This window comes from Trichosurus vulpecula, chromosome 3 (genome assembly GCF_011100635.1).
Source record: "Trichosurus vulpecula isolate mTriVul1 chromosome 3, mTriVul1.pri, whole genome shotgun sequence".
In the NCBI taxonomy this organism is placed as follows: domain Eukaryota; kingdom Metazoa; phylum Chordata; class Mammalia; order Diprotodontia; family Phalangeridae; genus Trichosurus; species Trichosurus vulpecula.
Window position 1 is genome coordinate 408,822,174 of NC_050575.1, and position 71,745 is coordinate 408,893,918.

The window sequence follows — 71,745 nt, forward strand, 5'->3', positions numbered from 1 at the left end:
TTACAAATATCTTCCAGAGCATGTTTGCCATCATTAATCCTATACCACTGTTCTGCCTCCCTGTGACTCGCCAGAACCTTTATTAATTGATAAATGTCAGGGAGGCTTGTCTTATAAGCAGACCAAATAAGTTGGAATTCTCCTGTCATACTGCATGGCCATACTCCTTGGCCATAGCCCAGAGTTCAGCTTTAGTCCAGGGTATAAAACAGGAAGTCATTTTGGTGTCCCTATCCCTCCTGGCCTTTGTCATTTATCTTAAAGGGAAGTTGGGGCACAGGACCCAAAGCCTCAGAGCTCCTTCCTTCCCTTTCTCCTTTTCTGATCTCATTCTGAAGGAGTAGGTTTTCTTTGGGGAGGGGTGGATATATTTTCTTAGGTCTGGGTGATTTGATCTAACATGCAGGCCAATCTCTGATTTCCTGTTTTGATTGAGCTATAGTTCTCTCATTGTGGAGGGCCCAAATCTTCTCTTCTGCCTTTTCCCCATTTAACATTTCCTTAAAGGAATCCAAGTTATAAGAAGCTTCTCTTTGGTAATTTGAGTAGTCATTCATTAAAAGCATTGCATTTCTTAAGGTAATTCATTTTCTTCTATTCAAAAGAAACCCAGATTGGCCAACAGTGATAGGAGTCATCATGGGTCAATTTCTACCAATTAGTTAAATACCTGAAGGTTTGGGTCATATAACAGAGACATATAGCTAGCTGTTGTCCCCTTGAGGGATAGCTTGGGAAGTCTGGTTCCTCTTGGGGACTTTGCCAAGATCTTACTTTATTCTGGAATTTGTCTTTTCACCAAGTAATGTGGAGTACCTAAATTAAAAACTGTGGTTTTGATGAGTTCCTAACCTTACCCTGACTAAACTGTAAACCCTGTTCCTCATTAGTCCTGATCTACAGGTTTTGACTAGTCCCCACCAAAGGGTGTTCATCTGGTCCCCACTCACAGAATGTCTGCCTTGGGGAACCCACAAAGAAGTCTCTACCCTGTGGCAACAATGTCACAGACCATGTCCACAAACCCCTGAGCCCTTTGTCCCTTAGCCGTTGATCAATGTTACCCTTTCCTGGCCTTTATCCACCCTTGCACCTCTTTTCCTCTTAATAAATGAAGTCAAGTGAAAGAGACAGGAGCTTGGGATTCAAGCAGGGAGGCATTTACTAGACCCCAAGGGTGAGATGGCAGGCTGGACATCAAAAGGTTGAAGTTAGTAAGAAAGCAACTGGACCATTCCTCCAGTGGTCATGGAGAAGCTCCTCATCATCATGAATCCCACTTGTGACACCCTCCAAATGCAGAAGATTCTAAGATGAATTGAAAGCAGAAAAGTTTTATTAGCAGGAAAATAAGACACTTAAGAAGAGGCCCACCAGTTCAAAGTACAAAGGAGTCAATTACTTGTGGTTGAATGAGTAATTGAGGTAAGTGTCCTGAACAGAAGAGGTGAAAGAATTCACCCTCCCCCACCTGGGGAAAGGAAAGAGGTAGAAGGGCAGCAGCTACAGTAGGGGGCCTACTGCCATCAGCCCTGGACCCTGGGCACAGTGCTAGAAACCAGGAAGCATCATCCAGTTACAGCACATGCTGCTCACTGCACCCCTTCTCCAACATCGGTGGGGAGAGTGGAAAGTGGGATGGGTCAGGGCAGTGTGAGGTAAGAAGCCACCCAGCCTCTGCACTTAGTAAGCACATTTTTTAAAAGTTGTAGTTTTGACTTGTTAATCATGAGATGCTGGTTCTCTGTGTAATTTGGAAATGCATTCAACAAAATTAAAGTCACCTGATTGGTAATGGGTTTGTTTCAAATTGGTAAACTTTTGTTTCCATCATGTTAAGCAACTTTCCATAACTTGGATGCTATTAGAGTATGAAATGAGAGAAACTAAAAAGACAGTTGAAAAATTCTTTCCCTGCTAAACCTGTCTTAGGGTTTGTAACTGCCATTTAGAAAACTGGGTATTTTGACCTCAGCCTATAGTTAAGAGGAAGTTACAGCTAAAACAATTTGGCTCTCACTTATGAAAATTGTAAAATTGTTAACTGAAATAGTTGGGTTATTTTTAATGCTAAAACCTAAAACTGGAAATTGATTACTGTGTATGTTTGTATGGAAAGGAAGGATGCAGCCTTATCTGGATTGGTTCCACCCATTCAAAGCAGTCCTCAGGGCTGATCAAAAGAAACAATGCACAGCAGCTCTAAGGGTAGATGGGGTGGAGAGGAAGCCCCTTTGCAGGGTTTCTTGTCAATCCACCTGATTTTGTAAACTGCCAAAAGAGCTTGTTTGGGTTATGGAGACCCAATGAACTTGGCTTGCTGAGAATTTTCAAGAATATAGAAAGGATATCTAATGATTGGGTTTTATACCAGGACAAATTTTAAATCTGAGATGTAAGTTCTGGTAAATTTTCCCCTAAGCTGTGATTAGTGAAATTTGCTGTTTGATGTAAAAGTTTATAGGACCATAACTGATTTTGAGTTGTCTAATGAATGATAATAATCCATAAATAAATCAACAGTCAATAATCCACCATCTGAGAGAAATGCCACAAGCTATTCAGAGAGAATGTGACACAGGTGGAGGTCTGCATCTGGAAGAACTGAAAGGCCAGTTTTAGCCTCATTCTAAGATGGGATCCTCCTGACTCAGTTTCCCCATTGTGTTACTTTGAAAAGGAATGTTACCCACCTGGATATGAGGTGCAATTAATACTGCATGGTTGGAAAACTGTGAATTATCTGAACTCAAGAAGAGATAACAATGTTTTATAATGTCATCCTTGATATAATCATGTCACTGCTTTATCCTTATCTATAAAATTTCTATAATAAGAACAGATGGTAACTCAAAGATAGGCACAAGATGCAGGCATATGAGATCTTGCTGTTTTGACCTGAATGTGTAGTCAAACAACAAATTTACTCCAACAACTGGGTAAATTAATACTCAGGCTTGTCTTGCCTCCCTGCATAGTTATATGAACTATTATCCCATAGACTAAAGGCTGGGATGGTAAAGGTATGTTTCAGATTTGAGTATTTAGGCTAAACTTATATTCCTTTCTATATCCTAAACAACTTAATAATTATATTATTCTATTACGTACTGAAACTAAAGCAGAGACATCTTCCCTTTGGTTTGGAGAAGAGAATTTCAGTGCAATCAATTTTCTTAGAGGGAGGTAACCTTCTTACTTAAGTATCCTCCCAAGCCTTTTGTTCTAATTAGAGTAAAAGTCAGTGTCTGGCAAATTCATTTGCTTAAGTATTGAAGCCAGGGGTGGAAAACTTCTGCCTACAAAATTGTTACTTCCCAGTAACATCTTATCCTTCTAAATGAACTGGAATCAGAGTGGAAGTTCTAATGCACTCTTGCTGTTTTCTTTGTTTTCCCCCATTCTGACATCACTTTTAATTCCCCCTGTGTTTGGGCCCTGCACATAGAACCTGATTGTCAGATTTGTATCTTCCAGACTATGGGCCATTCAGCTATGGTTGATAGTGAACAGTGAGTACCAGCCCAGGTCCCCGCCCACCACAACCCCACCCCCTGGAGTGGACCCAGAATGCAGCCTGTCCTTGGTTCCAGTCAACCCCTCTGTGGGACCTCCTCAAGGCAGGGACAGCTGTATGGCCCTTGATAGCAGGAAGCAGTTTCAGAATCTGAGACTTTGGCCCTTACCCCAAAAGATGTTGGGTCCCATTTTTTTTGAGGAGGGAGTAATGTGGTGCTACTGATGGGCCCGTAAAAGACCATGTCTTTGAAAGCAACCCCTCCCAGAATTTTCCCATACAATTCAGCCACACAGATCACTGGCATCACTTTTTCTTGTGTGAAAAATTCCACATTTTATTTTTTCCAATTACATGTAAAAACAAAATTTAAACCATCCCAGAAAAAAAAAAAACTGAGTTCCAAATTCTTTCCTTCTCTCTTCCCTTTACTCGGGGATTGTGAAGTGAAACTGTCTGTACAATATAAGATGGTCCTGGGCCCAAAGCCAGCAAAGGTTCCTTATAATCTTCTTCTGAACAGTTGTCTGACCCTTCTACTGCCAGTAAGCTGAGAGCACTCCAATCACACTGTTTTCCAGGCCCAACCATCATCATTTTACTTGCGGCCTCCTAAGTTATCTTGGGTTCGAACACTGTTTCATTCTGACTTTTTGTTTCTTCTTCCTATCTAGAATTGGATTCAAAGCATCATTTCATTGTTTTGAGGAGGATTTGGGAGCGTTCAAGTGAGTTTCTGCCCTTACTGGGACATCAGGGCTCCACCTGCCTTCTTAAAGTCATAAATTTAAATTTTACTTAATGACACTATAAATTTCTGTAGACTGGAAAAAAAAATTGTTGCCCCCTTATGTGTCTCTTCTCTGCTTGAGCAGAGTTAGAAAAACAAAGAGATAGATTGTCTTCTTGAAGGCTTTGCAAATTCAGCAAGTGTTCATTTTCGCCCTGTTTGCTTTAGTTGATCTGGCCACAGTAAACAGTCTATTTAGATTTACCAAGACACAAACCATCTACTGTAGAGGAGTTTCAGGAGGTCCCTTTGACTGTCCAGAGCCTTGGATTGTATGTGACTATCAGCCCAGGGGCTTCTTGTGTGGTTGGTTGCTCCTTTCCATTCCCCTGCCAAGCTAGTTGAGCAGGAACAAACATGGGAGGCTGATTAAATAGAAATGGCAGCACCACTTACCTTCCTAGAAGCAGATGCTTTTTTACACAATGGTCCTACTCTTCAAGTCCATCAGGGGAAAGCCTTCCTCATCAGCATGACTGTTGGGTTACAAAAATCAGTGAATGAGAAGTTTCTTGATTGTCATAGGCAGTAGCCTGAACATAGGCTAATACATATATATAAGTGGCCTACACGAGATCACAAAATTTACTCAAATTACCCCACTTTTTACACCCTTGATCAAACCCCTCTCATTTCTTCCTGTCATCAAACATTTTCCTGCAGTTGACATAATATTGATGCGAGTTCATTGCATAATTCTGGAGACATTCTGTTTTTGACAACATCCAGGTGTCTTCATTACTCAGTTCTAGAGTTTATGACCCTATTTCCTCCGTTTTTAGTTTTTCAACCTGGTGGGATGCCATGACTTATTTCAGCATTCTGGTATAATCAGAGAAAATTTATCCTTCACCAGTAACCTCCATGTTCCAGAGAAAGCCATGTCCTTGTGGTACACATTCATAATTTCTTCCTAGTATGTATTGAGAAAGGAATTTACAATTTTCACATTAATCAATGTCATATGTATAATGAATATGCTAATTATTTAATTTTTTCAAGAGCTGGCTCTCTGGCTTGGAACTCAGAGCTCACAATGCAGCTGAAATCAATTAATCAAAACTGACAAAGATCACAATCACTGGACCTTCAGGGAAGTGGATCAAAGTTGGAGAAACTATTCCTCTCACAGAACTCTGGTTCTCTACTTTAGGGGAGGTGGTTATCACCCCCAAAGACATGACTCCAGAATTTTGTTGTGGGACTTCTGGGTTTCTTGTGAGAAATCATTAAAAGATTCTTTGGAATCCACCTTCTCCCCTCCTTCCCCAGTTGTGACTTAAGTATAAAACCTATGCTTTTACTTCACCTAAGGGAACATTCCTCATTCTGACATCAATTAGACAATTTGATTACTGGCACTCCAGTTTCTAGGCCTGCTTTGTGTGACTCCAAGGATTCTCAGGGTAGAGACTGGCTCAGTAAAAATCTTAACAGAATCCATTGAGGAGAGGATAAGAGAGGATTTCTGGTTGAAGGCTTTCTTCACACTGAATCCATAAATGGCTCATATGCAGAATTTTCTGCTGTCTACGAAGCTCTGTACTCCATTTACATGCCTCTGCTCAGTCACGTCAGTGATGAGATTTGGATCTTATATGAATTGTCTGATGTGAAGAGAGGGGTGACTTTTGCCTGACGGCTTTAACACAGGGATTGTATTTTCTCCAGCGTGGATTGTCTGATGTTTAACTACACTGGAGGTGGCTCTAAAAGCCTTTCCAAACTGATTACATTCCTAAGGCTTCTCTCCAGTGTGGATTCTGTGATGTTTATTAAGATGAATCCTCTGTGTAAAACCTTTTCCACACTGATTACATTCATAAGGTTTCTCTCCAGTGTGGATGTTCTGATGTATTCTAAGACTGGATCTAACGCTAAAAGCCTTTCCACACTGATTACATTCGTAAGGCTTCTCTCCAGTGTGGATTCTCTGATGTTTATTAAGATGAGTCCTCTGTGTAAAAGCCTTTCCACACTGATTACATTCATAAGGTTTCTCTCCAGTGTGGATGTTCTGATGTATTCTCAGACTGGAGCTAATTCTGAAAGCCTTTCCACATTGATTACATTCATAAGGTTTTTCTCCAGTGTGGATGTTCTGATGTATTCTTAGTCTGGAGCTGACTCTGAAGGCCATTCCACACTGATTGCATTTATAAGGTTTCTCTCCAGTGTGGATGTTCTGATGTATTCTGAGAGTGGAGCACACTCTGAAGGCCTTTCCACACTGATTGCATTCATAAGGTTTCTCTCCAGTGTGGATTCTCTGATGGTTCGCTAGACAGGATCTGTGTGAAAAAGCCTTTCCACACTGATTGCATTCATAAAGTTTCTCTCCAGTGTGGGTTCTCTGATGTAGGGTAAGATTGGTCCTCTGTGTAAAAGCCTTTCCACACTGATTACATTCATAAGATTTCTCTCCAGTGTGGATTTTCTGATGTAAGCCAAGCTTGTCCCTAGTTGTGAAAGCCTTTCTACACTGATTACACTCAAAAGGTTTCTCTCCAGTGTGGATTCTCTGATGTAGGGTAAGATTGGCCCTCCGTGCAAAAGTCTTTCCACATTGATTACACTCAAAAGGTTTCTCTCCAGTGTGGATTCTCTGATGTAGCATAAGATGGTACCTCCGTGTAAAAGTCTTTCCACACCAATTACATTCATGACATTTCTCTCCAGTGTGGTTTTTCAGAGGTTTATTAAGATGACTCCTCTGATGTACAGTAAGATTCGCCCTCTTTGTAAAAGCCTTTCCACACTGATTACACTCAAAAGGTTTCTCTCCAGTGTGGATTCTCTGATGTGGGGTAAGATTGGCCCTCTGTGTAAAAGCCTTTCCACACTGATTACACTCAAAAGGTTTCTCTCCAGTGTGGATTCTCTGATGTACCATAAGATGGTACCTCCGTGTAAAAGTCTTTCCACATTGATTACATTCATAAGGTTTCTCTCCAGTGTGGTTTTTCAGATGTTCATTAAGATGAGTCCTCTGTGTAAAAGCCTTTCCACATTGATTACAATCATAAGAATTCTCTCCAGTGTGGATCCTATGGTGTACAATAAGATTCACCCTCTTTTTAAAAGCCTTTCCACACTGATTACGTTCATAAGTTTTCTCTCCAGAGTGGATTCCCTGATGTCCTCTAAGGTTGGCCATGTTTGTAATAGCCTTTCTACACTGATTACATTCATAAGGTTTCTCTCCCGTGTGGATGTTCTCTTGTACTCTAAGACTGGAGCTGACTGTGAAATCCTTTCCACATTGATTGCATTCATAATGTTTCTCTCCAGTGTGGATTCCCCATTGAAGAGCAGAGATTTCTCTCCAAGTGAAGTCACAGGGACCATCACCCATCAATCTTTGCTCCTGAGTTTCTTCCACAGAAAGGTTTAGGACTGCAGGAGTCTTCTTCACTTCAAGTCTGATTTCTCTTTCTGAAAGAAACAAGCAACAAAACATATACAGACACATATATAATTATATCCCCTTCCCTTCACTGGCAGAATATAAACTTCTTTACATCCTCTTTCCTCAGGCAAAGAGAAAGGTCTTCAAACTTCAAAAGTCTTCAAATGGGCAGAACCAGTTATTTCAAAAAGCCTTAGCTCACATCCCAAGGATGATTTAATTTACAAAAAGCTTCACTACAATGGATCCTCATAACAAATCTCTGACAGAGGCGGAGTGTCCTTATCACATTGGAAATATTTGAAACTGCCACAATCATGGACCATCATGAACCAACCATGAAACCATCATGGACTCTCCACAACCTTCCTACAAAAACCAAGGCCATGAGCTCAGAATGAATCAGTGACTTGACTCAAAATCCCTAATGTGAGACATGAACTAAAACCCGTGACTTAGCATGCTCCCTCCCCAGTACTAGAAAGATTCCTTCCACTCAGTCCTTCCTTTTCACTTTCATCTTTTGCACTTTCAATCCTTTCTTCACAGATATTATGGCATTTGGTGTACACATACTAAATATTCAAATTATTTCATGATCTCTCATATTTGTAAATATAATGTAATGTCCATAGTAACAACTTTCACTCTTCTTTTTTTGTCTGTTGCAGTATTTGAGGTCTCATGAAGAATACCAGTACTATTTTTTGTATTTACCTAAAGCATAAAAGAATTTGTTCTGGCCTATTTAAATTTTTTTGAAAAAAAATTTATTTTTTTTTGCAAGGCACTCAGGGTCAAGACACTTCTCCAGGGTCTCACAGTGAGTAAGTGTCAAGTATGTCTGGTCGGATTTGAACTCAAATCATCCTCATTCCAGGGCTGGTACTCTATCAACTTCTCCACCTAGCTGCCCTTTGGCCTATTAATTTATTTTGATAGTGATTACTTATTTCCTTTTTTAAAAAAAGTGTCTCTAAATGCCTCTGCTTACTATAATAAAAATAAATTCCTTGTAATGAAGATTGAAGATGTATAACCCATGTGAGATGGCTTACCGTCTCATGGAAGGGAGGGGAAGGAATGAAGGAATTAGGAATTTTAAATTTAATCAAATGTTAAAAATAGTTTTAATATCTAATTCGGGAAAATGAAATATCATATTATAAAATAAAATGTATTTGTACTAAAAAAAAGGTGCATAATAAACTGTAATATCAATTAAGTTGGTTGTCTTTGATTGAGTCTTATTAGGTGCTTAGCCCCAGGCCCAAACCCCTATCTATTAGGTGCTAAGCCTATGTGGGAGTGAAGCTCTCAGGGTCCTAAGGGGAGTTCCGAAGACCAGAGCCAATAATAAAATCTTAAGTTCTGGTCGCTCAGATGACATTTGATGATAGCTATAGAGTGCATAAAAAGAGAGAACACAGTTATTTGCTTAGGGCTCTCACTCTTGAAGGTGTGTTGATGTGGACACTCTGGGCAGCTTTAGTTAAGAGCCCTCCAACTTGGACTTTGCTAAACTCTGGTAACTATGCATTGAGGTTTGAATCTGACAAGGTTTGTCTGTTGATGTTTGTAATCTGTAATTGCTCTGAAGTTCAGGATGTTGGCTTTTTCCCCTGAACTAAGTAAATGATATTTGTATGGTGGATTAAAGTAAGATTGTTAACCTCTTAACGTTGCTTTCCTTAGTAAAGCAGATCAAAACAACCTGGGCTTGCAGCGTTCCTGTTATCGGGCTTATGTTGGTTTTTCACCCCCACAGCAGCTGCTAGTCGAATTGTTGAAACACAGTCATCCCTTGTTCCTGATACTCTCCTCTCTAAGCTTTAGTGACACTACTCTATCCTGGTCCCCCTTTTATGATAGGCAGAATCAAACCCATTCTCTTTCCCTCAAACCTCCCATCTGCCTATATTCCTAACGTTATCTAAGGCATCCTCAACAGTTCAGGCTCAGGAATAAAGTGTCATACAGTTCTCATCGACTCTCACACATTCACACTCCTGAACCCATACTCACTCTGGAGCAAAGTCCTGGAACTCCACTTGTGTGACATCTCTCCCACACACCGCCTTCTTTCCCAGCACTGTCATTATGTTGGTTCATGCTCCAATTGCCTCACACCTGAGGTACTTCAGAGCCTGCTGGTTGTTCTCGCTGCCTGAACTTCCCCCAGTCCAGTCAATCTTCCACCCAACTGTCAAGTTCATCTTCTTAAAGCTCTCACTTGACCATGTCACCACACACTCAACAACATCTTCTGGCTCCCCAGCAAAAGGATCCAATATAAATTCCTTCCTAGGACTGCTAAAGCACTTTATCACCTCTGCCTCTCCTACTCTTCTTTTTTTACCCTGTTTCTCCCCCATATAGTGGGTATGGGCCTCCTTTCTCTTCTGTGAACAGGACACTCCACCTCCTGAATCCCTGGGTTTTTCTCACTAGGCACTAGGCACTTGGCACTTTTGCCTAGAATGCTCATCCTGGCTTCCCTGAAGACCCAGCTAGAGTCCACCTCCCACAATAAGTCTTTCCAATTTTACCCCACTTTAGGGCATTTCCCTCTCTTGTCCAGCTCCAATTTGACCTGTCCATATTGGCTTTCTACACAGCTGTTGGACTGTTCACCAGACTGTGAAATCCAGGAGTACTGAGAACATCCCTTACATCTCTTTATGACTTGGCAAAGGACCTGGCATGCAGCAAAATCTTAATAAATGTTGGTGCATTTGAAGAAGGTCTATGAAAGAGCACATTTTAGAGCACCTTACCCCTTTTGGCACTTTCAGGAGATTTCATTCTCCAAACTCTAAATAGCAATCTTATAAGATGATAAATTTATCCCTGGAAGGGAGCTGAAAGGCAATGGAATCTAATCCCCTGGGGAAACTGAGGCTCCATGTTTCAGTGATTGGCCCAGGAAGGCACCGCTAATAAAAAATCTGAAAAAGAATTCCAAGGCAGGCCTTCCTGCTCCCAAATCTAGCACTTCCTTCACCACAACACAGAGTAGCCTCTCATAATCACAGCTCTCATATACCTGCTTTCGCCTCACTCACCTGGACAGAGGCTCCTCAGGCCTTCTTGCTCCAGCATCCATGGTGCTTCCCTTTGCTCAAAATAGGAGATCACATCTTCTCTGGGAACTGGAAACCCTGGGCATAGGGAATTAGTTAGGGATGAGCATGGAGACAAACATGTCATTTAGTTCTCTTTAGGAAAGGTATGTGGATACAGAGCTGCTCCATTTTGAGATCACCCCATTCTGGTCATAGGTAGAGGTCAACACTAACCTATTAGTGCTTGTAATGCAAATACCCAGTGAATATACATATTCTCTTCCCCTCCATTCCCTTCCCTTCCCACCATCTGTGCTGAAATTTTAGGGCAACATGAAGGAAGATTAAGGAAAAACCTGCTACACCAGCTACAAAGGAACACTATAAACTACCAATGTGTGCTTGTTAAATACAAGAATATTCCAAATATTAGGCCCATCCCAATGAGGAAGGGGCTGCAAGAAAAAACTACCTGGGCAGTTTTCAGAGATTTGGCGCCAAAATTCATTTCCAGGTAGAGGTTAGACCTAATAACTCCTGAGCTTAGTTCCATGTCTGAGATTCTTCCACACTGATTGGGACTTTGACCTGAAGATACCTAGAATTGCTGAGACTGCATCAGAAGTAACAAAGGAAACCCTCAGCTTCCTATCACACAATGCAAAGACTTTGTTTAGGGAAACCAGGTGCCTCTTGGACACAACGGACATACACTTTTCTCTAATAAGTGATAGATGCTCCAAAGCCTGCACAGTAGGGAATGAAGACATTCCCTTTATTTCAGACTCAGAGTGAGCAGGGAAAGTGACCTTACCCAGGGAGAGCAGGTTCTGGGCATTCTCCACCATGACCTCCTTGTACAATTCCTTTTGAGGATGGTCCAAGAGGCCCCACTCCTCCTGGGTGAAGTCCACAGCCACATCCTTAAATGTCACTGTCTGCTAAATCATCAAAAGTCATAGGACACAGAGTTGAAAGATACTTCAGAGTTAAATATTAGAATCCCCATTAATTTATAGAAGGAAATTTCGGAGTCACCTCTTGAAACCACTGTCAGTTAGAACCCATGGAATTTTGAGAAAATTCATATTCAAATTTGAGAAAATATCATAAATTGATATAAAGCTGAAAAATGTCTTATTATGGAATGTGTCTCACTGTGGAATCAGGGAGAAAGTGTGTGTTCTATCTGGTAGGTTAAGCTATGGAGAAGAAAGAGAAAGGGTGATGTGAAATTTCCTGATGTGATATACTCTAAATTCATTCTAGGGGAAAAAAAAAATTTTAATATAGTCACTGAAAAGAGAATAAAGATTAAAAAAAGATGTAGTTTGCTTCCTGAATGGCTGAAATAAAGTTTTATCTACATGAAAACAGGAAGAGGATTCTAGAATGATGGTCTTCAGAGTCAGGACTGCACTGAGTGGTATGAGAGACTTACCAGCTGAATTTGTGTTCTCCTGGGTCCTCCTGTGGTCTACTGGGATTACTGAATGCTGCCTTACCCCTGAATCTCAATGACAGCTCAGGCTAGGGACCTGCAAGCTTTGTCTCATCTGTGACAAAGTCCCTTGCCCACAATGGGATCCTAGTTCTGCAGGCTCCTGACCTGGTTTTCAGCGTTCTTGGCAACAGTAAATCTACTGAACTTGGCCACTATCAGCTAGCTGGCAAGCTGGCAAGACTATGATTCCTGCCCTGGTGATTCTTGTTCATGCTTCAGGCAAGGCTAGGAGCTGGGACTGAGCTCCTGCTGCCATCCTGGGATCTGAGCCAGACCAAGGATGGATTCTGAACCTGCTTCTCTCTAGGTATTCCACCTAGAGTCTCCAACTGCTCCTGACCTCAAAGGCTGCCTGGAGGCCCAGACCCTCGCCTATTCAATCCAGGACTTGATAGTAGGCAACCAAGATGTCACTACTCCAAGTCACTTGGGTCCACAAGCTAGGTTACACCCTCCGATTCTCATACTCTCTCTCCCCTCCCTTTCCATCTGTTGTCCAGCTCTGCTGATTCCACCTTTGCAACATCTCTTATAAATGATCACTTCTCCCCCACCTAATATTGCCCCCACCCTGTTCCAAGTCCTTATCACTTCACACTTAAGCTATTGCTACAGCCAGCTGGTGGGTCTACTACCTCAAGCTTCTCACCAGTCTGTCCTCTATTCAGTCACTAAACTGATTTTTCCTAAAGGGAGGCTCTGAGCATGTCACCACCCTGTCCCTCCACTCAATAACCACCAGTACAAAATACAAATACAAAAGTCATGCAAAGCCCTTTAGGACTTAATCCCTACCTATCTTCTATCCAGTGACCCTGGCCTCCTGGCTGTTCCCTAAAAAAGACCCTCCCTCTCTTGGCTCCGCACCTTTTCAGTGACCAGCCCCATTTCATTGGACAGCCCCACTGTCACACTCTTCCTCCTCATCTCTGCCTCCTGCCTTCCACAATGTTGTTTTTATTGCTCAGTCATGTCCACCTCTTCATGATTTTGGGGTTTCCTTGGCAAAGATGCTACAGTGGTTGGCCACTGCCTTCTCCAGCTCATTTTACAGACAAAGAAGCTGAAGCAAACAGGGTCAAGTGACTTGCCCAGGGTCACACAGGTTGTAAGAGTCTGAGGCTGGATTTGAACTCAGGGATATGGGTCAGGCCTGGGATGCCAAGCAGGGTCTGCCTTCCAATGTTCAGCCCAGCCTGCAGTGGATAAACAAAGGCAGGAATCCCAAACTAAAGAGAAACTTCCAATCTTTCCCCTCTGAGCCAGCCAGCAGAGCTTATTAGTTGGCCAATAAGGACAGAGCCTGGCAGCAGTCTACCCTTGTAGAGATTCAAACCCAGGTCAGAACCTTGGAGAGCTCAGAACAGGAGGGCAACAATCCTACTTTGCTCTGGATCTGACCACTTTGGGAACACTGGGAGCTCAGAGGACTCTATCCTGCCCCTGAGATCCTGGAATAAGACAACACTGAGGACCTCAAGGAAACAGCAACAGAAGCAGCCCAGACATTCCCTCCAAGGTGCTGCAGAGGACGTAGGCTGAAAGAATGAGTCAACAAAAGAAGAACCTCACCATAATGAATGGTTATGACGGCAAAGGAACTGGAGGCACAAATACAGAAGAGTGACTCCTATCTGCAAGCACTGCCTCTGAAAAACACAGCTTGGGCACAAATTCAACCAGAATTTCTGGAAACATTAAAGTAAGAGTTAAACATGTTTATAAGTGGAATGAGAGTGCTTGAGGGGAAAAGAAATGGAAAACGAAGGGTGAGGGAGAAAGAATCAAGGAGGTTATCTCACAGTAAAACACAACTCACATAGAAAAGAGAACAAGAGAAGCTTTAAATAACATTGGAATATCTGAATGCCATTTAAAAAACAATCCTTAGTATGAGATGTCAAGAAATCTTAAAACTGCCCAGATGTCTTACAACCAGAGCAAAAAGTCAATATGAACCACACTTCACTTCCTGAAAGAAATCTCTGAATGAAAACTCCCAGGAACACCATTGCCAAAAACACAGAGCTAACAGGTGAATGAGAAAAATGCAGCAAGCAGTCAGGAAAAAGAAAAAAAAAGCAAAACAATTCAAGTACTAAGGAGCCACAAGATCACACACAATTTGGCAATAACCATCATTTAAAGAGTGTGAAGATTGGAATAGGATACGCTAGAAGGTAAAGGACATGGTCTTATCACCAAGAGTCATTTACCCAACAAAACTGAGTATAATGATATGGGGGTAAATGACCCTAAAGGAAAGGGCATCCAAGCATTCGTGATGAAAAGACCATAATTGCAGACAGCTTTTGAAGTTCAAACACAACTGAAGAGAAACATAAGAAAGCAAAGAAGCATGAACTAGCCTACAGGAATAAAAAAAAGTAAAGGATAAATTACTTTTATTCAAATATGGGAAGGTGACATGTGTCCCCTCTGACCTCTCTCAGGGCTCATAGAGGGAATCAAATGAGAAAAGCCCTGGAAGGGATTCTGTTATATCTTGATCTTAAGGAAAAGGAGGAAAGAAAAGAAGAGGAATACACTAAGGTGGGTGGATGGAAAGGAAGGTTAGGAAATATCATCTCACATAATGATGGGGCACATCTATACAAACAAGGAGGTGGGAGTCGGTGGGAGACATCTGATGACTGAAACTTAGTCCTTTTGTCAATGGAAGGAAGAACATACACAATACAGAATTCTGTATAGAAATAGATCTTACTCACTAGTGGAAAAGTGGGAAAGGAGAAAAAGGAGAGGGGGAATTAGAAGGAGGATATATCATGAGAGGGATTAGGCCTAAACAAATCAAATTCAATTTTTATAATTCTTTGTGAGGTGGCAAAGAAAGAAAATCTGAGGGATTATTCATAAATGGGGTATAGATGAATAAGTTTAAAAAATGTAATGGGATACTACTGCACTGACCTTGAGTTAGCACAATGACCAACCAAGACTCCAGAGGGCCAATGACAAAGAAACATTTTGCCTGTCACCTAAAGGGAAGGACTCAGGGAGAGAATGAGAAGTATTTTTCAGATTGACTATACATTGTGTGTAATGGGTTTTGTTTTTCTTGTGTCCTCAATGTGGGGGAGGGAGTAGGTGGGAGGAAGATTAGGTGGACTGGCACTGACACAAATGCATGTATTCATATGGCTCTATACACACACTGGAAATCTGATCAATGCAATGATCCTTCAGTTCCTGAGGACTCATGGTGACGTGTTGCTTTCCTCTTGATAGAGAGCTGATACTCAAAGTGATGGCTGATATTATTTTATAACCACTGAGAAATTTTGTTTAGCTTGACTACATACATCCTTGTAATAGAAGCTAGCTTTTCTTGCTTTCTCAATGGTGAGGCATGGCAAAAAGGAAAGGGAGACAGGGCTAATTTCTGATGGAAAAAAAATTCAATTTAAAAAGGCGGTAAAAAATGTTTTGCCCAATATATTCAAGACTCCATAAGTTAAAATAAGATGGGGATAATGATGCCTACCTTCCACGACTGGTTGTGAGGCTCAAGTGAGATACTGGTAAGGTGCTCAACTCAGTGCCTGGCTGATAATAAATAAGGGTGTTCTTCCTTCAGCCAGTCTTGAAATCAGACTGACCACTCACCTGATGTCTGTCAAAGGTAGCCCCCTCCCCATCTGAGAAAGGGCCACCATCTCCAGGAGTTCTGTCCTTCCTCTGCCACATGGTTGGGCCAGCTTTTTGTTTTTTCTCCCAGAAAGGTGACCAAACTGTCCCAAGGAAATGACTTACATAGTTGGCAAAGGCTCCATATGCTTCCCTTCAAGCAGTATTCTAAAGGTCTCTGGACAAATCATTGTGGCTGGCTGGCAACCTAAAGGCATAAAAGTCTATCCGTGTGAAATTAGGGTCCTTCAGATATGACAGATTTCCCCCAATGGCACACTGGCACACTTTGCTCTGCTGACCAGATGGGCTCCACACAGAGGTGAGGGCAGCCTTGTCTACTGAACCTAAAGAACTCTTACATCCTTATTGAATGTCCTTTTTATGCTATACTTAAGTGAAGCTCCTTTTGCTTGTTGAATGACCTACGAGTGTCTGATTTTTAGTTAACATTTAAACTGACTACTGGCTTGAATCAGTTCCATTGATTACTCTCTTCCTAAGTCAACTGAGGATCTGCTCCAGCCTATGGGACACTCAGATTTTCCAAGAAGCTATCTGAGATACCTTGACATGCTAACTTGACTCTATCAATCCTCCCTTTTCTCCTTGTTGCTCTCGTGGTCTCTGCCAGTGCCTGGCACAGTGCACAGGGTAGACCAAATTATCCCACCAGGAAGCCAATCTGTACAGTAATATGGTATGTGGTGAAGCTAGTCCTGGTGCCCAGGACCAACAGAAGCAAGGATGAGAATCCCAGGAACCTCCTTTAAACAGTATAGAAGCTGTCCATCATTCAATCACTGTGCCAGGGAAGGTCTTAGAAACACAGGAGCAGCAGGATGGCCCCAGAGCAGTCTGTACAAGAAATCTTGGGCTTACATACCTAGGGTCTTTCTAAATGCTCATTGACTTGACCTGAGAACTGGTAAAGGGAAGGGCTTCAGAGGGACCTGGGAAGGCCTGTGTGAGCTGAGGCAGGAGGACACGAGCAGCACCAGAACAATTTCTGCTCTGAGGACTGCACAGCAAAGGACAAGAGCTGGGGAGCCTTCAGGGCTCTGCTCCAGACAGGTTTGCCCAGACAAGACTCAGGTTAAAGGGTTTTCCTGGACCTTCAGTCACTACAAAAGAGAGCTTGGCCACAACAAAAAGAGAGGAGGAGGAGGGGGAGCTGTGCGTAGGGGGAGATGGTGCTGGTAGTAATTAAGAGGGCAAAGACATGATCCCTGGGTAATAGAGACTAAGGAATAAAGGGGCCACCCCTGTCAGTCAGCTGTAAGGAAGGGGAAGTTAAAAACAATTTGGGAGTAGTAGAATGAGTAGGAAATAGAACACTGGCCATGGAGGCAGCAGGACCTGGGTTTAAATCCAGGTCGGGCATTTGAGACTTACTAGCTGTGTGACCCTGGGAAACTCACCCAACCCTGATATCCTCACAAAAAGAACCTGGGAGGGCAGCATGGGAGGAGTGCAGGGGGGCAGTGCTCAAGACACAAAGGTGCCAATGCTTAAGGTTAAGAAGATGGGAGCAGGGTGGTGTTATTACTGTATTCAATTTCACACCAATTTTTATAAAGAAATGATCTATAAGGCAGGGATCACCAGCTTCATAAACCATCCTCTAGGTCTATGGAAATGGCTGCATTGCTGATGTTGCTCAAGCCCATGGATGGACTGCACTCACCTGGGCTGGGGCTCGGCCGCTCCCGGGGGCCATGCCCTCTGAATCCAGGCTCCCTGTGTAGGGAACAAAGGAACCAGTGACTCCATTTGGTAAACTTTCTCCATCTTATCCCTGGACATTACTGACCTCAGGGATCTGCTCCCCCATCCTCTATGTCCCCACAGATGAAGCCCCAGCCAAACCTCTTCTTCACAGATGTCCGATTAATCATGGAGTGTCCCAATTCTAAGCCTTTCTGATAACCAGGAGACAGCCTGGAGCCACCTGGAAAGTCCTTGTCTTCTTTACCTCTGCACAGAAAAGCCCATCTGTACCCCCTGTAACCTTAATTCCAGGCTGCCTGCCTCAGTGCTCATACTCTGAGTCATTGCTATTTGTTGTACCTTTTAATAAATCTTCTATTTTCCCTCCTGCTGTGGTGTCAGGATTTGACCCAGTACCTGCTTGGGCCAGTCCTTGGTCGTCTGCAGACTGAGCTGGGGAGGGAGAAGGATCCCAGACAGGGAGAGCTCATTCCCCTCTCCTCCTGGGCACTAGGCTGCCCAACTGCGATTTACAGAGGGCAGGACTCCAACCTGTAGAGGGAGGGAGGCAGCAAAGGGCTCGGAAACGAAGAGGGTCTGAACAGGAAGAATACTTCCCTCCCTCTCTTACTCCTCTTCTGTCCCCCTCCCCTCCCGATCCTCCTACAGAGCCCCAGGAGGCAGAAGGGGGCGCACCTTGGGATCCCAGATGGGATGACTGGGGTCAGAGCTCTACAGGGCGCGCTCCAGAATGGAGCCACCAGGGAATGCCCAGGGAGGTCTGAAACTGGGAGAGAAAACGCAGACTGGGATTCAGCCCTCTGCATGGGACCTGTGGGGGCAGGGAAGCAAGAGACCCAGGGTCTGGGAGGCAGGACAGTCCAAAACAGCGCAGGGCAGGGCTTGGAGGGCTCTTCCCAGGACCCCGAACTGCGGGATGACGGAGGCTGCTCCTAGTGCGAGTTCTCCCGAGACTGGGGACGCGAGGCTCGCCTGACCTGCTGGAGGATCACCTTCTTCCAGGCCCGCGAGTTTCGGCTCCCGGAGCTCCTACGCAGCCCGCATCCCTCCTACCCCTCTATCGGCCACTTCTCCCTCCTCTGTAAAGTAAGGACCGTACCAGGAACCTAGCCGACCCCCTACAAGATACCCCGCCCCCTTACCAGCTGGCGCTGTTTGCCCATTGGTCTCCTAAACCTCCACCGCTGTTAGCACTTCCGGACTCCATTTCCCAGCAGCCTCTGCACCTTCTGGTTCCGCCTGCTCATTGCTCTCCTAGGCCTCCACAGATGGACTCGGTTTCCCAGAATCCCTCGCTCCCTAGTCCTTCCCATGCTAGAAGCAGAACTTCATAGGTCACCCAGTACAGGCTCCTGATTCGTCCCTTCAATCCACACTATTTCCTATCCGGGAAGTAGCAGATGCCCCAGGAGGAATCATTTTGGTGCCTGTTGCTTTTTCTGTAACTGATCTCACAGAGGTTAAGGACAAACTCGGCTGTTACTCTGAGAATCCTGAAGAGGTTTGGGTTTGAGCGGTGCCCGACACCGCAAAGTACCGACTGGGGGGGTCCTGCCTAATTGAAAGAATTCGACTCAAGCCTTCTCAGCCAAAGGAAAAGACAAAGTTTATTAAGGGTTTGCCATGGTGGGTTGTCTTAAGAAATCCCACCCTTTGTGATGCCTGTTTTCACAAGCGGGCCAGATTCAATCTACTGAACTACAATCTGAGCACCTTCACCGAGGCAACATGGAGATTATATATACAAAGATTGTGGGAGGGATTGAGGGGTGGTCTGGGGTGACTAGAGGAAGGGTTTAAGGAGGGACTTGAGGAGGAGTCTAAGGAGAAGCTTGATGGGACTGAGAGGAGGTGTATTATGAAGGCAGAATTTATGATTTCAAAGAGAATCATATATATGCCTGAAAGGTTCGGAACCGCAGGATATAAGGAATTCTCTAGGTAGAAGGCAGAAGAACTAAAGCGTGTATTTAAGCTCCACAGTAGCAGACCCACGAACCAGCATCCCCATTTTGATATTTTGATCAAAAGCTTCCAGGCCCAATAAGTCTGCCTCACAAGAATAACCAGGAGGCCACAGAGAAGCATGATGGTATAAAGCAAAATCGTATACATGCTTCCCCTCTACAGTAAGAAGATTACCCGCTGGACTCAAGTCCTTGCTCAGCACTCCTCGCTCCACACGTGGGTCAGCTCTGCTACGGGCAGCTCCTGCTTCAGCTTCGGCTGTAGGCATCTCTGGCTCCAACGGAAAGAAGAAAAAGGCTCTTCAAGCTGTCTTCTCTCCTCTTATAGAGTTTTTAACATCATCAAGTGCCGCCTGAATGACCAGGGCCGATTGGTTCTTGAGTTGGCCCCTCCCCCTAGGACCCTGGGAGGTTCACATCCACGTAAACTAGGTTAACACCCAATAGGGCGTGGCTCTGGAGTCAACAGTTCCCCTCAGCCAGCCCCATGAATCGTCACACAGGAAGTTCTCTGCTCCCAGGCATGGGACTCTGGGCTTCCTGCCCCAGAAGAGAAGCAGCAGGCAACAAAGGCCACTCTGCTCACACTCCACCCCTTGTGTTCTAGGATACAAGAGGTCAGACTCCAGGGTAGGAAATAGCTGAAGGCTACATGGAAATGGCAGACAATAGAGGGCTTGGGTGACAGGGCTAGGGTATAGATATTTTGATCAGGATTAAGGGTGGGAAACAGCTGGACAATAGAGGGCTAGGCTATGCAGAGACTTGGGCCCAATGATAATGTAAGGCCCATGGCCTTAGGGGAAGGCCAGATCCAATTGGAAGACTCAAGGAGAGTACAAGGGGGTTCCCAGAGACTGTACTCAAGGTTCAGGGGGGTTCCCAGAGACTGTGTCCTCATCCATCCTACTAAGTTTATGGAGGGCTTTAGAGCAATCCGCCTCTGATTTGGTCTGTTCCGAGGAAAGCTAAATGTTTTTGTTTTGATTTGAATTCATTCCATGACCTAAAACATAAGATAAAGTTAGTGTATGAACCCATCATATTTATATGGTTCAATTCTTGAAGTATATCTCATTCTTTCAGATAAGGCAAGTTTGTGGTTTCTGAGCTCCTTCCATACATTGCTAACTGGTCAAGCTTTTGTATCTTTTCTCAGAAACTTTCAAGTTCTCACAAGTGTGTGGGATGAAAGACCCTCACCAATTAAATTTATAACAAGGAGCCATCTCAGGCTGCGAAGAGAAATAAATTTTATTCAGTTCTCGAGAATAGGGCATCCTCAGCCGCAACAGATCTAGCAAGGGAGGCATTTTACAAGGGGCAAAGCACCAATAATTATACCTAAAACAAGAGAATTCCCCCCCACCTCTGACACTTCTCACCATTTCCTAGGAGGCAGGCTTACAATCTGAGCACCAAAACTAGACAAAGAACCAGGAGATCGAGGCACAGAAACTCCAATTCCCATTCCCTTAGTTAATGATTACAACTGAGGTGACATCTACAAATCTAAAGAAGAAGAATAGGATAAGCAGAGGTGGAGACTCTCTCCATTCTTCTACAGTAATTTTACAGTAAAGGAAAGCAGATCACAGTGACCCTATCCTTACTGAGCAAATCTTTAAACCAGAACCAGAAGAAAGAACAAAAAGTTTCAGGGTAAACTTTCCCAGAGGCTGAGCCATCAGACTCTCACGGCCTCAGACTTGTTCCACTTCCCTATTTCCCTATTTCTTGATTTTTAAACATTTCTTAGTATAGATATAGATATATATTTATACATATCTTCCCTGTGAAGTTTTCACATTTTATTTATCTCACACAATAGTATTCTATTACATTCATAAACCACAACTTGTTTAGCCATTCCACAATTGATGGGCATCCCCTTGATTTCCAATTCTTTGCCACCACAAAAAGAGCTGCTATAAATATCCTTGTACATATGGGTCCATTTCCCAATTGTGTGATCTCTTTGGGATATAGCCCTAGAAGTAGCATTGCTGGGTCAAAGGGTATGCACATTTTAATAACCCATTCGGAATAGTTCCAAATTGCTCTCTACAATGGCTGGATCAGTTCACAACTCCACCAACAATGGAACAGTGTTCCTATTTTCCCACACATTCTCCAGTATTTATCATTTTCCTGTTTTGTCATTTAAGGCAATCTAACAGGAGAGGTGTGGTACCTAAGAGTTGTTTTGATTTGCGTTTCTCTAATTAATAGTGATTTAGAGCATCTTTTCATTTAATTTCTTCCTCTGAAAACTGCCTGTTCATATCCTTTGACCATTTCTCAATTGGGAAATGACTTGTATTCCTATAAATTTGACTCACTTCCCTGCATATTTTAGAGGTGAGGCCTTTATCAGAGATACTGATTGAAAAATTCTTTCCCAGTTTTCTGCTTCCTTCCTAATATTTGTTGCCTTAGCTTTGTTTGTACAAAAACTTTTCAATTTAACCTAATCAAAATTATCCATTTTGCATCTCATAAGGCTCTCTATCTTGTTTGGTAATAAATTCTTCCCTTCTCCATAAATCTGAAAGGTCAACTATTCCTTGCTCTCCCAAATTGCTTATAGTATCAGCCTTTATATCTAAATTGTGATCCCATTTTGACTTTATTTTGGTGTAACATATTGGTCTATGCCCAGTTTCTGCCATACTATTTTCCAGTTTTTGATGTCTCTGGTTTTCAGTATGCTGTCCATATTGGCCCTAGTTTTCTGGACAAAGAGCAACCATCTTTTAATTTTATGACTGCAGTTGACATTTACACTAATCTTTGAGCCCAAAAATATAAAATCTGACACTACTTCATTTCTTCTCCCTCTCTCTGCCAGGAGGTGATGGAACCATTGCAATGATCTTAGTTTTTTTTTTGTTTGTTTTAATGTTAAGCTTCAAGCTACCTTGAATGGTCTCCTCTTTTACCCTCATCAAGAAGCTTCTTAGTCCTTCTTCACTTTCTGCCATTAGAGTGTAATTATGTGCATATCTGACATTAAGCTAGTTAGGGTCAAGGGACTGGCCCAGACTTACACTGCTAGGAAGTGTCTGAGGTCAGATATGAACTCAAGTCCTCTCCATTCCAGGGCCCTTACTCTATCCACAATGCCACCCAACTCCCTCTGACATTGGTAACATTTCAATCAACAATCTTAATTCTGCCTTTTGATTTATTCAGACCAGCATTTAACCTGATGTATTCTGTGTATGTGAAATAAATAAGGTGACCATAGACAACCTTGTGGTACTCCTTCCCCAATCTTAAACCAATCAGTAAGATTGCACCTCTGTGTAAAAGCCTTTCCACTTTTATTACATTCATGAGTTTTTTTTTTTAATTTTGCTTAACCATACTTTTTTTTAAAAAATCCATATAATTTATTTTTAGTTTTTAAAATTCACTTCCACAAGATTTTGAATTTTGAATTTTCTCCGCCACCAAAGACAGCATGTGATCTGCTATAGGCTCTACCTGTACATTCATATTAAACATATTTTCACATTATTCATGATGCAAAGAAGAATGAGCACTAATGGGAGGAACCATGAAAAAGAAGAAACAAAACAACAAAAGAACAGTGGAGCAAATAGTATGCTTCCATCTGCATTCAGACTCCAAAGTTCTTTCCTGAATGTGGATGGAATTTTCCATTATGAGTCTTTTGGAGTTGTCTTAGATCCTTGCATTGCTGAGAAGAGCTAAGTCTATCAAAGTTAGTCATTGCACACTGTGGCTGTTACTGTCTGTACAACTTTCTCTTGGTTCTGCTCACCTCATGCAGCATCAGTTCATATAAGACTTCCCAGATTTTTCTGATGTCTGTCTGCTCATCATTTCTTATAGCATGATAGTATTCCATTATATTCATATACCACAACATGTATAACCATTCCCCAACTGATGGACATCCCCTCAATTTCCAATTTTTTGCCATCACAAAAAGAGCTGCTATAAATATCTAGAACATGTGGATCCTTTAACCATTGTTACGATCTCTTTGGGATACAGACATAAAAATGGTATTGCTGGGTCAAAGGATATGCATAGTTTTATGGACCTTAGGGCATAGTTCCAAGTTGCTCTCCAGAATGGTAAGATCAATTCACTCCTCCACCAACAATGCATTAATGTTCCAATTTCCCCACATCTTCTCCAACCTTGATCATTTTCTTGTTTTGTCATGTTAGCCAATCTGATAGGTGTGATGTGGTACCTCAGAGTTTTTTGATTTGCATTTCTCTAATTAATACTGATTTAGAGCATTTTTTCATTTGACTATAGATAGCTTTAATTTCTTCCTCTGAAAACTGCCTGTTCACATCTTTTGACCATTTCTCAATTGGGGAATGACTTGTATTCTCATAATTTTGACGCAGTTCTCTACATATCTTACAAATGAGGCATATATCAGAGTCACTGGTTGTAAAAAGTGTTTCCCAGCTTTCTGCTCCCCTTCCAATCTTGGATGTATTGGCTTTGTTTGTGCACAAAAATTTCAATTTAATGTAATCATCATGTTAACTTACAAAAACTTTTATCATAGACATGTTAAATTATCTTAATAGTTTTCTTTAAGTTAAACCCTCTCTGCATTCCTGGTATAAATCCCAAGTAATTATAAGGTATAATCTTTGTAATATATTGTTGTAATCTTTTAGCTAGTACTTTTTTTTAGGATTGTTGCATCCATACTCACTAATGAAATTGGTCCATAATTTTCTTTTCCTGTTTTTGCTCTTGTTGGTTTAGGTGTCAATATCATATTTATTTCATAGAAGTAGCTTGGTAAGAATCCCTTTTTTGCCTATTATTCCAAATAATTTATTTAATATTGGAATTAGTTGATTTTTAAATGTTTGATAGAATTCACTTGTAAATCCTTCTGGCCTTATGCTCACTTATAGCCTGTTCAATTTCTTTTTCTAAAATATGTCTGTTTGAAAATTCTGTTTCCTCTTCTGCTAATCTAGTCAATTTATATTTTGATAAATATTCCTCCATTTACCTAACATTGTTGAATTTATTGGCATATAACTGGGAAAAATAACTCCTTATATTTGTTTTACTTTCATCTCTGTTAGTGACACATTTACCCTTTTCACTTTACATACTAGTGATTTAGTTATCTTCTCCCTCTCTTTAATCATCAAATTAACCAATTGTTCATTTTTTTTGAGAAAGCCAACTGCTAGTTTTCTCTATTAATTCAATGGTTTTTTTTTACTCTCAATTTGATTGATCTCACCTTCAATTTTTAGGATCTCCCATTTAGTGTTTAATTGGGGATTTTTAACGAATTCTTTTTCTAGTTTTTAATTGCATACGCAATTCATTAGTCAGCTTTCCCCCTTTCATTGGTGCAAACATTTAGAAATGCAAATTTTCCTCCAATCACTGCTTTTTCTGTGTCCCATAGATTGTGATATCATGTCTTATTATTGTCATTCTCTTTAATGAAATTATTGATTATTTCTATGATTTCTTCTTTAACCCACTCATTCTTTAAGATTAGATTGTTTTGTCTTAACTAGTTTTTAATCTGTGTTTCCTTAGTCCCTTATTAAATACCATTTTTATTGTATTATGATCTGAAAAGGATACTTTTAATATTTCTGCTTTTTTGCTTTTGACTATAAAATTTTTATGGACTAATGTGTCATGAATCTTTATAAATGAACAGACCACAAACCATTGAGAAAAAGAAGGTGAATTCCTTTCTGTATTTGTTCAGTTCTCTCTAGATATCTGTCTTATCTAGTTCATCTCAAATTCTATTCACTTCCTTAACTTTTTCCTTATTCATTTTTTGGTTAGATTGATGTATTTTTGGCAGAAGAAAGTTACCAGCCCCTACTATAATAGCACTTCCATCCACCTTCACCTGAAATTCATTTGGTTTTTTTTTATATAATTTAGATGCTATAGCATTTGGTGCATAAAGGATCAGTATTGATATTGCTTCATTATCCATGGTGCCTTTTATCCAAATGTAGTTATGCTGTTTATCTCTTTTCATTAAACCTATTTTAATCCTAAATTTATCTCAGATCATAATTGCTACCTCTGCCTTTTTATGTCAGCTGAAGCCCAATGAATTCTACTCCAACTATTTTATTTCAGTATGTATCTCTCATTATTAAATGTGATTCTTGTAAACAACATGTTGATAGATTCTAGTTTTTAATCTATTCTGCTATCCATTTCTGTTTTATGGGTGAGTTCATCCCATTTCCATTCAAAGTTGTTGTTACTATTTGTATGATCTTATTTTTCCTCACTATTTTCCTAAACAGTCTTTCTTTTCACACTATCCAGGGAACCTTATCTTCTCCCCTTGCCTTCTTTTGCCTTCTAATATCCACCCCTCTAAAAGTTCCTTCCCCATCACACCCCCCTTCCCAGTTTTCTCACCTCTTTAGAAGTTCAGAAGACTGCTAAACCGATCCAGGCTCTGAGGCTCTTTTCTTCACTTCCAGATCTCACCCCTGCCTCTGGCTAAGGCAGGGTTGATGAGGACATGCTCAGTTTTAATGCTACTAGGCAATGCTTCCTAGCCTTAGATGATAAGGTAAATTCAAAAAAGCAGCCAAGCTATCCTGAGAATATTCTATTTATAAGAGAGATGGTTTTTCTTGTGACTTAAAAAAAAGTGGGAATAATGACATTTCATCTTATTTTCCAGTATTTAGGCAATGCTTTCTGTAGCTTTATTTCAAAGCCATTATCTTGTAATTTCTCACCTAGCTCAGTGACCCTCTAGGGATCTTTGTGTATAGTGAAAGTTGGGAACCAACTTCACCACCCTGAACTAGGCCTTTGATCAGAATATCTGCTTTGTTAAGGATGAAATCATTTTGCTTGAGAAGATTAAGATCAATCCCGTATCATTTTCTTATTGATCCTATTTACAAGTAATCGATTTTATACTGTAACAACTTAAGTGAGGGCCCTTTGTATTTGAATTTAGTTTAAAGACACAGTGGACCTGCAATGAACTGAAAAAAGTAGATATTGATTTGGTATTGTATATTCAATTGCATTACTCCAATCTGCATTATATATTTTATTGTACTCTGTTAGTGATCCTACTTTATAACCCATGTAATAGGCCCAGTCACTCTTGGGAATGCTTTAGGAATGTCTTCCATAAGACTTTGGCCAACTTTTTCTGACTAATGAAGGTGGTCCTCATTAGACAGAGCCTTACAAATATCTTCCAGTGCATATTTACCATCATTAATCCTATACCAATGTTCTGCCTCCCTGTGACTCACCAGAACCTTTATCAATTGATACATGTCAGGGAGGCTTGTCTTATAAGCAAACCAAATGAGTTGGAATTCTCCTGTCATACTGCATGGGGCTTCATGGCCTTTTGGAAACTCCTTGGCCATAGCCCAGAGTTCAGCTTTAGTCCAGCGTATGAAAGAGGAAGTCATTTTGGTGTCCTTATCCCTCCTGGCCTTTGTCATTTATCTTAAAGGGAAATTGGGGCACAGGATCCAAAGCCTCAGAGCTCCCTCCTTCCCTCTCTCTTTTCCTGATCTCATTGTGAACGAGTAGGTTTTCTTTGGGGAGGAGTGGATATATTTTCTTAGGTCTGGGTGATTTGATCTAACATGAAGGCCAATCTCTGATTTCCTGTTCTGATACAGCTATAGTTTTCTCATTGTGGAGGGCCCAAATCTTCTCTTCTGCCCTTTACCCATTCTTTTTAATTCCATTTAACATTTCCTTAAAGGAATCCAAGTTATAAGAAGCTTCTCTTTGGTAATTTGAGTAGTCATTCATTAAAAGCATTGCATTTCTTGAGGTAATTCATTTTCTTCTATTCAAAAGAAACCCAGATTGGCCAACAGTGATAGGGGTCATCATGGGTCAATTTCTACCAATTAGTTAAATACCTGAAGATTTGGGTCATACAACAGAGACATATAGCTAGCTGCTGTCCCCTTGAGCGATAGCTTGGGAAGTCTGGTTCCTCTTGGGGACTTTGCCAAGATCTTACTTTATTCTGGAATTTGTCTTTTACACGAAGTAATGTGGAGTACCTAAATTAAAAACTGTGGTTTTGATGAGTTCCTAACCTTACCCTGACTAAACTGTAAACCCTGTTCCTCATTAGTCCTGATGTATAGGTTTTTACTAGTCCCCACCAAAGGGTGTTCATCTGGTCCCCACTCACAGAATGTCTGCCTTGGGGAACCCACAAAGAAGTCTCTACCCTGTGGCGACAATGACACAGACCATGTCCACAAACCCCTGAGCCCTTTGTCCCTTAGCCGTTGATCAATGTTACCCTTTCCTGGCCTTTATTCATCCTTGCACCAATTTTCATCTTAATAAATGAAGTCAAGTGAAAGAGACAGGAGCTTGGGATTCAAGCAGGGAGGCATTTACTAGACCCTAAGGGTGAGATGGCAGGCTGGACATCAAAAGGTTGAAGTTAGTAAGAAAGCAACTGGACCACTCCTCCAGTGGTCATGGAGAAGCTCCTCATCATCATGAATCCCACTTGTGACACCCTCCAAATGCAGAAGATTCTAAGATGAATTGAAAGCAGAAAAGTTTTATTAGCAGGAAAATAAGACACTTAAGAAGAGGCCCACCAGTTCAAAGTACAAAGGAGTCAATTACTTGTGGTTGAATGAGTAATTGAGGTAAGTGTCCTGAACAGAAGAGGTGAAAGAATTCACCCTCCCCCACCTGGGGAAAGGAAAGAGGTAGAAGGGCAGCAGCTACAGTAGGGGGCCTACTGCCATCAGCCCTGGACCCTGGGCACAGTGCTAGAAACCAGGAAGCATCATCCAGTTACAGCACATGCTGCTCACTGCACCCCTTCTCCAACATCGGTGGGGAGAGTGGAAAGTGGGATGGGTCAGGGCAGTGTGAGGTAAGAAGCCACCCAGCCTCTGCACTTAGTAAGCACATTTTTTAAAAGTTGTAGTTTTGACTTGTTAATCATGAGATGCTGGTTCTCTGTGTAATTTGGAAATGCATTCAACAAAATTAAAGTCACCTGATTGGTAATGGGTTTGTTTCAAATTGGTAAACTTTTGTTTCCATCATGTTAAGCAACTTTCCATAACTTGGATGCTATTAGAGTATGAAATGAGAGAAACTAAAAAGACAGTTGAAAAATTCTTTCCCTGCTAAACCTGTCTTAGGGTTTGTAACTGCCATTTAGAAAACTGGTTATTTTGACCTCAGCCTATAGTTAAGAGGAAGTTACAGCTAAAACAATTTGGCTCTCACTTATGAAAATTGTAAAATTGTTAACTGAAATATTTGGGTTATTTTTAATGCTAAAACCTAAAACTGGAAATTGATTACTGTGTATGTTTGTATGGAAAGGAAGGATGGATGCAGCCTTATCTGGATTGGTTCCGCCCATTCAAAGCAGTCTTCAGGGCTGATCAAAAGAAACAATGCACAGCAGCTCTAAGGGTAGATGGGGTGGAGAGGAAGCCCCTTTGCAGGGTTTCTTGTCAATCCACCTGATTTTGTAAACTGCCAAAAGAGCTTGTTTGGGTTATGGAGACCCAATGAACTTGGCTTGCTGAGAATTTTCAAGAATATAGAAAGGATATCTAATGATTGGGTTTTATACCAGGACAAATTTTAAATCTGAGATGTAAGTTCTGGTAAATTTTCCCCTAAGCTGTGATTAGTGAAATTTGCTGTTTGATGTAAAAGTTTATAGGACCATAACTGATTTTGAGTTGTCTAATGAATGATAATAATCCATAAATAAATCAACAGTCAATAATCCACCATCTGAGAGAAATGCCACAAGCTATTCAGAGAGAATGTGACACAGGTGGAGGTCTGCATCTGGAAGAACTGAAAGGCCAGTTTTAGCCTCATTCTAAGATGGGATCCTCCTGACTCAGTTTCCCCATTGTGTTACTTTGAAAAGGAATGTTACCCACCTGGATATGAGGTGCAATTAATACTGCATGGTTGGAAAACTGTGAATTATCTGAACTCAAGAAGAGATAACGATGTTTTATAATGTCATCCTTGATATAATCATGTCACTGGTTTTCCTTTTCTGTAAAATTTCTATAATAGGAACAGATGGTAACTCAAAGATAGGCACAAGATGCAAGCATGTGAGATCTTGCTGTTTTGACCTGAATGTATAGTCAAACAACAAATTTACTCCAACAACTGGGTAAATTAATACTCAGGCTTGTCATCTGCCTCCCTGCATAGTCATATGAACTATTGTCCCATAGACTAAAGGCTGGGATAGTAAAAGGTATGTTTCAGATTTGAGCTATTTAGGCTAAACTTATATTCCTTTCTATATTCTAAACAAATTAATAATTATATTATTCTATTACGTACTGAAACTAAAGCAGAGACATCTTCCCTTTGGTTTGGAGAAGAGAATTTCAGTGCAATCAATTTTCTTAGAGGGAGGTAATCTTCTTACTTAAGTATCCTCCCAAGCCTCTTCTAATTAGAGTAAAAGTCAGTCCCTGGTAAATTCATTCGCTTCAGTATTGAACCCAGGGGTGAAAAACTTCTACCTAGAAAATTATTGTTACTTCCCAGTAACATCTTATCCTTCTAAATGAACTGGAATCAGAGTGGAAGTTCTAATGCACTCTTGCTGTTTTGTTTTCCCCCATTCTGACATCACTTTTAATTCCCCCCGAATTTGGGCCCTGCTTTGTCAGATTTGTACCTTCCAGACTATGGACCATTCAGCTATGGTTGATAGTGAACAGTGAGTACCAGCCCATGTCCCCACCCACCCCACTCCCCACTGGACCCTGAATGCAGTCTGTCCTTGGTTCCAGTCAACCCCTCTGTGGGACCTCCTCAAGGCAGGGACAGCTGTATGGCCCTTGATAGCAGGAAGCAGTTTCAGAATCTGAGACTTTGGCCCTTACCCCAAAAGATGTTGGGTCCCATTTTTTTTGAGGAGGGAGTAATGTGGTGCTACTGATGGGCCTGTAAAAGACCATGTCTTTGAAAGTAACCCCTCCCAGAATTTTCCCATACATTTCAGCAACCCAGATCACTGGCATCACTTTTTCTTGTGTGAAAAATTCCACATTTTATTTTTTCCAATTACATGTAAAAACAAAATTTAAACCATCCTGAAAAAAAAAACTGAGTTCCAACTTCTTTCCTTCTCTCTTCCCTTTACTCGGGGATTGTGAAGTGAAACTGTCTGTACAATATAAGATGGTCCTGGGCCCAAAGCCAGCAAAGGTTCCTTATAATCTTCTTCTGAACAGTGGTCTGACCCCTCTACTGTCAGTAAGCTGACAGCACTCCAATCACACTGTTTTCCAGGCCCAACCATCATCATTTTACTTGCGGCCTCCTAAGTTGTCTTGGGTTCGAACACTGTTTCATTCTGACTTTTTGTTTCTTCTTCCTATCTAGAATTGGATTCAAAGCATCATTTCATTGTTTTGAGGAGGACTTGGGAGCGTTCAAGTGAGTTTCTGCCCTTACTGGGACATCAGGGCTCCACCTGCCTTCTTAAAGTCATAAATTTAAATTTTCCTTAATGACACTATAAATTTCTGTAGACTGGAAAAAAAAATTGTTGCCCCCTTATGTGTCTCTTCTCTGCTTGAGCAGAGTTAGAAAAACAAAGAGATAGATTGTCTTCTTGCAGGCTTTGCAAATTCAGCAAGTGTTCATTTCCACCCTGTTTGCTTTAGTTGATCTGGCCACAGTAAACAGTCTATTTAGATTTACCAAGACACAAACCATCTACTGTAGAGGAGTTTCAGGAGGTCCCTTTGACTGTCCAGAGCCTTGGATTGTATGTGACTATCAGCCCAGGAGCTTCTTGTGTGGTTGGTTGCTCCTTTCCATTCCCCTGCCAAGCTAGTTGAGCAGGAACAAACATGGGAGGCTGATTAAATAGAAATGGCAGCACCACTTACCTTCCTAGAAGCAGATGCTTTTTTACACAATGGTCCTACTCTTCAAGTCCATCAGGGGAAAGCCTTCCTGATCAGCATGACTGTTGGGTTACAAAAATCAGTGAATGAGAAGTTTCTTGATTGTCATAGGCAGTAGCCTGAACATAGGCTAATACATACATATAAGTGGCCTACACGAGACCACAAAATTTACTCAAATCACCCCACTTTTTACACCCTTGATCAAACACCTCTCATTTCTTCCTGTCATCAAACATTTTCCTGCAGTTGACATAATATTGATGCGAGTTAATTGCATAATTCTGGAGACATTCTGTTTTTGACAACATCCAGGTGTCTTCATTACTCAGTTCTAGAGTTTATGACCCTATTTCCTCCGTTTTTAGTTTTTCAACCTGGTGGGATGCCATGACTTATTTCAGCATTCTGGTATAATTAGAGAAAATTTATCCTTCACCAGTAACCTCCATGTTCCAGAGAAAGCCATGTCCTTGTGGTACACATTCATAATTTCTTCCTAGTATGTATTGAGAAAGGAATTTATAATTTTCATATTAATCAATGTGATATGTATAATAAATATACTAATTATTTACTTTTTTCAAGAGCTGGCTGTCTGGCTTGGCACTCAGAGCTCACAATGTAGCTAAAATCGATTAATCAAAACTGACAAAGATCACAATCACTGGACCTTCAGGGAAGTGGATCAAAGTTGGAGAAACTATTCCTCTCACAGAACTCTGGTTCTCTACTTTAGGGGAGGGGGTTATCACCCCCAAAGACATGGCTCCAGAATTTTGTTGTGGGACTTCTGGATTTCTTGTGAGAAACCACTAAAGGATTCTTTGTAACCACCTTCTGCCCTCCTTCCCCTGTTGGGATTTAAAAATAAAACCTATGCTTTTACTTCAGCTAAGGGAACATTCCTCATTCTGACATCGATTAAACAATCTGATTACTGGCACTCCAGTTTCTAGGCCTGCTTTGTGTGACTCCAAGGATTCTCAGGGTAGAGAATGGCTCAGTAAAAATCTTGTTAACAGAATCCATTGAGGAGAGGATATGAGACGATTTCTGGTTGAAGGCCTTCTTACACTGAATCCATAAATGGCTTGTATGCAGAATTTTCTGCTGTCTACAAAACTCTATATTCCATTTACATGCCTCTCCTCAATCATGTCAGTGATGAGATTTATATCTTATATGAATTCTCTGATGTGAAAAGAGGGCTGCCTTTTGCCTGATGGCTTTAACACGTGGATTGTATTTTCTCCAGCGTGGATTCTCTGATGTTTAACTACACTGCAGCTGACTCTAATATCCTTTCCAAACTGATTACATTCCTAAGGCTTCTCTCCAGTGTGGATTCTCTGATGTTTATTAAGATGAATCCTCTGTGTAAAAGCCTTTCCACACTGATCACATTCATAAGGTTTCTCTCCAGTGTGAATGTTCTGATGTATTCTAAGACTGGAGCCAACTCTGAAAGCTTTTCCACATTGATTACATTCATAAGGTTTTTCTCCAGTGTGGATGTTCTGATGTGTTCTAAGACTGAAGCTGACTCTGAAGGCCATTCCACACTGATTGCATTCATAAGGTTTCTCTCCAGTGTGGATGTTCTGATGTATCCTGAGAGTGGAGCTGACTCTGAAGGCCTTTCCACACTGATTGCATTCATAAGGTTTTTCTCCAGTGTGGATTCTCTGATGATTCACTAGACAGGATCTGTGGGAAAAAGCCTTTCCACACTGATTGCATTCAAAAGGTTTCTCTCCAGTGTGGATTCTCTGATGTAGGGTAAGATTGGTCCTCTGTGTAAAAGCCTTTCCACACTGATTACATTCATAAGATTTCTCTCCAGTGTGGATTTTCTGATGTAAGCTAAGCTTGCCACTGTTTGTAAAAGCCTTTCCACACTGATTACACTCAAAAGGTTTCTCTCCAGTGTGGATTCTCTGATGTAGGGTAAGATTGGCACTCTGTGTAAAAGCCTTTCCACACTGATTACACTCAAAAGGTTTCTCTCCAGTGTGGATTCTCTGATGTAGCATAAGATGGTACCTCCGTGTAAAAGCCTTTCCACACTGATTGCATTCATAAGGTTTCTCTCCAGTGTGGTTTTTCAGATGTTTATTAAGATGAGTTCTCTGTCTAAAAGCCTTTCCACATTGATTACAATCATAAGAATTCTCTCCAGTGTGGATCCTATGATGTACATTAAGATTCGCCCTCTTTGTAAAAGCCTTTCCACACTGATTACATTCATAAGGTTTCTCTCCAGAGTGGATTCCCTGATGTACTCTAAGATTGGCCATGTTTGTAATAGCCTTTCTACACTGATTACATTCATAAGGTTTCTCTCCCGTGTTGATGTTCTCATGTACTCTAAGTCTGGAGCTGACTATGAAATCCTTTCCACATTGATTGCATTCATAAAGTTTCTCTCCAGTGTGAATTCCCCAATGAAGAGCAGAGATTTCTCTCCAAGTGAAGTCACAGGGACCATCACCCATCAATCTTTGCTCCTGAGTTTCTTCCACAGAAAGGTTTAGGACTGCAGGAGTCTTCTTCACTTCAAGTCTGATTTCTCTTTCTGAAAGAAACAAGCAAGAAACATATACAGACACATATATAATTATATCCCCTTCCCTTTATTGGCAGAATATAAACTTCTTTACATCCTCTTTCCTCAGGCAAAGAGAAAGATCTTCAAACTTCGAAAGTCTTCAAATGGGCAGAACCAATTATTTCAAAAAGCCTTAGCTCACATCCCAAGGTTGATTTAGTTTACAAAGAGCTTCACTACACTGGATCCTCATAACAAACCTTTGACAGAGGCAGAGTGTCCTTATCATATTGGAAACATTTGAAACTGCCACAATCATGGACCATCATGGACCAACCATGAAATCCTCATGGACTCCCCACAAGCTTCCTACAAAAACCAAGGCCATGAGCTCAGAATGGCTCAGTGATTTGACTCAAAATCCCTAATGTGAGACATGAACTAAAACCTGTGACTTGGCATGCTCCCTCCCCAGTACTAGAAAGATTCCTTCCACTCAGTCCTTCCTTTTCACTTTCATCTTTTTGCACTTTCAATCCCTTCTTCACAGATATTATGGCATTTGGTGTACACATACTAAATATTCAAATTATTTCATGATCTCTCATATTTGTAAATATAATGTAATGTCCATAGTAACAACTTCCAATCTTCTTCTTTTGTCTATTGCAGTATTTGAGGTCACATGAAGACTACCAGTACTGTTTTTTGTATTTACCTAAGATATAAAAGATTTTGTTCTGGCCTATTTAAATTTTTTTGAAAAAAACTTTATTTTTTTTTTGCAAGGCACTTAGGGTTAAGGCACTTCTCCAGGGTCTCACAGTGAGTAAGTGTCAAGTATGTCTGGTGGGATTTGAACTCAAATCATCCTCATTCCAGGGCTGGTACTCTATCAACTTCTCCACCTAGCTGCCCTTTGGCCTATTAATTTATTTTGATAGTGATTACTTATTTCCTTTTTTAAAAAAAGTCTCTAAATCTCTCTGCTTACTAAAATAAAAATAAATTCCTTGTAATGAAGATTGTAGATGTATAACCCATGTGAGATTGCTTACCATCTCATGGAAGGGAGGGGAAGGAATGAAGGAATTAGGAATTTTAAATTTAATCAAATGTTAAAAATAGTTTTAATATCTAATATGGGAAAATGAAATATCATATTGTAAAATAAAATGTATTTGTACTAAAAAAAATCTTCATTAATAAACTTTAATATCAATTAAGTTGGGTGTCTTTGATTGAGTCTTATTAGGTGCTAAGCCCCAGGCCCAAACCCCTATCTATGAGGTGCTAAGACTAGGTGGGAGTGAAGCCCTCAGCGTCCGAAGGGGAGTTCCGAAGACCAGAGCCAATAATAAAATCTTAAGTTCTGGTCGCTCAGATGACATTTGATGATGGCTAAAGAGTGCATAAAAAGAGAGAACACAGCTATTTGCTTAGGGCTCTCACTCTTGAAGGTGTGTTGATGTGGACACTCTGGGCAGCTGTAGTTAAGAACCCTCCAGCTTCTAAACCTGGATGTCTGGATTTTGTTAAACTCTGGTAACTATGCATTGAGATTTGAATCAGAAAAGGTTTGTCTGTTGATGTTTGTAACTTGTATTTGCTCTGAAGTCCAGCGTGCTGGCTTTTTCCCCTGAACTAAGTAAATGATATTTGTATGGTGGATTAAAGTAAGATTGTTAACTCCTTAGTGTTGCTTTCCTTACTAAAGCAGATCAAAACAATCTGGGCTTGCAACAATCTGCTAGCGGCTGCTGAAGGGGTTTAAGACCCACTAACAACCAGCACACAGAAAACTGCCAACACAGGTTCATTTCTATAGCACAATAATATTCCATTATAGTCATATACCACAGCTTGTTTAGCCATTCCCCAATTGATGCACATGCCTTCACTTATCAGACGTTTGTTGTGAGGATCCAGTGCGGTGAAGCTCTTTGTAAACTAAATCATTTGCATATTTTTGTACAAATAGGTCCTCGTGCCTTTTTTTGGATGTTTTTGGTATATAGACCTAGCGGTGGTATTGCTAGATCAAAGAGTATGCAGAGTGTTATAGCCCATTGAGCAAAGTTCCAAATTTCTCTCCAGAATGGTTGGATCAGTTCACAACTCCACCAGCAGTGCATTGGTGTCCCAGTTTTCCCACATCCCCTCCTATATCCAACATTTTCCTTTTCTGTGATGTTACCCACTGACTGGTGTGAGGTAGTACCTCAGTGTTGTTTTCATTCGCATTACTCTGATCAATACAGATTTAGAGTATTAATTCATATGACTGTAGTTGCTAGCTATTATTTTTATCACTATGATTTTAATTTTAGACTACTTCTTGCCAATTCTGTTCTCCTTCTCAGACTGTGATTTTTCTCACTTCTTGAATTCTCTCATTTCCCTGTGAACTAAATGTATTTCCATTCCAAAACAGTCTCTTTTCAAGTAGATCAACTAAGATTGAGGTTCATTTTCTGTTCCTTCTTCTCCAACTATGTCCATGTTTTCATACTATACTGGGAGCTCCCTGACAGTAGAGACTTTCTTTTGACTTTCTTTGTACCCTCAGAGCTTAGCACAGTGCCTAAAACACAAGGTGCTCAATCAACCTTTACTGATTGCCTGACTGGGCCCAGGGCTGACAGCAGGCCTAGCCTCTACTTCAATCCCTCCATTCTGATCTCTTTCCTAGTTGTCAAATTCATATTCTCATTTCCATCATGGTTCTGTCTTTCTTGCACCCATTCACCTCTAAGTGGTCACTTTTGTTAGGTTCTAACCCTGGTGGAACCTGACCAGACCCAACCCTGAACACCACAGAGGCTTCTTTGTAAGCTCCTGAAGGGTCTCATACCAGGGGACACCTTCAAGTCTCTACTGCCCAGCTCCCTAAGCAGAGGTGGTCATCACCTCCATGAAACTGGCCAATGATTCTCCAAGAATGGGACAGAGAATGAGCCACAGAGGTCAGGAAAGGGACTTGGGCTGATGATTTATGCAAAGTCTAGCCTTGGATTACTTCCAAGTAAGGCATCGGCCTTCACTCCTACTCATGTGTATGAGTAGAGATGAGATGTGAGAAAACCATGAAACCAAGTTGCCTCAGTCCACTACAAATGTAGGCTCCACAGTCTCAGCTGAACCCTCATTGACACCTCTCTAACTACCTCCCTATGCCACTCACCACAGCAGCTTTTCCAAATCTTTCTTTCCTATTGCTCCCTTAAGGCTCCTACTCTTCCTGCTCCCACCCCACCCATTGACACCTTCTTGGCCTCCTATTTCATAGTAAAAGCTGGACATTTATCAAGAGCTATCTTATTCTTCTTATCTCACATTCCTCAGATGCATTCTTTTCATTTTTGGGCTCAGTATCAGGTAAAAAGTTCATCCTTTTTCTTGCTAAAGCAAATTACTTTAGGTATGTAAATAATTGCATTCAATCCCTCTTCAACCTTGGTACCTTCTTCCCCTAGAATCTGCATTTTTTTCACTGATTTTCACTCTCTCCCACACTAAGGACTCCTTTCCTCTTGTCACAAATAAAACCATTTCTCTCTTTCCTCCATTTCATGGTCAGATAGCTAGAGATGGCCATTTAAAAATGGTGTCTCCAACTCTTTTCTTGCTTTCTTTGAAACTCTCTCCAGTCTGGCTCCCAACTTTCTTCTTCTACTGAAACTTATTCCTCTAAAATTATCAACGATCCTGAAATTCCTAAATTCGATGGCCATTTCTTGATGCTCCTTCTTCTTGACTTTTCTGCAGGGTTTGGCACTGTCAGTCACCCCTTTTTCTTGATACTCTCCTCTCTAAGCTTTAGTGACTCTCCTCCCTCCTGGTCCTCCTTTTACCACATGCAAAATGAAACTCATTCTCTTTCCCACAAACCTCCCATCTCCTTACATTCTTAATGTTATCTAAGGCATCTTCAACAGTCCACGCTCAGAGATGAAGTGTCATGCAGTCCTCATAAACTCTCACACATTCACACTCCTGACACCATATCCACTCTGTAGCAAAGTCCTGGGATTCCACTTGTGTGACATCTTTCCCACATACCCCCTTCTCTCCCAGCACTGTCACTGTCTTGGTTCAGGCCCCAGTCGCCTCACCCCTGAGGTATTTCAGAGTCTGCTGGTTGTTCTAGCTACCTCATCTCCCCCCATTCCAGTCAATCTTCCACCCAGATGTCAAGGTCATCTTCCTAAAGCTCTCACTTGATCATGTCACCACCCACTCAACAATCTCCTCTGACTCCCCAGCAAAGGGATTCAATGTAAAATCATCCCTAGGGTTGATGATAAGGCACTTTATCACCTCCCCATCTCCTACTCTTCCAGTCTTTTTTCACCTTGTTTCCATCTCCCACCCCCACCCCCACATATGCTATAATCCAGTCTTATGGGCCTCCCTTCTATTCTGTGAACAGGACACTGCACCTCCTGACTCCTTGGGTTTTTCTCACTATCCCTTTTGCCTAGAATACTCATCCTGGCTTCCCTGAAGACCCAGCTAGAGCCCAACTTCCACAATAAGCCTTTCCTAGTCTTCCCCACTTTAGGGCCTTCCCCCCTTGCCCAGCTCTAATTTAAGCTGTCCATACTGGCTTTCTACACAGTTGTTGACCTGTTCACCAGATTGTGAAATCCAGGAGTGCTGAGGACTACCCTTGCATCTCTTAATGACTCCAATGCATAGCAAAGGGCCCGGCATGCAGCAAAATCTTAATAAATATTTGTGGGTTTGAAGAAGCTCTAAGAAAGAGCTCATCTTGGAGAGCCTAATCCCTTTTGGCACTTTCAAGAGATTTCATTCCCCAAATTCCAAATAGTAACTTCTTATAAGATGATAAATTTATCCCTGGAAGGGAGCTGAAAGGCCATGGAGTCTAACCCCCTGGGAAAAATGAGGCTCCATGGTTCAGAGACTGGCCCAGGGAGACACTGTTAATAAAAATATCTGAAAAAGAATTCCAAGGCAGGCCTTCCTGCCCCTAAATCTAGCACTTCCTTCACCACAACACAGAGCAGCCTCTCATAATCACAGCTCTCATATACCTGCTTTCACCTCACTCACCTGGACAGAGGCTCCTCAGGCCTTCTTGCTCCAGCATCCATGGTGCTTCCCTTTGCTCAAAATAGGAGATCACATCTTCTCTGGGAACTGGAAGCCCTGGGCATGGGGAATCAGTTAGGGATGAGCATGGGGAGAAATTCAAAACTGGTCAGATAAGCCACAAGCCCAAGTAACAGGGACCTTGAAGAATCATCCTTTGCCCAGTCCCCCTAACTGGCTCCTCACTCCCTGAAACCTATATAAACAGTGTGTACTATTCATTCAGGGGGTGTTTGTCTCCTTGGCTGAGTTTTCTACTGGCGAACTCAACCTGGTTTGTCCAAATACTATTTCTCACATACTCTTAGTTATTCCTGGCATCCAGAGTGGCATGCAGGCAATGACCCCAGGGTGGTTCGCAGGAATCCTGAAGGATATTTTCCATAGCATTAATTTTGGGGGTTCTGGGGAGAGGTCAGGGAGAAAACCTTGGAACCCCTTTGGAGTCAGAGAATTTGATCTTGTGTACCTTCTTCATGAAAGGATGGACCCATTGCATGGTTTCCATTGTCTAGAAATCAGAGGCAGCTGCTAGTGCAGTAGAGCAAGCCCTGGGCCTGGAGTCAGGACTGCCTGGCTTTAAATGCAGCCTCAGACAATTAGTAGCTGTGTGCCCCTGGACAAGCCACTTAACCTCCGTTTGCCTCAGTTTCTCAAGGGTTAAATGGGTGTAATAATATCACCTACTCTGCAAGGTTATTATGAGGATGAAGTGACATAATATTGTAAAGAAAGCCCTTGGGCCAGCTTGTGGCAAATAGCAAGTGAAGGTAAATGCTTATTGCCTTCCCTTCCTTTTACACCATCTGTGCTGGAAGTTCAGGGTAACATGAAAGAAGGTTAAGGACAAACCTCCTACACCAGCCACAATGTATGCTTGTTAAATAGAAGAATATTCCAAATATTAGACCCATCCCAAAGAGGGAGGGGCTGCAAGGAAAAGCTGCCTGGGCAGTTTTCTGCGATTTGGCATCAAAATTCATGTCCAGGCAGAGGTTAGACCAAATAACCTCTGGGATTAGTTCCATGTCTGAGATTCTTCCACACTGATTGGAGTTTTGACCTGAAGATGTCTAGAATTGGTAAGAGACTGCATCAGGAGCAGCAAAGGAAACTCTCAGCTTCCTATCACACAGTGGAAAGACTTTCTATAGGAAAACCAGGTAGCATGAGGGTCTGGCTCTTGGACACAGGAGATATACACTTTCTCTAATAATTGACAAATGCTCCAAAGTCTGCACACTAGGCAATGAAGACATTCCCTTTGACTGCAGAGTGAGCAGGGAAGTGTCCTTACCCAGGGAGAGCAGGTTCCGGGCATTCTGCACCATGACCTCCTTGTATAATTCCTTCTGAGGATGGTCCAAGAGGTCCCACTCCTCCTGGGTGAAGTCCACAGCCACATCCTTAAAGGTCACTGTCTCCTACATCATCAAAGTTTGTAGAATTAGAGCTGAAAGATACTTCAGGGTTAAATCCCCATTAATTTATAGGAAGAAATCAAGGCCAAGAGAAGGGATTTGCCCAAAGATCATCCTCTTTATGAGTGTCAGAGTCAACTTTTGAAACTAGTCAGTAAGATCCTCATGGAATTTTGAGAAAAGCACTTTATATCATCAGTTGGAATAAGGCTGACAAATGTCTGATTATGGAATGTGTCTCCTTGTAGAATCAGGGAGAATGTGTGTTCTGTCTGAGGCAGATTCATTGGTGGAGGAAAAAGAGAGAGGGGGTAACGTGAAATTGCTTCCTAATGAACCGGTATAAGTGATATGTATTCTTAAAAAAGTCTGTGAGAAGATGGTAGGTAGCAGTGCGTGAATATTAAATATGATCACTGAAAAGAGAACAAAGTAAAGGAAAAGATCTAGTTTGTTTCCTGAATGGCTGAAATAAAGTTTTATCTAGAAGGAAATATGAAGAGCATTCTAAAAAGATATTAATCAGAATCTGGACTGTACAGAGTGGTATGAGAGGGTTCCCACAAGTGAAGGAACTTTACCTGTAATTACATAGAGGGCTTAAGATCACTCTGGGTATGAAGCTGTTATAGACAAAATAGCTTATCTTGTGAGTGCAGAAGCAGTGGGGCTGTGGGTACTTACCGGAGGCTGCAGGTCTTGGTTTGGGTTTGAGGTCAGAAGGGAGAACAGAAGGAGGATCTGAGGCCAGAGGCATCATAGCCCTACCCCAGGACTAGAGGTGATTACAAAAATTAAACTATTACAAAAAAATGCACAGCCAGAGGAGAAAGAATCCGACTATAGTGTATTGCTATGTGAGTAGAGAAGATCAGGGTTATTCTTCAGAGGAGGCTACTAAAACCAATAATGTCAAATAGTCACCTGCTAAAAAGGATTTATGGAAGAATTTAAACAAGACTTGAAAAATCAAATGAGAAAGGTTGAGCAAAAACTGAGGAGTAGAATAAGAACAATGCAAGGGAAACAAGATTATGAAAAGAAAGTCAACCAATTAGAAAAGGAGTTCCAGAATCTTTTTTTTTAATTACTTCCTTCATTTTTTGTTTTCAACATTCACTTCCATAAGTTTTAAATTTTCTACACCATCCTCCCCTTTCCCATCCCCATCCCAGGACAGTTTGCAATCTGATATAGGCACTACATATACATTCTTATTAAACATATTTTCACATTAGTCATGTTGTATAGAAGACTTAAAATGAATGGGAGGAACCATGAGAAAGAAACAAAACAAAACAAAACAAAAGAGAAAAAATAGTCTGCTTCAATCTGCATTCAGACTCCATATTCCTTTCTCTGGATGTGGATGGCATTTTCCATCATGAGTCTTTTGGAATTGTTTTAGGTCCTTGAATTGCTGACAAGAGCTAAGCCTATCAAAGTCAGTTATCGCACAATGTGGCTGTTATTGTGTACAATGTTCTCCATCAGTTCATATAAGTCTTTGCAGATTTTTCTGAAGACCGCCTGCTCATCATTTCTTCGCAGGTTTTTCTGAACACTGCCTGCTCATCACTTTTTATAGCACAATAGTATTCCATTACATTTATATACCTCAACTTGTTCAGCCATTCCTCTTGGCCACCACAGAAAGAACTGCTATGTGGCACCTTTTCCCATTTTGATGGGAGATTCAGAATCTTAAGGAAGAAAATGACTCCTTGAAAACCAGAATTGGGCAAGGGGAAGCCAGTCCATTTATAAATGTTTGTTCCTATTTTATATTTTAAAGTTGTTTTCTCTAGAAGCATAGCAAGTATGTAAGCATGCCCAAAAGAGTCTGGCACACTGGACCACAAGTACATTCAAAGTCCAGAAAAAAGAGGTCTCAAGCTTAGACCTCACAGGGCACAGGGACAATTCAAAGCTGTTGCATGAATGGAAATTCTCTTCTCCTTTTTCAGTGGCTCCAGGATGTTCCTCTGGGCTACAATGCTTTGTTGGGCTTCAAGGGTTAGTTTTGTGTGGTTCAGAAGCTGCCATTTCTCGATGTATCTAGCTCTTGGCTCAGAATTCCAGACACAAAACAAAATAATCCTCCCTAAAGCCTTGACGAAGATGGGAAGCAAAAAGGCTCTATCCCATGGACGATAAATAGGTTTTTTTTTTTCAATTAAGAAAAAAATCCCCTTTCTTTTGTTCTGACCTCCACCCTCATTGAAAATGAACTGGAAAACCAGACCCCTATTTTCAACATGTAAAATCATGTAAAGCCCAATTTCACATTGGCCATGGGCAAAAGTTTCATTCTGGACCAAGTCATTCACTTATATCTGAAGGGGAGGCAGATGCATGCTTGATTAGTCCTCTGGAATAGTGGCAGATCACTACACGTATCAGGATTCCAAGTCTTTCAAGGTAATCTTTACAACACTGTCTCCATATAAACTTTTTTCCTGGTGCAGTTCCCTTTGCTATGCATCAGTTCCTATACATCTTCCCAGACTACTCTAAAAGCACCCCGTCATCACTTAGAGCCCAACAGGACTCCATCACATTTCTGTAACATCACTGACTGCAGTGTTTAACTTAAAGCCAGTCTCTGTGCCCTCCGGGAGGAGTGTCTGGGCAGAGCCTGTGTTCTCCTGGGTCCTCCTGTTCTCCTAGAGATATTGAATGCTGCCTCACTCCAGAATCTCAAGGACAGCTCAGGCTGGGGACCTGGAGGCTTTCAGTGCTCCACAAGTGGTCTCATCTGTGGCAAAGCTGACTGAGGCTTCCCTTGCCCACAATGGGATCCTAGTTCTGCAGGCTCCTGATTTGGTTTTCAGCCTTCTTGGCAACAGTAAATCTACTGAACTTGGCCACTATCAGCCAGCTGGCAAGTTCTGCACGTCCCATGTTTGACTGTGATTCCTGCCCTGGTGATTCATATATATGCTTCAGGCAGGGCTAGGAGCTGGGACTGAGCCACTGCTCACATCCTAGGATCTGAGCCAGACCAACAATGTATTCTAAATCTGATTCTCCCTAGGAATTCACCTTAGACTCTCCAACTGCTCCTGACCCCTGAAGGCTGCCTCTAGGCCCATGTCCTCACCTATCCAATTCAGGCCTAGGTAGTAGGCCACCAAGATGTCAGCTGGCACCTGGTGCAGGTCACGTGGGTCCACAAGCTAGGTTCCACCCTCTGCTCCTCACACTCTCTCTTCCCCACATCTCATCTGTCGTCCAGCTCTGCTGATTCCACCTTTGCCACATCTCCCATAAATGATCACTTCTCCCCCACCTAATATTGCCTCCACCCTGGTCCAAGCCCTCATCACTTCACACCTAGGCCATTGCTACAGCCTGCTGGTGGATCCACCTGCCTCAAGCTTCTCCCCACTCCAATCTGTCATCTATTTAGTCACTAAAGTGATTTTTCCTAAAGGGAGGCTCTGAGCATGTCACCACCCTGTCCCTCCACTCAATAACCACCAGTACAAAATAAAAATACAAGTCATGCAAAGCCCTTTAGAACTTAGTCCCTACCTGGATGTACTCTTCTATCCAGTGATCCTGGCCTCCTGGCTGTTCCATAAACAAGACCCTCCATCTCTCAACTCCACACATTTTCAGTGGCCAGCCCCATTTCATTGGACAGCCCCACTGTCACACTCTTCCTCCTTATCTCTGCTTCTCGCCTTCCATAATGTTGCTTTTATTGCTCAGTCATGTCCACCTCTTCATGATTTTGGGGTTTCCTTGGCAAAGATACTAGAGTGGTTGGCCATTGCCTTCTCCAGTTCATTTTACAGGGGAGGAAACTGAGGCAAACAGGGTCAAGTGACTTGCCCAAGGTCACAGAGCTTGTAAGAATCTGAGGCTGAATTTGAACTCCTGTTTACTGACTCCAGGTCTGGCAGTCTACCCACTGCACCACCTATCTGCCCTACTGGCTGCACTGGCTGTCTTATGTCCCAACCTCAGTCTCATCTGTGGAAGCCTTTCCCCTCTTAATTCTAGTGGTTTCTCTCTCTTAATTATTTCCTATTCTGCAGAATTCCCCAATCTGTTGTGAGGGCCTTCGGTAACTGCATTGTCTCTTGCCTCTCTGTGTGTCCCGAGAACTTAATGAATGTTTATTGATCAGTTATCTTAGTGCCAGATTTCTTCCAGGAGCTTTTCATCTTCCTCCTCTGCCAAGAGCATTGGTCCAGGAGTCAGGAAGACTGATCTTGGGGACAACCTGGGCTCACATGAAGCCTCATACACTCATAGCTATGTGATGCTGGGCAAATGCCTTAACATCAGGGTCGGTTTTCTCAACTTATATTAACTGAGGATACTGTCTCTGGGCATGGCAGAATCAAGATAGCAGAGTGAGGAAGCAATGCACTGAACAGGAGTTCCACAAACAGCTAAGAGATCTGGACAATGTACCAGACCAAATCCTGATGGGGAAAACCACAAAACCCTGTGAGTCCTGTGTCCAGGTCAGCACAGGGGAAAAGGGAAAGTCCTTGGAGTAACAGGGCAAGAAGATTCAAACCCAAGTCAGGGAACTGCAACAGGATGGCTGCCACTGGCAGCTCTCTCGCCCTTTACCCAGGCCCAGCTCACATAACCAGGGTCAAGGGAATCTGTACCAAGCACCAGAATTCCTGGGTAGGGAGACCCTGAGGAATGAAGCAAGGAAGAGTAGAAGCCTGCAGAATCAAGGGTGTGGTTCAGGATGCCAAGCAGGGTCTCCCTGCCAATTTCCAGCCCAGCCTCCAGTGGAGTAAGGGCAGTAGTCCCAAAATAAAAAGAAACTTACCCTCTCTGTGCCAGCCAGCAGAGTTCATTAGTTGGCCAGTATAGACTGAACCTGGTAGCAATCCACTCCTTTTTTTCTTTTTTTCTTTAATTTATTTAATATATTTAGTTTTCAGCATTGATTTTCACAAGAGTTTGAATTAAAAATTTTCTCCCCATTTTTACCCTCCCTTGCCCTCCAAGATGGAATATATTCTGGTTGCCCCGTTCCCCAGTCAGCTCTCCCATCTGTCACCCCACTACCCTCCCATCCCCCTTTCCGTTCTTCTCTTGTAGGGCAAGATAAATTTCTATGCCCCATTACCTGTGTGTCTTATTTCCTAGTTGCATGAAAAAACTTTTTTTTTTTGAATGTCTGTTTTTAAAACTTTGAGTTCCAAATTCTCTTCCCCTCTTCCCTCCCCACCCACCCTCCCTAAGAAGGCAAGCAATTCAACGTAGGCCACATGCAGATCATTATGTAAAACCCTTCCACATACTCATGTTGTGAAAGATTAACTGTTTTGCTCCTTCCTAACCTATCCCCCTTTATTGAATTTTCTTCCTTGACCCTGTCCCTTTTCGAAAGTGTTTGTTTTTGATTACCTCTTCCCCCTGTCTTCCCTCCCTTCTATCGTGCCCCCTTTTTTTATCTTCTTCCTCCTTCTTTCCTGTGGGATAAGATACCCAATTGAGTGTGTATGGTATTCCCTCCTCAGGTCAAATCCGATGAGAGCAAGACTTACTCATTCCTCCTCACCTACCCCCTCTTCCCTTCCTACAGAACCACTTTTTCTTGCCACTTTTATGCAGGATAATTTACCCCATTCTATCCCTCCCTTTCTCCCTCTCTCAATATATTCCTCTCATCCCTTAATTTGATTTAGTTTTTTTAGATATCATCCGTTCATATTCAACTCTACCTGTGCCCTCTGTGTGTGTATTTTATACACACACACACACACATATATATATATATACCTACATATATAGACACACACATATATATATATACATACACATATATATATGCATATTCCTTTCAACTACTATGATACTGAGGTCTCATGAATCATACACATCATCTTTCCATGGAGGAATGTAAACAAAACAGTTCAAATTTAGTAAGTCCCTTATGATTTCTCTTTCTTGTTTACCTTTTCATGCTTCTCTTGATTCTTGTGTTTGAAAGTCAAATTTTCTATTCAGCTCTGGTCTTTTCACTGAGAAAGCTTGAAAGTCCTCTATTTTATTGAAAATCCATATTTTGCCTTGGAGCATGATACTCAGTTTTGCTGGGTAGGTGATTCTTGGTTTTAATCCTAGCTCCATTGACCTCCGGAATATCATATTCCAAGCCCTTCGGTCCCTTAATGTGGAAGCTGCTAGATCCTGTGTTATCCTGATTATTTTTCCACAATACTCAAAGTGTTTTCTTCTGGCTGCTTGAAGTATTTTCTCCTTGACCTGGGAGCTCTGGAATATGGTGACAATATTCCTAGGAGTTTTCTTTTTGGGATCTTTTTGAGGAGGCGATCGATGGATTCTTTCAATTTCTATTTTATCCTCTGGCTCTAGAATATCAGGGCAGTTCTCCTTGATAATTTCTTAAAAGATGATATCTAGGCTCTTTTTTTGATCATGGCTTTCAGGTAGTCCAATAATTTTTAAATTATCTCTCCTGGATCTATTTTCCAGGTCAGTGGTTTTTCCAATGAGATATTTCACATTGTCTTCCCCTTTTTCATTCCTTTGGTTCTGTTTTATAATATCTTGATATTATAAAATCTATAATACCTTGAAGTCACTAGCTTCCACTTGCTCCAGTCTAATTTTTAAGGTAGTATTTTCTTCAGTGGTCTTTTGAACCTCCTTTTCCATTTGACTAATTCTGCCTTTCAAGGCATTCTTCTCCTCATTGGCTTTTTGAAGCTCTTTTGCCTTTTGAGTTAGTCTATTTTTTAAGGTGTTTTTTTCTTCAATATATTTTTCAGTATTTTTTTGTGTCTCCTTTAGCAAGTCATTGATTTGTTTTTCATGGTTTTCTCGCATCCTTCTCATTTCTCTTCCCAATTTTTCCTCTACTTCTCTAACTTGCTTTTCCAAATCCTTTTTGAGCTCTTCCATGGCCTGAGGCTTTCTTGGAGGCTTTTGATGTAGGCTCTTTGACTTTGTTGACTTTTTCAGGCTGTATATTTTGGTCTTCTTTGTCACCAAAGAAAGATTCCAAAGTCTGAGAATGAGTGCGTTTTCGTTGCCTGGCCATGTTCCCAGTCAACTTACTTGACCCTTGAGTTTTTTGTCGGGGTATGACTGCTTTTAGAGCAGAGAGTACTTTGTTCCAAGCTTGAGGGGATGCGAAGTTGATTTCAGAGCTATTTCTATACAGCTAGCTCTGCCACACCAGCACTTCTCCTTCCCCAAGAACTGCTAACCTGGACCTGATGCAAATCTTAAGCAGGCTCTGCACTCCTGCTCTGATTCACCACTTAATTCCTCCCACCAGGTGGGCCTGGGGCTGGAAGCAACTGCAGCTGTAGTTCTGTAGCTGCACCACCCCTGCTGTCCCAGGGCGGGGTGGGGGGGGTGGGCCCAGTGTGGTTGAACCGGGAACTCTTTTCACTCTGTCCCCCGAAGCTTTTCCCACTAAACTTCTCTGTTGTCTTTGGTGTTTGTGGGTTGAGAAGTCTGGTAACTGCCACAGCTCACTGCTGCAGGGTGCTAGGGCCTGTTCTGCCTGGCTCCTGGTCTGGTTGGTCCTGCCATCACCCATGCTGAGCTCCGCTCCACTCCGCTCTGTGCATGATAGACCTCATCCAGTGACCATCCAGGCTGTCCTGGGCTGGATCCCTGCTTCACTCTGCTATTTTGTGGGTTCTGCAGTTCTAGAATTTATTTAGAGCCATTTTTATAGGTTTTTGGAGAGACCTGGCGGGGAGCTCAAGCAAGTCCCTGTTTTCCAGCTGCCATCTTGGCTCTGCCCCCCGCAATCCACTCTTAAATGGACTCAAACTTAGAGAGCTCTGAATAGTAGGGCAACAGTCTGATTTTGCTCTAGATCAGACCACTTTGGGAACACTGAGAGCTCATAGGCCTCTATCTGCCCCTGTGATCCTAGAATAAGACAACCCTCAGGACCCCGAGGAAGCAGCAACAAGAGCAGCCCAGACATTCCTTCCAAGGTGCTGCAGAGGAAGTAGGCTGAAAAAATGAGCCAACAAAATAAGAACCTCACCATAATGAATGGTTATGGTGCCAGAAGAAGTGGAGACACAAATACACAAGAGTGACTCAATCTACAGGCACTGCCTCTGAAAAACACAGCTTGGGCACAAACTCAGCCAGAATTTCTGGAAGCATTGAAGCAAGAGTTAAACATGTTTGGAAGTGGAATGAGAGTGTTTGAGGGGGAAAGAAATGAGTAGTATAGAAGAAAGAATCAAGGAGTTAACAGCTTGGCAGACAAGGTACAAAACCGTGGCCAAGCAACAAGTTCTCTAAAACTTTGAATACAACAAACAGAAGCCACAAGGCAATAATAGATATGAAAACAAATTCAAAAGGTTGAAAAAAACAATCAGAAGTAAATGTTGGTTATCTCATCGTAAAAAATTTCATCGTAAAAACATATAGAAAAGAGAACAAGGGCAAATTTAAAATAATATTGGACTTTCTGAATGCCATTTAAAAAAAGGAGCCTCAACAGATTTCAAGAAATCTTAAAGCTGCCCAGATGTCTTATAACCAGAGCAGAAAGTCAAAATAAACCACAAATCAGTTCCTGAAACATATCTCTGAATGAAAACTCCTAGGAACACCACTGACATAAACACAGAGCTAACATGTGAATGAGAAAAATACAGCGAGCAGTCAGGAAAACAAAACCAAAAACAATTCCAATACCAAAGAGCCACAGGATCACACAACATTTGGCAATAACCATCATTTAAAGAGCACGGATCATGGAATAGGATATGACAGAAGGCAAAGGATATGCTCTTATAACCAGGAGTAATTTACCCAACAAAACTGGGTATAATGATATAAGGGGAAAATGTCCCATAAGTAAAGGACCTCCAAGCATTCTTGATGAAAAGACCATAACTGCAGAGAGCTTTTGAAGTTAAAACAGAAGTGAAGAGAAACATAAGAAAGTAAAGAAGGATGAACTAGCCTAGGAGAACAAAAAGAATAAAAGATAAACTATTTTCATTCAAAAAGGGGAAGGTGATATTTGTCCTCTCTGATTTCTCTCAGGGCTCACAGAGGGAATCAAATTAGAGAAAACCTAGAAGGGGTTCTGCTATATCTTGATCTTAAGGAAAAGGTGGAAAGAGAGGTATACAAACAAGGAGGTGAGAGTGGGGTGCGGGGAACATGTGATGGCTTGAACCTTAGTCCTCTAGTCAAAGGAAGGAAGAACATGAGCAACACAGAGTTACCTGTAGAAATACATTTTACTCAGTAGTGAAAAGGAGAGAAAGGAGAGAAAGGAGAGGGAATTAGAAGGCTAGATTATGGGAAGGATTAAACCTAAACAAAACAAATTCAATTTTTATAATTCTTTTTGAGGTGGAAAGAAAGAGAATCTGAAGGATAATTCATAAATGTGGTATAGATGAACAAGTAAGTTCAACAAATGTAATGGGATATTATTTCATTGACCTTGAATTAGCATAGAGACCAATCAAGACTCCAGAGGACCAAAGAAACATGCTGCCTACGTCTCCTCTCCCCTCCCCTCCCCTCCCTTCCCCTCCCATCTCTTCTCCTCTTTCCCTTTCCTCTCCCTTCCTCTGTTCTCCCCTCCCCTCCTCCTCTGATCAATGCAATGATCAGTCATTTCCAGAGGAGTCGTGATGACATGTTGCTTACCCCTTGATAGAGGGCTGACACTCTAAGTACTGGTTGATACAATTTTCTTTAGCTATAACAATTGAGAAATTTTCTTTAGGTTGACTACATTCATTCTTGCAACAGAATATCGTTTTTCTTGCTTTCTCAGTGGGGGGGGGTGGAGCGGTGTGTGGCAGAAAGGGAAGGGAGAGATGGCTAATTTCTGATGTAAAAAAATGATGAATTTTAAAATGAGGTAAAAAATGTTTTCCTCCAAATATTCCAGACTACATAAGTAAAAATAGGATGGGGATAATGGTACCTACCTTCCAAGGTTGGTTGTGAGGGTCAGTGAGATATTGGGAAGGTGCTTAACTCAGTGTCTGGCACTTAGTAGGTCGTTGATAAAAAATGCTGGTGTCCTTCCTTCACCCAGTCTTGAAATCAGACTGACCACTCACCTGATGTCTGTCAAAGGAAGGCCCCTCCCCATTTGGGAAAGGGCTCCTACCTCCTAGAGTTCTGTCCTTCCCCTCATACAGGGTTAGGCCACTTTGTTTTTTTTTTTTCCCACAAAGGCAACAAAGCTGTCCCCAGGACCTGACTTACATAGTTGGCAAAGGCTTCATGTTCCTCCCTCCAAGCAGTATTCTAAGGGTCTCTGGACAAATTAGTGTGGCTGCCTGGCAACCTAAAGGCCTAAAAGTCTATTCTTGTGAAATCAGGGTCCTTCAGCTATGATACATTTCCCCAAATGGCACACTGCTACACTTTGCTCTGCTGACCAGATGAGGTGCCACAAACCTTGTCTACTCAAGCTAAAGAACTATGGTGTCCATACTGAATATCATTTTTATGCTATACTTAAATGAAGCTCCTTTTGCTTGTTGAATGACCCAGGAGTGTCTGATTTTTAGTTAACATTTAAACTGAGTATTGGCTTGAATCAGTTCCATCCGTTATTCCTTTCCCAGGTCAATCTAGGATTTGCTCCAGCCTATGGGAAACTCAGATTTTCCAAGTAGCTGTCTAAGGGACCTTGACACACTAACCTGATTCTGTCAAACCATCCTTTTCTCCTAATTGCTCTCATAGTCTCTGCCAGTGCATGGCACACTGCACAGTGTAGACCAAATTATCTCACCAGGAAGCCAATCTGTACAATAATATGGTATGTGGTGAAGCTAGTCCTGGTGCCCAGGACCAACAGAGGCAAGGGTGAGAATCCCAGGAGCCTCCTTTAAACAGTATAGAAGCTGTCCATCATTCAATCACTGCCAGGGCAGGTCTTAGAAACACAGCAGCAGCAGGATGGCCCCAGAGCAGTCTGCACAAGAAATCTTGGGTTTGTATATCTAGGGCCTTTCTAAATGCTCATTGACTTGATCTGAGAACTGGTAAAGGGGAGAGCTTCAGAGGGACCTGGGAAAGCCTGCGTGAGCTGAGGCAGGAGGACACGAGCAGCACCAGGAGAACAATTTCTGCTCTGACGACTGCACAGCAAAGGACAAGAGCTGGGGGAGCCTTCAGGGCTCTGCTCCATGACTGCCCAGACAAGACTCAGGGTGAAGGGATTTCCTGGACCTTCAGGTGGTACAAGGGAGGCCAGAAGAAAGAGAGAGGAGGAGGAGGAGCAGTCTGTAGGGGGAGGAAGTGATGGCAGACACTAAGAGAGCCAAGACACGATTCCCGGGTAATAGAGACTAAGGAATGAAGGGGTCACCCTTGTCAGTCAGCTGTAAGGAAGGGGAAGTTAAAAAAAATAGAGGAGAGGGTAGTAGGTGGTAAATAGATAGAGCACTGGCCATGGAGTCAGTAGGACCCGAGTTCAAATCCAGCCTCAGACACTTGAGATTTTACTAGCTGTGTGACCCTGGATAAGTTCTTCACCCTGATCTCCTCACAAAAAGAACTTGGGATGGCAACATTGGCGGGAGGGGGCTGTGCCGCACTCAAGACACCAGGGTTGTAAAGAATCAGATTAAAACACAGAATGTGGGAGCGGAGCAGTGTTTTTAATACTCTATTCAATTTCATGCTTCTTTTTCTAAAGAAATGATCCATCAGGCAGGTATCACCAGCTCCACAGACCATGCTCTGGTTCTATGGAAATGGCTGGATTGCTGATGTGGCTCAAGCCTGTGGATGGACTGCACTCACCTGGGCTGGGGCTCGGCTGCTCCCAGGGGCCATGCCCTCTGAATCCAGGCTCCCTGTGTAGGGAACAAAGGAACCAAAGTGACTCCATTTTGTAAACTTTCTCCATCTTATCTCTGGACTTTACCTACCTCAGGGAACTGCTCCTCCACCCTTTATGGCCCCACAGATGGAGAAGCAGGGAAAGCTCTTCTTCATAGATATCCCAACTAATCAAGGAATGTCCTAATTTTAAGCCTTTCTGATAACCAGGAGATAGCCCGGAGCCACCTGGAAAGTCCTTGCCTTCTTTACCTCTACACAGAAAAGCCCATCTGCCCCACCTGTATGTAACCTTAATCCCAGGCTGCCTGCCTTGGTGCTCCAACTCTGGGTGATTGCTATATGTTATACCTTATAATAAATCTTCTATTTTCCCTCCTGCTTTGGTGTCTGGATTTGACCCAATACCTGCTTGGGCCAGGCCTTGGGTGTCTGCAGACGGAACTGGGGAGGGAGAAGGATCCCAGAGAGGGAGAACTCTTTCCCCTCTCCTTCTAGGCACTAGGCTGCCCAACTGGGATTTACAGAGGGCCAGGGCCTGCCCTCAGGGGAAAGATTGTAACCAGTAGAGGGGAAGGAGGCAGCAGGGAGGGTCAGGCTCAGAAATGAGGAGGATCTGAACAGGAAGACTATTTCTGTCCCTGTCTTGCTTCTCTCCTGTCTCCCTCCCCTCCCCATCCTCCTACGCAGCCCCAAGAGGTAGAGGGGGCTTGGGATCCCAGGCAGGATGAGACCAGTCAGAGTTCTATAGCATAGACTCTGGAATGGAACTGCCAGAGAATGCTTATGGAAGTCTGAGACTCTGAGACCCAGTCTGGGATTCAGCCCCCTGCATGAGATCTGAGGGCTCTGAAAGAAGTGAAGGCAGGAAAGCAGAAGACCTGGGAAAGAAGAGCAGGGTATTGTCTGGGAGGCAAGACATTCGAACATAGCTCATGGCAGGGAGGTCAAGGTCCCTAGAGTGACAGATGGATTCCAGGTGGACAGTCTGAGAAAGCTAGAAGACTGTGTTCTGAGGTCTAACAGGGAGCTAGGGAGGACACCTGGGACCCCCTGGTAAAGCTTAGGCTCAGAATCCCTAAAGGGAAAATAGAGAAAGGGAGCCACGTGCCTGGGACATGAGAGGGAAGCAGCCCAACAGCTGATAAGGGCCCAGGAAAGAGCTTTGTTTCCTTCATGCAAGGAGGGGTCCTCAGGGCAGGCAGAACTCCTCTATCCGTATAGGGTCCTGGGTCTGAACACAGGAGCTGGGAGCAGGAAGACAGGACACCTGGGTGCTGATAGGAAGGCTGAAAGCAGAACTTCTGGGTCCCTATGGGCAAAGTCTAAAGTTTGGGAAAGTGTGACCCAATGGGAAATCTGGCGAGGGGAACCCTGGACATTTGGGGAAGTGATTGGGAGTCTGGAAGAGTTAGGGTTGGGTAGCTCATCCAGTGGAGTGGGAAGGGAGGCAGGTGTGCTCCTCGCAGACCTGGAGGACACTCACCTGAGGTCAGATGGGGAGGATGAGACCTAATGGCACCTGCAGCCAGCAAAAGGCAGGACCTTTGTGGAGTCCTGGCTCTGACCCAAGCGGGACCCGCACATACAGAGCTGGCTTCCAGAAAGCAGAGATTTCAGCTCCAGGGAAGAATGCAGAGATCTCAGAGGTAAGGCTTCCTGCTTCTTGCCAGTCCACTCTGGGAGGGGTTTCCTCCTCCCAAGAGTACCACCCTGCCCAGCCCCCAAGGCCCCCAGGGTGAGCCCTTTCCTCCAATCACATCAAGGGCCAACCCCCTGCCCCTCCTCCCCAAACCCTGCCATTTATCACAGGGAATGCCTCAGATCACAGGAAATGCCTTGGCTGCCAGAATGATCAACCCTAGACTCCTCCCAGGCCTCCCAACTCCAGCCCAGGGCTCTATTCCACCTACGCACCACCCACTCTGCTGATCATCTCCGAGAGCTCCTCCTCCCCCATCTCTCCATCCTCTCCCTCCCCACCTCCCCCTGCTCTGGGACTCAGACCCTCCCCCTTCCTAGCAGAAAGATAAAAGTTAGGCACCAGACTAACTGAAAGTAGAAGAGATGTACTTTGAGATGCTGGCAGCAAATGGCCCTTGGGAAAACTCCTATTCTATAGACATTTTTTTTTAACTGTAAATCGAGATTGGATTGGACTGAGTTTCTCCTAATCTAAATTAGATTGTGGGCTCATTGAAAGTCAGGTGTGTTCTCCCACAGCAATAATTGGGATGTGTGACCCTCTACAGGAGGATCATATCTTAAAGCAAAATCCACTTCAGATGTAGCATTAAGGTAATATCTTTAGGAACTGTAAGAATAAGAATTAAAGGTAATTGGAATAGAATTACTCTTAGTGGATAGACGAATGAAATGATATTTCCATGTAAGATAATTCAGAAATACATGGGACTGAACTGATATCATTTGACTGGCAATTCTGTTTCATGTTTAAATCGGGAACATTCTTTATATTATTATTATGCTTTGATTTTTTACTGGGATTTTTATAATTGATAGATGCTCCAAAGTCTGCATGCTAGGCAATGAAGACAATTCTTTTGATTGTAGACTCAGAGTTACCCAGGGAGAGCAGGTTCCAGGCATTCTCCACCATGACCTCCTTGTACAACTCTTTCTGAGGATGGTCCAAGAGTTCCTATTCCTCCTGGGTGAAGTCTACAGCCACATCCTTAAATGTCACTCTGTCTTAAACTATCAAAAGTCAAAGACGTAGATAACATAGAGCAAAAGACATTTCAGAGTTAAATATTCCAATCCTCATCAATTTATAGGAAGAAATTTCAGCATTACCTCTTGAAATCATAGTCAGTGAGAACCCAATGGAATTTTGAGAAAATTCATATTCATATTCAAATTTGAAAAAATATCATAAATTATGATAAAGCTGAAAAATGTCTTATTATGGAATGTGTCTCACTGATGAATCAGGTAGAAAGTGTGTGTTCTATCTGTGAGGCAGGTTCATCTATGGAGGAGGAAGAAAGAGGGTAATATGAAATTTCTTCCTTATCAGAACTGATATGATAGAGGCTAAAGAAATGTCCATGAGAAGCTGGCAGGTACACTGCATTCTGGGGGGGGGGGACATTTAATATAATCACTGAAAAGAGAATAAAAATAAAGAAAGATCAAGTCTGCTTTCTGAATGGCTGAAATAAAGTCTTATCTACATGAAAACATGGGGAGGAATCTAGAAAGATAGTCATCAGAATCTGGACTGCACTGAGTGGTATGAGACAGTTCCCAGGTGAGCCTGTATTCTCCTGGGTCCTCCTGCTCTCTTGGCCATATTGAATGCTGCCTCACTCCAGGACTTCAAGGACAGCTCAGGCTGGGGACCTGCAAGCTTTCAGTGCTCCTCAAGTGGTCTGATCTGTGGCAAAGTTGACTGAGGTTTCCCTTGCCCACAATGGGATCCTAGTTCTGCAGGCTCCTGACCTGGTTTTCAGCCTTCTTGGCAACTGAACTTGGCCACTATCAGCCAGCTGGCAAGCTCTGCAGGTCCCATGTTAGACTGTGATTCCTGCCCTGCTGATTCTTGTGCATGCTTCAGGCTGGGCGAGGAGCTGGGCCTGAGCCGCTGTTCCCATCTTCTGATCTGAGCCAGACCAAGGATGGATTCTGAACCTGCTTCTAAGTATTCCATGCAGAGCCTTCAACTGCTCCTGATTCCCAAAGGCTGCCTCAAGGGCTAGGTCTTCACCTATCCAGGCCTAGGTGGTAGGCAACCAAGTTGTCACTTAGCACCTAGTCCAAGTCACATGGTCCACAAGCTAGGTTCCACCCTCTGCTCCTCACACTCTCTCTCCCCCACATCCCATCTGTTGTCCAGCTCTGCTGATTCCACCTTTGCCACATCTCCCATAAATGATCATTTCTCCCCCACCTAATACTGTCCCCATCCTGGGCCAAGCCCTCATCACTTCACACCTAGGCCATTGCTACAGCCTGCTGGCGGATCCACCTGCCTCAAGCTTCTCCCCACTCCAATCTGTCATCTATTTAGTCACTACAGTGATTTTTCCTAAAGGGAGGCTCTGACCATGTCACCATCCTGCCCCTCCACTCAATAACCACCAGTACAAAATAAAAATACAAAAGTCATGCAAAGCCCTTTAGGACTTAGTCCCTACCTGGATGTACTCTTCTATCCAGTGACCCTGGCCTCCTGGCTGTTCCATCTCTCAACTCCACATATTTTCAGTGGCCAGCCCCATTTCATTGGACAGCCCCACTGTCACACTCTTCCTCCTCATCTCTGCTTCCTGCCTTCCATAATGTTGCTTTTATTGCTTAGTCATGTCCACCTCTTCATGATTTTGGGGTTTCCTTGGCAAAGATACTAGAGTGTTGGCCATTGCCTTCTCCAGTTCATTTTACAGAGGAAGAAACTGAGGCAAACAGGGTCAAGTGACTTGCCCAGGGTCACAGAGCTTGTAAGAATTTGAGGCTGAATTTGAACTCCTGTTTACTGATTCCAGGCCTGGCAATCTACCCACTGTACCACCTACCTGCCCTACTGGCTGCACTGGCTGTCTTATGTCCCAACTTCAGTCTCATCTATGGAAGCCTTTCCCCTCTTAATTCTAGTGGTTTCTCTCTCTTAATTACTTCCTATTCTGCAGAATTCCCCAATAGGCTGTGAGGGCCTTCAATAACTGCATTGTCTCTTGCCTCTCTGTGTGTCCCGAGAACTTAATGAATGTTTATTGATTAATTATCTTAGTGACAGATTTCTCCCAGGAGCTTTTCATCTTCCTCCTCTGCTAAGGGCACTGGTCCAGGAGTCAGGAAGATTGACCTTGGGAATGACCTGGGCTCACATGAAGCCTCACACACTCATAACTATGTGATGCTGGGCAAATCCCTTAACATCAGGGTCAGTTTTCTCAACTTATGTAAACTGAGGATAATGTCTCTGGGCATGGCAGTGTCAAGATGGCAGAGTGAGGAAGCAACGCACTAAACTCCTCTCCACAAACAGCTAAGAGATCTGGACAATGTACCAGACCAAATCCTGATGGGGAAAACCAGAAAACCCTGTGAGTCCTGGGTCCAGGTTGGCACAGGGGGAAAAGGGGAGGTCCATGGACCCTGGGAACAACAAGTCTAGTGGGGAAGACACTGCACAAGGAGCATTCCTGCAATGGAATCCTGAGTAACAGGGCAAGGGGATTCAGACCCAACTCAGGGAATTGCAACAGGATGGCTGCCACTGGCAGCTCTCTCACTCTCTACTCAGGCCCAGCTCACATAACTAGGGTCAATGGAATCTGCGCCAAGTACTGGAATTCCTGGGTAGGGAGACCCTGGGGAATGAAGCAAGGAAGAGTAGAAGCCTGCAGAAGCAGGGGTGTGGCTCAGGCCTGGCATGCCAAGCAGGGTCTGGCTTCTAATGTCCAGCCCAGCCTGCAGTGGAATAACAAGGCAGGAATCCCAAAATAAAGAGAAACTTACCCTCTTTGAGCCAGTCAACAGAACTTAGTAGTTGGTCACTAGGGAAAGAGTCTTGCAGCAGTCCATTCTTGTATAGACTCAAACCCAGGTCAGAAACTTAGAGAGCTCAGAATAGGAGGGCGACAACCCTATTTTGCTCTGTATCAGATCACTTTGGGAACACTAAGAGCTCATAGGCCTCTATCCTGCCCCTGAGATCCTGGAATAAGACAATACACAGCACCTCAAGGAAGCAGTCACAAAAGTAGCCCATATATTCCCTCTAAGATGCTACAGAGGAAATGTATCAACAATCCAGCTAGCAGCTTCTGTGGGGGTGTAAGGAGTGGACCAATCCATTCTCTGAAGGGAGGTACTGAGCTCATGGTGCATCAATCTATGTCAGTGTAACAGAATTAAGTTGGTCTCACTCCTGTATTCCACAGTCCCTCTTCCTAAAGAAGGGTGGAGTCTGCTCCTGGCCAGGAATGTTTGCCAATTCCTTTGGATTCCTCAATAATAATAAATTACCCTTGATACCTGAATTTCAGTGTCAAGCATATTTCTAACAAATCCAAGGAGAACAAGATTATGAAAAGAAAATCAACCAATCGGGAAAGACGATCCAGACTCTTTTTTATAATTAATTACTTCATTTTTCATTTTCAACATTCACTTCCATAATTTTTCAATTTTCTCCACTTTCCTCCCCTCTCCCATCCCCAGCACAGCTTGCAATCTGATATAGGCACTACATATACAATCTTATTAAACATATTTTCACATTAGTGATATTGTATAGAAGACTTAGAATGAATGGGAGGAACCATGAGAAAGAAAAAAGAAAACAAAACAAAAAAAGAGAGTTTGTAGTCTGCTTCAGTCTGCATTCAGACTCCATGTTTCCTTCTCTGGACGTGGAAGGCATTGTCCATCATGAGTCTTGTGAAGTTGTTTTAGGTCCTTGAATTGCTGAAAAGAGCTAGGTCTATCAAAGTTAGTCTTTGCACAATGTGGCTGTTATTGTGTACAATGTTCTCCTGGTTCTGCTCACTTCACTCAACATCAGTTCACATAACACTTCCCAGATTTTTCTGATGTCAGCCTGCTCATGATTTCTTATAGCATAATAGTATTCTATAACATTGATATACCACAACTTGTTCAACCATTCCCCAACTGATGCATATCCCTTCAATGTCCAATTCTTGGCCATCACAAAAAGAGCTGCTATGAATATTTTTTGTACATGTGTGTCCTTTTCCCATTTTTATGGCTGATCCAGAATCTTAAGGAAGAAAATGACTCTTTGAAAACCAGAATTGGGCAAGGGGGAGCCAGCCAAATTCGATGTGTTTGTTCCGATTTTATATTTTAAAGCTGTTTACTCTAGAAGCATAGCAAGGAATAAAGTATGTAAGCATGCCCAAAAGGGTCTGGCACGCTGGACCACAAGTACTCTCAAAGTCCAGAAAAAAGAGGTCCCAAGCTTAGACCTCACAGGGCACAGGGACAATTCAAAGCTGTTGCATGAATGGAAATTCTCTTCTCTTTTTTCAGTGGCTCCAGGACGTTCCTCTGGGCTACAGTGCTTTGTTGGGCTTCAGAGGTCAGAGTTCTGTGTGGTTCAGAAGCTGCCATTTCTCCATGTGTGTAGCACTTGGCTCAGAATTATAGACAGAAAACAAAATGATCCTCCCTAAAGCCTTGAGGAAGATGGGGAGTAAAAAGGCTCTATTCCATGGACAATAAATAGGTGTTTTTTTCGATTAGGAAAAAATCCCCCTTCTTTTGCTCTGACCCCACCCTCATTGAAAATGAACTGGAAAACTAAACCCCTATTTTCAACATGTAAAATCATGTAAAGCCAAATTTCACATTGGCCACAGACAAAACTTTCATTCTGGACCAAGTCATTCACTTATATCTGAAGGGGAGGCAGATGGCATGCTTGATTAGTCCTCTGGAATAGTGGCAGATCACTACACACATCAGGATTGCCAAGTCTCTCAAGATCATCTTTACAACACTGTCTCCATATAAATTGTTTTCCTGGTGCAGTTCCCTTTGCTATGCATCAGTTCCTATACATCTTCCAAGACTACTCTAAAAGCACCCCGTCATCACTTAGAGCCCAACAGGACTCCATCACATTTCTGTAACATCACTGACTGCAGTGTTTAACTTAAAGCCAGTCTCTGTGCCCTCCTGGAGCTTCTGTTCTCCTGGGTCCTTCTGCTCTCTTGGCAATATTGAATGTTGCCACACTCCAGAATCTCAAGGACAGCTGAGGCTGGGGGCCTGTAAGCTTTCAGTACTCCTCAAGTGGTCTGATCTGTGCCAAAGCTGACTGAGGCTTCCCTTGCCCACAATGGGATCCTAGTTCTGCAGGCTTCTGACCTGGTTTTCAGCCTTTTTTGCAACTGAATTCAGTCAGTATCAGCCATCTGGCAAGCTCTGCAGGTCCCACGTTAGACTGTGATTCCTGCCCTGGTGATTCTTGTGCATGCTTCAGGCAGGGTTAGGAGCTGGGACTGAGCCCATGCTCACATCCTAGGATGTGAGCCAGACCAACAATGGATTCTAAATCTGCTTCTCCCTAGGTATTCCACCTAGACTCTCCAACTGCTCCTGATTCCCAAAGGCTGCCTCGAGGCCCAAAAGAGATCCCAAAATGAAAACTCCCAGGAACATAGCCAAATTCCAGAGCTCCTACAGCAAGGAGAAAATACTGCAAGCAGTCAGAAAGAAATAAACCAATATTGTAGAGCCACAGTAATTTTTACATGGGATTTAGGAGCTTCTCCATTAAAGAACTGGAGGACTTAGAATATGATTATCCAGAAGGCAAAGGACTTAGAATTATAACCAAAATTCACCTACCCAACTAAACAGTGTATAAATCTTCAGGGGAAAATGAATATTTAATGAAATAGAGGACTTTCAAGCATTCCTGAAGAAAAGACCAGAGCTAAATAAAAAATTTAATCTTCAAATACAAGACTCAAGAGAAACATAAATATGTAATAAAAAAAACAAGAAAGAGAAGAGATAAGAAATTTAATAAGCTTAAACTGTTTGTATTCCTATATGGTAAGATGATATTTGTATCTCTTAAGAATTTCATCACTCTTCTCTCCTTTAACCTTGTGTTGGTAAGCAAAATGGGCTCTTAGCACTTAGTTCAACAAGTGCCCTTGAAGAGTTTGGCTTTTGTTTGCTTTGAGTAATTCAGCCCAGGCTCTAACCCCTATTAGGTGTTAACCTAACCTATGTGGATGTGAAGCTCCCAGGGTCCTAACGGGAGGGGCTAACTCAAGAACCAATCATAGCAGCCTAAGTTCTGATCATTCAGATGACATTTGATGACGTCTGAAACCCTATAAGAAGAGAAGACAGAGCCATTTGCGCAGGGCTCTCACTCGTGATGGTGCTGATGCAGAGATTCCGGGCAGCTGTAGCTAAGGAGCCCTCCAGCTTGTAAACCCGGATGCTGAGACTTTGTTGAACTCTGGTAACTATGTATTGGGATTTAAATCAGACAAGGTCTGTCTGTTGATGTTTGTAATTTGTTTGTATTTTATTCTGAAGTTCAGGGTGCTGCCTTTTTCCCCTGAACTAAGTGAATGATATTTGTATGCTGAATTAAAGCTTGTCAAATCCCTTAACGTAGCTTTCCTTAGTTAAGCAGATCAAAAGAACCTGTGCTTTTGCAGTGTTCTGGTAGCATTTTTGTTGTTGAGCTTTCACCCCCACAACAGCTGCTAGCCAGATTGTTGAAACAGACCTCTCCCTCCACAAATGTGTTTGCTTCTGATTACCCCTCCCCCCTCATCTGCTGTCCCTTCTATTATCTCCCCTCCCTTATCCCCTTCCCTCGGCTTTCCTGTAGGGTAAGATAGAGTTCCATACTCAATTGAGTGTGTATGTTATTGCCTCCTTAAACCAAGTCCAATGAGAGTGAAGCTCACTTATTCCCTCTTACCGCCCCTCTCTTCCCCTCAATTGTAAAAGCTCTTTCTTGCTTCTTTTATGTGAAATGATTTACTACATTCTACCTCTCTCTTTCTCATATTCCTCTCAACATTTAATTTTATTTTGTAGGTATCCCTGTTCATATTCAGCTCACCCTGGGCCCTCTGTCTATATGCACATACACATATATGTACACATACATACACATACACATGCACATGCACATACATATACATATACATACATACATACACATATAGTCATTCTATCCTAATACTGAGAAAGGTCTCTTGAGTTACAAACATCATCTTTCCATGTAGGAATGTAAACAGTTCAAGTTTAATAAGTCTCTTATAGCTCCTCTTTCCTGTTTACCTTTTCATGTTCTCTTGATTCTTGTATTTGAAAGTCAAAGTATCTTCCTAAGTCTTTTGTTCTAATTAAGGTAAATGTCAGTCTCTGGCAAATTCATTTGTGTAACCCAGGGGTTGAAAACTTCTACCTGCAAAAGTAATGTTACTTCCCAATAGCATCTGATCCTCCTAAAAGGACTGGAATCAGAATGGAGTTTCTAATGGGGCTCTTGCTGACTTTCTTTGTTTTCCCCCATTCTGACATGACTTTTAATGCCCCCTGTATTTGGACTCTGCACATTGAACCTGCTTGTCAGATTTGTGTCTTAGACTATGGACATTCATTTATGGTGGATAGGAAACTGTGGGTATCAACCCATGTCCCCATGTTGTCCCCTGGATGCAGCCTGTGTTCAGTTGCAGTCAACCTCCTCTCTACAACCTTTGAGGCAGGGACCATTACCAGCAGGAAGCACTTTCAGAAGTTGACTTTGGCCCTTACCCCAAAAGGCATTGGGTCCCATTTGTTTGAGGAGGGAGTAATGTGGTGCTAATGATAGGCCCCTAAAAACCAGGTCTTTGAAAGTATCCCATTCCTGAATTTTCCTATACATTTCAGCAGCCCAGATCACTGGCATCTGGCATAGCCCTTCTTTGGGATTGGGACTTAAACCAACATTTTCCAATCCACTGGTCATTTTTGAGGTTTCCAATTATGCTTGCAAATTGAGTGCAGAATTTTATTTTTTCTTTTGTGAAAAATTTCATGTTTTCCAATTACATTCAAAAACAATGTTTAAAACATTTTGCAAAAAAAAAATGAGTTAAAAATTCTTTCCTTCCCTTTTCCCTTTACTCTGGAATTGTAACATGAAACTGTTTATGTATAAAACAAGATGTTTCTATGCCCAATGCCAGCAAAGGTTCCTTATAATCTCCTTCTGACCAGCTGTCTGACACCTTTACTGTCAGTGAGCTGAGAGCTCTCTAAGCTACTGCTGTTGCCTTGGTGGGGAGTGGCCTTCACTATACTGGTGTCCAGGTCCCACCACTGTCATTTTTCCTGTGGCCTCCTAAGTTGTTTTGGGTTGGAAAATTGTTTCATGCTGACTTCTTGTTGATCCTTCCCCTCCAGAATTGGATTCAAAACATCATTTAAAATTGTTTTGGGTATGATTTGGGAGAGGTCAGGTGTGTTTCTGCCCTTACAGGGCCATCAAGGCTCGACCTCCCTTCTTGTTTTTTTTTTTGTTTGTTTTGCAGGGCAACGGGGGTTAAGTGACTTGCCCAAGGTCACACAGCTAGTACATGTGTCAAGTGTCTGAGGTCACATTTGAACTCAGGTCCTCCTGACTCCAGGGCTGGTGCTCTACTCACTGTGCCACCTAGCTGCCCCTCTACCTCTGTTCTTAAAAGTCATAAAGTTGGTCTTTCCTTAACGACACTTTAATTTCTGCAGACTGGAAAAGAAAAAATTGTTGCCATGTTGTATGTCTTTTGTCTGCCTACCCGACTTGACCAGTTAGAAAAATGGAGGGAGAGGCTGCTTTTTGAAGGCTTTGCAAGTTCTGCAGAAAAGTGTTCATTTTCACCCTATTTGCTTTCACTGATCTGACTACAGAGAAGAATCTATTCAGATTTACCAAGACACAAACCATGTCCTGTAAGGGAGTCCCAGGAGGTCCCTTTGACTGTCCAGAGCCCTGGGTGGTATGTGACCATCGACCCAGAAGCCTCTTATGTGGTTGGTTGCTCCTTTTAATTCCACTGCCAGATTGGTGGAGGAGGAGCAAGCATGAGAGGCTGGTTAGATAAAAATGGCAAGGCCTCTTACAATCTATGAGCAGCTGTACTTTAACACAATGGCTCTGCTCTGCTTGAAGTCTATCAGGGGAATCCCTTCTTCATCACCATGATTGTTGGGTCACAAAAATCAGTGAATGAGAAGTTTCTTGATTGTCATATGCAGCAGCATGAACATAGTCTAATACATACATACAGGTGGCCTACAGCAGACCACAAAATTTCCCAAAATTACTCCAGTTTTTATAGCCTTGATCAAACACCTCTCATTTCTTCTCTTCACCAAACATTTTTCCCCAGTCAACATAGTATTGATGTGAGTTCATTTCCTAATTCTGGAGATATTCTGTTTTTGAGAACATCCAGATGTCTTCTTCACTCAGTCCTAGAGTTAATGAACCTATTTCTTCTTTTTTTGGTTTTGCAACCTGGTGGGATAGCATGATTTATTTCCCCTTATTTCACCCTTCCGGTATAATCAGAAGCAAAATTCAACCTTCACCAGTGACCTCCATGTTCCAGAGAAAGGCATGTCCCCATGGAGCACATTCATAAGGTTTTTTCCTAGTGTGTATTGAGAAAAGAATTTATAATTTTCACAATAATCAATATGATATGTGTAATGAGTATACAAATAATTTAATTTTTTCAAGAGCTGGCTCTCTGGCTTGGGACTCAGAGCTCACAGTGCAGCTTAAACTGGTTAATCAAAACTCTGACAAGCATCACAATTGGACCTTCAGTGAAGCAAATCAAAGATTAGAGAACCTGTCCCCTCACAGAAATCTGGTTCTCTCTTTTAGAGGAGGTGGTCACAACTCCCAAAGACATGATTCCAGAACTGTTGTGTTATGGGACTTGTGGCTTTCTTCTGGGAAACTACTAAAAGTTATTTGTAATCCACCTTGACCTCTCCTTCCCCAGTTGTGATTTAAATATAAAACCTATGCTTTTACTCCAGCTAAGGGAACACTCCTCACTATGACGTGGATTAAACAACTTGATTACTGGCACTCCTGTTTCTAGGACTGCTTTGTGTGGCTCCAAGCATTCTCAGGGTAGAGACTGGCTCAATAAAAATCCTGTTAACAGAATTCTCTGATGGGAGAATAAGAGATGATTTGTGGCTGAAGGCCTTCTCCACACTGAGTCCACAAATGGCTTGTATGCAGAATTTTGTGTTGTCTACAAAGCTCCATACTTCATTTACATGCCTCTCCTCAATCATGTCACTTGTGAGATTTGTATCTTATATGAATTCTCTGATGTGAAAACAGGGCTGACTTTTGCCTGAAGGCTTTACCATGTGGACTGTGTTTTCTCCAGTGTGGATTCTCTGATGTTTAACTGACTGGAGCTGATTCTAAAAAACCTTTCCACATTGATGACATTCATAAGGTTTTTCTCCAGTGTGACTTCTGTGATGTAGTTTAACATTGACCCTCTTAGTAAAAGCTTTACCACGCTGATTACATTCAAAAGGTTTCTCCCCAGTTTGGATTCTCTGATGTTCAGCAAGACTGGAGAGGGCTCTGAAAGCCTTTCCACACTGATTACACTCATAAGGTTTCTCTCCAGTGTGAATTCTCTCATATATGGTAAGATGGGCCCTCTGGGTAAAGGCGTTTCCACAGTGATTGCATTCATAACGTTTCTCTCCTGTGTGAATTTTCTGATATACAGCTAAACTGGAGCTGACTCTAAAAGACTTCCCACACTGATTACATTCATAAGGTTTTTCTCTAGTGTGGATTCTCTGATCTTCAGCTATACTGGAGTTGACTCTAAAAGCTTTTCCACACTGATTACATTAATAAGGTTTTTCTCCATTGTGGATTTTCTGATGTTTAGCTAGACTGGAGCTGCATCTAAAAGCCTTTCCACAAACATTACATTCACGAAGTTTCTCTCCAGAGTGGATTCTCTGATGTTCAGTAAAAAGGGCCTCCCTTTTAAAGGCCATTCTGCACTGATTGCATTCATAAGGCTTCTCTCCAGTGTGGATTCTATGATGAATAATAAGAATGGAGCTGCCTCAGAAAGTCTTTCCACACTTGTTACATTCATAAGGCTTCTCTCCAGTGTGGATTCTCTGATGTATAGCAAGTGTGGCATACTCTCTGAAAGCCTTACCACCCTGAATACATTCATGAGCTTTCTCCCCAGTATGGATTCCCTGATGAAGAGCACAGATTTCTCTCCAAGTGAAGTCACAGGGACCATCACCCATGAATCTTTGCTCCTGAGTTTCTTCCACAGAAAGGTTTAGGATTACAATAGTCTTCTTCACTTCAAGTCTGATCTCTCCTTCTGAAAGAAACAAGCAAGAAACATGTATACACAGACACATATATAATTATATCCCCTTCCTTTCGTTGTCAGAACATAAACTCCTTTACATCCTCTTTCCCCCAGCAAAGAAAAAGGTCATTAAATAGCAAAAGTCTTCAGATGGGCAGAACCAATTATTTCAAAACACCATTACCTCACATCCCGAGGATGATTAGTTTACAAAGAGCTTCACACATGGTTACACTAATCCTCACAACAAACCTCTGGCAGAGGCAGTGTTCTTATCACATTTGAAACTGCCACAATGAAACCATCATGGACTCTCCACAAGCTTCCTACAAAACCAAGGCCATGATCCCACATGTGAGACAGGAACTAAAACTTGTGACTTAGCATGCTCTCTCTACAGTACTGGAAAAGATCCTTCCATTCAGTCCTTCCTTTTCACTTTCATTGTTTGCACTTTCAATCCTTTCTTCACAGATATTATGACATTTGCTCTACACATACTAAACATTCGAATTACTTCATGATCTCTCATATTTGTAAATATGATACAATGTCTGTAGTAATAACTTTCAATCTTTTTTTTTTTCCTATGCAGTATTTGAGGTCACATGAAGAACACCAGTACCATTTTTTGTATTTACCTAAAGCATAAAAGATTTTGTTCTGACCTATTTAAATTTTTTCAATTTTTTTTTTGGCATGCAATCAGGGTCAAGGGACATGTCCAGGGTCTCACAGCTAGTAAGTGTCAAGTGTCTCTGACTTGATTTGAACTCAGATCCTCCAGATTTCAAGGCAGATACTCTATCAACTGCACCGTCTAGCTGCCCCTTGGCCTATTACTTTATTTTGATAATAGTAACTTATTTCCTTTAAGAAATTGTCTCTAAATGCCTCTGCTCACTACAATAAAAATAAAATCCTTGTAATAAAGATTGTACACGAATAACACATGTGAGATTGCTTACCATCTCAAGGAAGGGAGAGGGGAAGGATCGAAGGAATTTGGAATTTTAAATTTTTTTTTAAGATTTGTTTTATTTTCAGTTTGCAATACTCAGTTCCACAAGTTTTTGAGTTCCAAATTTTCTTCACCTCCCTCCCCCCCCGCCCACCACTTCCTCCAAGACCACCTGGAATCTGATATATGTTCTACATACACCTTTGCATTAATACACAACAGTCAAGCCATAAAGAAGAATCATGATCAATGGAGTTGTGTGAGGTAGTGAGAGAATAAAGTGTGAAGGCTTTACAGGGAATATGTGTATATACATACATACATACATACATATATATATATATATATATATATATGTATTTATATCTAAAATGTTTGAGAATAAATATTTAGAGAAAAGGGAAATGGGATAAATTTGAGTCTGTGGGAATTTGATTATTTAGCCTTTAGGAATGTCTTTCTCCCCCTCCTTCTTTAGACTTATAGATGTCATCTCAGCTATGAATGGAATACAAGATTGTGAAAGCTTCCCTATGAATAACTCAGGCAAGGCAATATTCAAATAGAGATAGTACAAATTTAGTTGGGATGTGAACCTCACCAGGCCTAAGTTTCATTTTCCTGTAAATCATATGACTTCAGGGAAACCAGATGATATTCCCCTCTCCCCCTCTTCTAGCCTACTTACAAACAGCCATCTTAGTATGAAAGTTTCCCTATAAGGTACTTCTGTAGTTTCTGTGCTTGTATTGGGTAAAAACTTATTCCTGGTTAGATTGTGAGGCCACTCGTCTCTGCAAATGGGGTTGGGGGTCCAGCCTCTGGGGTGGGATTTCTTAGAATTGTTTGTACAAGGATATATATATATATATATATATATATATATATATCCCTACTTCCCTTCTGTTCCTTGCCTCTCTTCACTGCTATCTCTCCCCTGGTAGATGCCCAGTTCTCACAAGACTTGATCAAACAAAGCTTCTGTTTTTTTTCTGCCTTGAGAAACTGAGACACCTCTGTTTTTTTTTTCACTTGAGTCAGTGGTCTTTTGACCCACACAGTTTTGGGGGGCTCTTCCAGGATTCCCCTCAATTTGGGGGGGTTCTCCTTACCAGGGAGCAGGATCCAGTGCGCACCAAAAATATTTATTGGAGGTTCCTGGTCCTGGTGTGGGGCTCCTCCCCGTTGAGGGAAAATCCCAAAGAGAGAGACTCGGAGGAACAGAAGCTGTGCTAGGCTCTGACATTCCAAAGTGAAAAGTAAAAAAAACCGGCCGGCTGGTGTGGAAGTACGGGTACCCTCCGGAGGTAAGCACTCAGAGGTCTGGGGGTTATCTATTGAGTCTAAGACTCAGGGAGTTCAGTGACGGCTCCCAACCAAATTAGGGTGGGATAGAAACTCCAAGGTCAAGGACGCTCAGGAGAAGGCTTCACGGGGGACTCAGGGGAGTTGGGCGATCTTCCCCATTCGGCTACATTCTTCTGAACTTGGAGGGTGTGGTGACGGCCCTCGTAAATTATGGGAAAAAAAAACAGTCTAAGTCTATACAGTCGGAGCACAAGTGTAAGGTACCTGTAGACAGTCCTTTAGGCAATCGATTGCAAAATTGGAATGAACAACAAAAGTGTAAAGGGAAAGGGCAATTAAAACCCATTGCTTTGGAGCAAAATAGAAAGGAAAATGGCCATAGACAAGAGCTCTTAAAATATTTGATCTAGGTGGGGAGAATGGATTTTTCCTGGTCCTTTGAGGAAAGTTCTCCCAGGGAAAGGGAAAAAGCTTTTGGATTTCTGTATCTTTGGGTCTGTCTGTATCTGTGCTTCTGTGTGTGTGTGTCATCTGACACCCTGTAATATCCACTATCTCTTTATCTCCCTCCCTGACTCCAGTCTCTTCAGAGGAGCAGGAGGGTGGGAGAGAGACAAAGAGAAAAAAATGTTTTATTGTTTAGGTTATATGATGGAAAAGGTATGTATCAGGTCAGAATTAGAAAGAAATAAGGTATGTGCAGTTTTAAAGGGGCTTTAATCAAAGTCCACCAGAAAGGAAAGGCAAGAAAGTTTAAGCATGTAGGGAAGAGGCATGTGAAGGAAGTTTAAGGAAGGTATAATCTATTTGCACAAACAGTGTGAATAGAGGTTTTGAGAGTACAAGGTGGAAACTTTTGGGAAGTTGTTGGACAAAAAATGCTCTTTCTTTCTCTCTCCATTCCAGATCTGGCCAATCTGGAGTGTGAAGAGAGATAAAAAAGAAAGCGGGAACTTTTCCCTTAAATTTAAGTGAAATATGTTACTTCTAATTTGATGGTTAAGATAAGTCAGAATTTATTATGCTATTTGGCACTAAGGCAAATTCGGAAAATGCATAGATCTGAAAAAGAGACACTTTGAGCTCCCCAGTACAAGGAGAAAAGGAAAAAAAAAATCTAGAATGTGTTCTACGATGCATTGTAATTATGGTTTCCCAATTAAGAACTTTAAGTAATGATCCTATAAATAGAATTGGAAAATATTTAATAACAAAGGTATTAAATAAATCTATAGAGTTAATAATAGAGTTTTTACATACAACTACAGAGATCCTTATGTGCAATTTAGTGACCCTCATTCTATTTGAGTTTAGGGGGAAAAAGTGGCTTAAAGCTTCCAAAATAGAGAAATATAACCAGAGAATGACAGCCAATCTGAACATATTTTACTCAAAAACCTGTTACTTACTACATTCCTTAGAGACAAAAATACTTCCTAGAATAGGAATTATCTCAATAGATATAGATATTTCTAACTTGTTGTGATTTTCCTAAGTTTGTTACTTGGAAAGTTTAAAAAGTGATTTGGCTGCAAATATACAATAGTGAGTTAGATCCTTTTCAAAATAATTACCCCACTGACAATAGCCCTGGACCCCTGGGCACCCTGAAGCCCACACTTCTAGGCAAGCAGAGGAACCTCTCCTCTCAAGCCCCTAAGTCCTTGCCCTCACACCACACAGGAATCTGGAATTTTTGCTCCAAGGTTTACCTTTAATTCAGATGCTGGACTCTACAGCTTCCTGGCACTCCCTGGTCCTTAGTCCCTCTCCCCTTTCCCAAATCCCTGACTCTACTACCCCTGAGTCTATACCCAGGCTCTGCAACTGTGGGGAGAGAAGAAAAGCCTCTATGCTTGGTAAGCCTAATATATGTAATGATTTGGGAATGCAATTAATGTTATCTGAAATCTTTCTATTTGTACTATTATCGTACTTCTAAATTGTAGTAAAATTTTCCTACATTGTAAAACTTGAGTGAATGTTATGAGCTAAAAATAGTGTTAGACAAAACAATTTTAATCTGAATTTTGTTGAAGAAAAAAATGAAAACAATTTGTGTAAAACTGGTTAAATTACTTTCTCAGCCTTAATTGCTGTTTAGAAAACCAGGTATTTTCTACTTTACCTGCAGTTAATGGAAGGTCACAGCTAAAATAATTCAACCAGCACTTACTTGTAAGATTGTTAACTGGGTTATTTGGGATTACTGTTTCAATGTTAAAAACCAATCAAGTTCTGGAGAGATAAAAGAAATTTAGGCTAGATTTGTGGGTGGGTTCTATTAAATCTTATATGGATATTGATTAGGGTAAAGATATTGATTATTGTGAGTTATTATTATTGCTATTCAATTAACTATCAACCCCCTCTGCCTGGAAAGGAAACTGACTATACCTTGTTAGCAATGATTCAAATTTCTTAGGCCTCCTTTTTGCCTGGGCCAAAAGAAGTAGTTAGAATACTGGCCCAGCACATTTTAAACCAATCTAATTATAATAGGTGATTGAAAACTATTTGTAAAACTTTCCCAAGAGAAATGTGAATGGAACTTAGAAATGCATATTTGAATAATTTTTTAAGAAGTGCATATTGTTATTTGGCATTGAGAAATTTATTAATTATATAGCCCCAAGAAAATTCTATTTATTGTAATTTACTGTTCAATAAGGGGATGGTGGTGGAATCCATTCCCAGGGATATTACAAAGATTGCATGATTGTAAAGGTGCTTGGCACAATGCTTGGCATAAAATAAATGCTTGAATGTAAACTGTTTTAAGTTAAAAATAATTGCTTCATATTCATTAACTTTATGTGGATTTTCTTCAATGTGAAGTTTTGGTGATGAGATGAATGATTCTCTGTATCAGGCAATTTGGGGTCATATCTGACTGAGGTAAAGCCACCAAAATGGTAATTAATTGGTTTTGGTTTTCAAGTTTAAATAGATAATAATTTTTATGATTTTGTTATATTTCTAAAATTTTTCTTATTGTATAACTTGGTAAGCAGCTGTATCATCTGTGTTGTTAGAAAAGCAATTTCTTTTATAATCTAAATGTTATTAGGTTAAGAATTGTAATT

At 42.0% G+C, this 71,745-nt stretch overlaps 2 protein-coding genes across 3 annotated transcripts; both read right to left on the bottom strand.

Annotated features, from left to right (window-relative positions):
• Window positions 1–3,835: 3,835 nt before the first annotated feature.
• LOC118843395 (zinc finger protein 260-like) lies at window positions 3,836–18,772 on the bottom strand. Of its 2 annotated transcripts, none has more exons than XM_036751022.1 (6): window positions 18,343–18,772; window positions 18,007–18,198; window positions 17,624–17,676; window positions 11,596–11,722; window positions 10,782–10,877; window positions 3,836–7,742 (listed from the first exon to the last, which is right to left on the bottom strand). In XM_036751022.1, exons 3-6 carry the CDS (start codon window positions 17,654–17,656, stop codon window positions 6,046–6,048), a joined length of 1,953 nt encoding a protein of 650 aa, XP_036606917.1. In that variant the 5' UTR covers window positions 17,657–17,676; window positions 18,007–18,198; window positions 18,343–18,772; the 3' UTR covers window positions 3,836–6,045. The 2 variants fall into 2 exon arrangements, with proteins under 2 accessions (XP_036606917.1, XP_036606918.1); XM_036751023.1 differs by having other exon boundaries at window positions 18,064–18,198; window positions 18,343–18,357.
• Window positions 18,773–30,705: 11,933 nt separating this feature from the next.
• On the bottom strand, window positions 30,706–54,171 carry LOC118843397 (zinc finger protein OZF-like). The gene is made up of 5 exons (XM_036751025.1): window positions 53,982–54,171; window positions 52,457–52,509; window positions 40,555–40,681; window positions 39,219–39,314; window positions 30,706–34,166 (listed from the first exon to the last, which is right to left on the bottom strand). The coding sequence occupies exons 2-5, from the start codon at window positions 52,487–52,489 to the stop codon at window positions 32,914–32,916; spliced, it is 1,509 nt and encodes a 502-aa protein (XP_036606920.1). The 5' UTR covers window positions 52,490–52,509; window positions 53,982–54,171; the 3' UTR covers window positions 30,706–32,913.
• Window positions 54,172–71,745: the final 17,574 nt, after the last annotated feature.

What these genes read in the sequence shown, in the direction of transcription:
- LOC118843395 (XM_036751022.1), bottom strand. Translation starts at nt 17,656, where the DNA reads ATGGCCCCCGGGAGCGGCCGAGCCCCAGCCCAG. An exon ending in GCGGCCGAGCCCCAGCCCAG is followed by an intron (nt 11,723 to 17,623) that starts GTGAGTGCAGTC and finishes TTGATGATTTAG; the next exon opens with CAGACAGTGACATTTAAGGA. An exon ending in CCAGAACCTGCTCTCCCTGG is followed by an intron (nt 10,878 to 11,595) that starts GTAAGGTCACTT and finishes CCCTATGCCCAG; the next exon opens with GGTTTCCAGTTCCCAGAGAA.
- LOC118843397 (XM_036751025.1), bottom strand. Translation starts at nt 52,489, where the DNA reads ATGGCCCCTGGGAGCAGCCGAGCCCCAGCCCAG. An exon ending in CCGGAACCTGCTCTCCCTGG is followed by an intron (nt 39,315 to 40,554) that starts GTAAGGACACTT and finishes CCCCATGCCCAG; the next exon opens with GGCTTCCAGTTCCCAGAGAA. An exon ending in CCTGAGGAGCCTCTGTCCAG is followed by an intron (nt 34,167 to 39,218) that starts GTGAGTGAGGTG and finishes TGTTTCTTTCAG; the next exon opens with AAAGAGAAATCAGACTTGAA.